The sequence below is a fragment of the Lepus europaeus genome, chromosome 20 (genome assembly GCF_033115175.1).
Source record: "Lepus europaeus isolate LE1 chromosome 20, mLepTim1.pri, whole genome shotgun sequence".
Classification (NCBI taxonomy): domain Eukaryota; kingdom Metazoa; phylum Chordata; class Mammalia; order Lagomorpha; family Leporidae; genus Lepus; species Lepus europaeus.
In genome coordinates, this window is record NC_084846.1 from 27,505,518 (window position 1) to 27,571,597 (window position 66,080).

Sequence of the window (66,080 nt, forward strand, 5' to 3'; positions counted from 1 at the left end):
GCTTCCTCCAGGTCTCCCAAACTGGTGCAGGGGCCACAAGCACTTGGGGCATCTTCTACTGCTTTCCCAGGCCATAGCAGAGAGCTGGATTGGAGGAGGAGCAGCCAGGACTCAAACTGGTGCCCACATGAGGATGCAGGTGCTGCAGCGGAGGGTTAACTTACTGCCCCCCAGCACTGGCCCCTCCTTAGCTATCTTTAGTGGCACATTTATAACTTTTGTTTAGGGGTTCATCTAAACCATCCTTAAACAGTATCTAAATGAGGTCATTGACAATATAAAAAATGCTTCCAAAAAACAACTCTTCTATCACATAAAAGACTTTCAAGCTTTTATGTCAGCCAGGAGTTTCTTGCTCCCTGGTGTTCTAGAATCAGTGGTGAGGAGCCAAGAAGCTCCCTATCTGCCATCTGAACATGTGCAGATGCAGAGCGTGCATGCTAAGGCTGAATACCAGGATTTGGTGAGCAAGTTCCTACTCATCCCACCAGCTCCGTGCAGCGTTTTTCCACTTTTAATAACATAGCCTCTCCTCTCCACTCTCTCATTTGTGCTGTCCGGGCTCCTGGGCCAGTCTCCTAAGGTACCCGTTTTGCGTGCCTTTGATCATTTCTTGCCTATTCCCAGATTTTTGCATTCCCCAGGTTGTTTCTGGAGCAACATTCAACACCCAGGCTTGGATTCAGCATGACTTTGTGAATGGTAAAAGTTCTGTTTCCTGTGTTGTTTTGCTGATTTTTGAGCGCCCCAGAAGTGGTTAGGTTCCAGGCTTCCTGGAGCCACATTTCAGGGTGTTGCTTAAATGCATCTATTTCCAGGGGAGGGCGGATCTGCTCAGAGCAGAGCCCTGCGTCTTTTCCTCTATATCCTTACCTAGGTTGAAGCTTATTTTGCACTGCTTATGTTCTTGGGCAAAAAAAAATAAGTAGATGTATTAAAATAGATAAAGAGGGGCCAGTGCTGTGGCGCAGTAGGTTAATCCTCTGCCTGCAGTGCTGGCATCCCATATGGATGGCTGTTCTAGTCCCGGCTGCTCCACTTCCAATCCAGCTCTCTTCTATGGCTTGGGAAAGCAGTAGCAGACGGCATAAGCACTTGGGCCCCAGAACCCGTGTGGGAGACCCAGAAGAAGCTCCTGGCTCCTGGCTTCAGATTGGCTCAGTTCCAGTCATTTTCAGCCATTTGGGGAGTGAACCAGCGGCTGGAAGGCCTCTCTCTCTGTCTCTCCCTCTCCCTGTCTGTAACTCTACCTGTCAAATAAATAAATAAATAAAATCTTAAAAAATAAAGTAAAATAAAGAACATTAAAGTGATAAGTAGAAATGATCGGATCATCCCACTGTCATATTGCCAGTTAGGATTCTCTTATCCGTATATCATCAGACGTATGGGGCTTATCTCAGGAAAACCGTGTGCAAGGTCAGCTTTGCACACTTCTACCTGGTCTTTCTGGGTGAAGCCATCGGGACAGGCCTGAGTTACAGTCAAAGTTGACTGGGTTTCCTGAAACTGGGAGCAATTACCCAAGGACAGCTTTCTTACAGCTGTAGGTCTCTGCCATTGAGTCTTGAAATATTTTCTGGAGGAACTTAGATCACAGCCAACATAGAAATCCAGGCCATCATTTGGCTGGGAAGAAATGCAGACTATGTTAAAGGATAATTAAAGTTCCACGTGCACAGTTATAATTGCTTAAAAAAAAGCAGGAAGACCTTACATCTAAATAAGGTGAAAGGTGCGTGGTTGCCAGGCTCCAGTCTTTTAAAAGTCTGATGTTACTTTTTTTTTTTCTTTAATTTATTTATTTGAAAGTCAGAGTTACACAGGGAGAGGAGGGGCAGAGAGAGAGAGAGAGAGAGAGAGAGAGAGAGAGGTCTTCCATCCACTAGCTCACTCTCCAATTGGCCTCAATGGCCGGAGTTGCGCCGATCCAAAGCCAGGAGCCAGGAGATTCTTCTGGGTCTCCCACGCAGGTGCAGGGGCCCAAAGACTTGGGCCATCTTCTACTGCTATCCCAGGCCATAGCAGAGAGCTGGATCGGAAGTGGAGCAACTGGGTCTCGAACCGGCGTCCATATGGGATGCTGTCGCTTCAGGCCAGGATGTTAACCCACTGCGCCACAGTGCAGATGCCTGGTGTTACTTTTTAAAAACACTCACCATTTTGACAATACTAAGGTGTACAAGTCAGCGGCAGCCAGTACATTCATAGTGTTGTCTGACCATTGCCACTCCATGGGTTCAGAATACTTTATCAACCTGAGTTTACCGCACGCAGCAACACTTAGCGAATATAACCCATGTGATTTCTAAACTACATATTCGTCTTCCCCTTTGCCTGTAGGAAGTCCGAAAGTGTTACAAGTCGAGAAATCAAGACCAATGAAGCCCCACTGGGGAGAATGCGTAGGAAAACTCTAAAGGCAGAGCTCCATCTACAGACACAAATGCAGCCTGTTGTGTTAGCTTTCTGTACTGCACAACGTTTTCTTGCAAGGTGAGACCATAATTTATTCTCCAAAGGATGGATCTGCTAGAAAAAATTCTGAACTTGCTAGCATTATATCAGGCAGGGTGAAGCTCCATGTGCTAACAAGCCCGAGGAGTGGTTCCCAACACAAGTACTGTAGAAATATGGAGGAGGAGGGTGTCAAAAAGTGCTTGAGAAATGTATCAGGAATTTCATTTTTTTTTTTTTTTGGAAAAGATTTCCATTTTTCTGCACCAAGATAAACTTTTAGTTCCATTTTCCTGCATATTTTTCAAGTACCCTTGTCTGTGTTCTCTGATCTATTGAGCCACTCATCTCCCTTTCATCGTTACTTTTTTTTTTTTTTAATTTTTTTTTTGACAGGCAGAGTGGACAGTGAGAGAGAGAGACAGAGAGAAAGGTCTTCCTTTTTGCTGTTGGTTCACCCTCCAATGGCCGCCACGGCTGGCTCATCGCGCTGATCTGAAGGCAGGAGCCAGGTGCTTCTCCTGGTCTCCCATGCAGGTGCAGGGCCCAAGGACTTGGGCCATCCTCCACTGCCTTCCTGGGCCATAGCAGAGAGCTGGCCTGGAAGAGGGGCAACCGGGATAGAATCCGGTGCCCCGACTGGGACTAGAACCTGGTGTGCCGGCGCCGCTAGGCGGAGGATTAGCCTATTGAGCCGCAGCGCCGGCCTCATCATTACTTTTAAAGGTAAGATTTGGGGCTGGCGCTGCGGCATGATGGGTAAAGCTGCTGCCTGCAGTGGTGGAATCCCATATGGGCATCTGTTCCAGTCCTGGATGCTCCACTTCCGATCCAGCTCCCTGCTAGTGTGCCTGGGAAGGCAGTAGAAGATGGCCTGAGTCCTTGGACTCCTGTGCCCACATGGGAGACTGGAAGCAGCTCCTATCCCCTGGCTTCAGATCAGCTCAGCTCTGGCCACTGTAACCATTTGGGGAGTAAACCAGCAAATAGAAGATACCTCTCTCTCTCTTGGCCTCTGCCTTTCAAGCAAATAAATAAATATTTTTTAAAAAGGAAAGAAGATAATTGATATTAATTATTTTTAAAAAAGGTAAGATTTTTTTTCCCCTCAGTTTTTTTTTTCTTTTTATTTATTTATTTATTTATTTTTTAATTTTTTTGACAGGCAGAGTGGACAGTGAGAGAGAGACAGAGAGAAAGGTCTTCCTTTTGCCGTTGGTTCACCCTCCAATGGCCGCCGCGGTAGTGCGCTGCAGCCGGCGCACCGCACTGTTCCGATGGCAGGAGCCAGGCGCTTATCCTGGTCTCCCCTGGGGTGCAGAGCCCAAACACTTGGGCCATCCTCCACTGCACTCCCTGGCCACAGCAGAGAGCTGGCCTGGAAGAGGGGCAACCGGGACCGGATCGGTGCCCCGACCGGGACTAGAACCCGGTGTGCCGGCGCCGCAAGGCGGAGGATTAGCCTGTTGAGCCACGGCGCCAGCCTCAGTTTTTTATCATCAATCATTATGCTTTAGCCACAGTGGTCTCCCTTTAGCAAATTATGGTTGGGATATTTTAATTTTTATTTAAAAAATTTATGCTTACTAAAAATTTGAAGTAATAGTACAATGAACAGCCTATACCTTTTTGTTTCATTTTTGTATATGCATTCATTTATTTCGTTTGAATTCTCACAAGGAGGTTGTTGTCATGATGACACTTCTCCCCTAAATACTTTAGCTTGCCTGTCTAACAGTGGAGGCCCTCAGGGCTGGCACTGCGGCACAGCAGGCTCCCACATGAGCACTGATTCCATTCGTATCCTGGCTCCACTTCCAATCCAACTCTCTGCTGACATGCCTGGGAGGGCACTGGAAGATGGTCCAAGTGCCTGGGTCCCTGCTACCCATGTGGGAGACGGGATGGAGCTCCTGGCTCCTGCTTTTGGATTGGCCCAGCCCTGGATGCTGCAGCCATTTGAAGAGTGAATCAATGGATGGGAGAGTCTCTCTCTCTGATTTTGCCTTTCAAATATATATATGTATATATATATAATAATAAAGAATAGTAGCTTTCTCCCATATAATCATGTCATTTTCACTTTTTTTTTTTACTTTTTATTTATTCATTTATTTATTTAAAAGTCAGAGTTACATAGAGAGAGGAGAGGCTGTTTCACCCCCCAATTGGCCGCAACAGCTGGAGCTGTGCCGATCCGAAGCCAGGAGCTAGGAGATTCCTCTGGGTCTCCCATGCAGGTGCAGGGGCCCAAGGACCTGGGCCGTCTTTTCCTGCTTTCCCAGGCCATAGCAGAGAACTGGATTGGAAGTGGAGCAGCCAGGACTTGAACCGGCGCTTGTGTGGGATGCTGGCATCGTAGGCAGAGGCTTTACCTGCTATGCCACAGAGCCGGCCCTGTCATTTTTGCTCTTAAGAAAACTAACACTCATTCAATCATATCATCTAAAATATATAGCCCAATCTAAATTCCTCCAATTATCCAATTACGGATGTTTTATTTTATTGGATCCAGGATGCAGCCATGGTTTAAGCATAGCTGATGGAAATCATTATCTTTTTAGGAAGGATCTTATTTTTAATTATTTTAAAAGATGTATTTATTTGAAAGGCAGAGTTAGAGAGATGGATCTTCCATCTGCTGGTTTACTCTATAATGGCTGCAGCAGCCAGGGCTGGGCCAGGCTGATACCAGGAGCCAGAAACTCCATCCAGATCTCCCATGCGGGTGGCAGGGGCCCAAGTGCTTCCTCTGCTTTTCCAGGTGCATTAGCTGGTACCTGGATGGGAAACAGAGCAGCTGGGACTTGGACTGGTGCTGTGTTGCTGGCTATGACTTAACCTGCTGCCCTGACACTGGTCCCTTTTTCCATGACTTTTAACCTAGCTCACTGCACTCCCTCCCCACCCTGTGCTTCCAGACTGTCTCACCTGCTGAATTTATTAGATTATTTTCTCCAAGTCAGACTCAGTTGCTCTTGGTGGCAGTGCTCACGAGCAAAGCTGTAAACCTTGTGTCAGGAGGCACGCGGGGGTTATCCTGCCATGGGTGATGTGGGACTGCCAGCTCTGCACTGTACAGGAATCTCCCTTTACAGTCAGTCAGTCATAGGGGCATGCTGCTTACAATCCATGCAAATAGCACTGCTCCAAAGACCATTCACCGGGTGGTTTTACAATTCATGTGTTATCTTTGAATCTGTTATGTTGATTTCCCAATTCTGTCATTTGTTCATTTGTTTGGTACTCACCAGTAAAGAACTTTTCCTTTCTCTTTTTCATTTCCTCTTCTCTGTGCATTTTTTTTTTTTTAAGATTTATTTATTTGAAAGGCAGAATTACAAAGAGGCAGAGGCAGAGAGAGAGAGAGAGAGAGAGAAAGAGAAAGTCTGCCATCTGCTTGTTGACTCCCCAGATGGCTGCAAAGGCTGGAGCTGCACTGAAGCCAGGAGCCAGGAGCTTCTTCCAGGTCTCCCATGAAGGTGCAGAGGCCCAATGACATGGGCCATCTTCTACTGCTTTCCTAGGTCATAGCAGAGAGCTGGGTCGGAAGATGAGCAGCCAGGACATGAACTGGTGACCACATGGGATGCTGATGCTGCAGGCGGAAGCTTAGCACACTATGCCACAGCGCTGGACCCTAGGCTCTTGGTTTTAGCCTGACTCAGCCCTGGTTGTTGTGAGCATTTGGGGGAGTGAACCAGCATATGGGAAATAAACTTTCAAATAAACTTTAAAAAAGAGGGAACTAGAGAAGTGGTTAATGAATAATAAATGGTATGACTCCCTGTGAAAATAATGAGACTATTTAAAAAAAATTTTTTTTTAAATTTTTATTTATTTATTTATTGACAGGCAGAGTTAGAAACAGAAAGGTCGGCCTGCGCCGTGGCTCAACAGGCTAATCCTCCGCCTTGCGGCACCGGCACACCGGGTTCTAGTCCCGGTTGGGGCGCCGGATTCTATCCCGGTTGCCCCTCTTCCAGGCCAGCTCTCTGCTATGGCCCAGGAAGGCAGTGGAGGATGGCCCAAGTGCTTGGGCCCTGCACCTGCATGGGAGACCAGGAGAAGCACCTGGCTCCTGGCTTTGGATCAGTGAGATGCGCTGTCCGCAGCGGCCATTGGAGGGTGAACCAACGGCAAAAAGGAAGACCTTTCTCTCTGTCTCTCTCTCTCTCACTATCCACTCTGCCTGTCCAAAGAAAAGAAAAAGAAAAAGAAAAAAAAAAAAAAACCAGAAAGGTCTTCCTTCCATTGGTTCACCCCCCAAATGGCCACCACGGCTGACACGCTGCATCGATCCAAAGCCAGGAGCCAGGTGCCTCCTCCTGGTCTCCCATGTGGGTGAAGGGCCCAAGGACCTGGGCCATCCTCCACTACACTCCTGGGCGACAGCAGAGCTGGACTGGAAGAGGAGCAACCGGGACAGGATCCGGCGCCCCGACTGGGACTAGAACCCGGGGTGCCGGCGCCGCAGGCAGAGGGTTAGCCTAGTGAGCCGCGGCACTGGCCCAGCTTTTTCTATTTAGTAACTTAATCCACCTGTAATTTATATTGTTCCGTATTGTATGAGTTCAATTTTATTTTCTTCCAAATAGTTCATTGTACCAACACATTTTTCAAAACTTTTATTTAAGAGGAAGGTGACAGGAGACAGACAGCACTTCCATCTGTTGGTTCACTCTCCCAGTTGGCTGCAACCTCCAGGGCTGGTCCAGGTTGAAGCCAGGAAGCTGGAACCCCATCCAGGTCTCCTACATGGGTAGCAGGGACCCGAGTACTTGGACCATCTTCTGCTGTCTTCCCAGGCGCATTAGTATGGAGCTGGGTCAGAAGTGGAACTGGGACTCAAACCAGTGCTCCACGCTTGGCATTTTGGTGGCATTCACTTGTGCCTCAATGCCAGGCCCCATCACCTTTTATTGGTTTGCCCTTTCACCCTTTCCTGGGTGCTTGGATCTATTCTGGCCTCTTTTTTTTAGTATTTATTTTATTTATTTGAAAGACAGTTACAAAGAGCGGTAGAGCCAGAAAGAGGAGCAGAGAGGTCTTCCACCCACTGGTTCACTCAGCAAATGACTGCAATGGCCAGAGCTGAGTTGATCCAAAGCCAGGAGCCAGGAGCTTCCTCTGGGTCTCCCACGTGGGAACAGTGGGCCATCTTCTGCTTTCCAAGGCCAGAACAGAGTTGAACTGGAAGAGTAGCAGACAGGATTCAAACCAGCGCTCATATGGGATTCCGGTGCTGTAGGCTGGGACTTTAACCCACTGTGCCACAGCACCAGCCCCCACTGGTTATTATTCCTACACACATCCTACAGTTTCATCCTGCTTCTCTCCTCGTCTCCCTGTCTTGTAGAGACTGGGCCAACAGAAATGTCTGATGGGAGACAGCACGAGCTGAAGTTTCTGAGTGCCTGTGGGGCTGGGGCACAGAACTCCCGGCCAGGTGTCTGCCAAATTGCATGGATCTCACACCTTCCTGAGGTTGTACTGCTATTTAGACTGCCACAGGACTCATGTGGAGAGCCTGGCAATAACCTGGCCTATACTTTTCTTTCCTTAAAAAAAAATTCTACTTATTTGAAAGGCAGTGAGAGGGAGAGACAGAAAGGGAGAGATCTTCCATCTGCTGTTCACTTTCCAAATGGCCACAACAGCTATGGCTGGGCCAAGCTGAGTCTCTCACATAGGTGACAGGAACCCAACCACTTGGGCCATCTTCTGCTGCCTTTCCAGGCTCATTAGCATAGCAGAGAGCTAGAACAAAAGTTGAGTAGCCTAGACTTGATCAGTACTCATTCGGGACACTGGAACTGCCCACAGTGGCTCAACTGGCTGCACCACTCTGCTGGACCTGCCTAGATTCTTTAGTAATACAATTTTCTTTTAAAAAAATTTTGTTGCACATAAAGAGAGCGTTCCCATCTATTAGTTTACTTTTCAAATGCCCACTAAGGCCAGTTAAGAACTGGAAACTCAATCCACATCTCCCATTTGGGTGACAAGAACCCAATTTTACTTGAACCACTACTGCTGCCTTACAGGGTCTGCATCAGTAGGAAGCAGGAGATGGGAATCAAACCAGTGTGGGATGTGGGCATCAGAATCATTGGGTGTGGTGTTCAACTTTTTTTTAAAGACTTATTTGTAAGGCAGTTACAGAGGCAGAGGGAGGGGTCTTCCATCCGCTGGTTCACTCCCCAAGCAGCCACAATGCCAGCCCAGCTCACTCCTTTTCTAAGTCTGAATGCTTACTTTTAATTTTTTTAAATTTTTATTTATTTTTTACTTTTTGACAGGCAGAGTGGCTAGTGAGAGAGGAAGAGAGAAAGGTCTTCCTTTTGCCATTGGTTCACCCTCTAATGGCCGCCGCGCTGCGGCCGGCGCACCATGCTGATCCGAAGGTAGGAGCCAGGTGCTTATCCTGGTCTCCCATGGGGTGCAGGGCCCAAGGACTTGGGCCATCCTCCACTGTACTCCCTGGCCACAGCAGAGAGCTGGCCTGGAAGAGTGGCAACCGGGACAGAATCCGGTGCCCCAACTGGGACTAGAACTCGGTGTGCTGGCGCCACTAGGCAGAGAATTAGCCTGTTGAGTCACGGCGCCGGCCTATTTTTTATTTTTGACAGGCAGAATGGACAGTGAGAGAGAGAGAGAGAGAGAGAAAGGTCTTCCTTTGCTGTTGGTTCACCCTCCAATGGCCACCGCGGACGGTGCATCTCGCTGATCTGAAGCCAGGAGCCAGGTGTTTCTCCTGGTCTCCCATGCAGGTGCAGGGCCCAAGCACTTGGGCCATCCTCCACTGCACTCCCGGGGCCATAGCAGAGAGCTGGCCTGGAAGAGGGGCAACCGGGATAGAATCTGGCGCCCCAACCGGGACTAGAATCCAGTGTGCCGGCACCGCAAGGCGGAGGATTAGGCTGTTGAGCCATGGCGCCGGCCTTACTTTAACTTTCGACACTCTCACCTTCACAGTATTCCCACTGGGACTCCATTTCATGTATATATAAATTTGGGGTGACCACTGGTATGTTTAGTACTAGAATTCCCTTTCAGTAATATAAATGGGCTCAAGGTCTGTGTATAAAGGTGACAGGTATGTTCTGAGTTTTCCACTTATTCAATTCGATATCAAAACTGTGGAAACCCTAAATAAGAACTAGAACATACAAAAGTACTTGAAATTTTAATTTAGTTTCAAATGTCTTTTCAAAGATGGGTGGATCTTTACCTGCATTCATTATCAAAGGAAATGCTGGGGCAGGCAAATGGCAGAGGACTGGATTGGAAGTGGAGCAGATGGGACTTGGAGCCCATTTGGGATGGTGGCACTGCAGGTGCCAGTCCCTCTGCCTTTAAAATAAATAATCCTTAAAAAACTAAAAAACAAAACCAACCTAAGTTAATACAAAAATCACCTAGGGACCAACAGAAATTATCAAATTTTTCTTTGGCCATCTTTTAATGGAAAATGCTTTTAGAACAGGCCTTCTGTAAAGAATTTTTTAATGTCTGAGGCATTTCAATGTCACATATTTAGAATAATTTTATTTTTATTTATTTTATTTCTACTGCCTTGAAAAAATAAAGGAGTTAAGCTGGCACCGTGGCTCAATAGGCTAATCCTCCGCATTGTGGCACTGGCACACTGGGTTCTAGTCCCGGTCGGGGCGCTGGATTCTGTCCCAGCTGCCCCTCTTCCAGGCCAGCTCTCTGCTATGGCCCGGGAGGGCAGTGGAGGATGGGCCAAGTGCTTGGGCCCTGCACCTGCATGGGAGACCAGGAGAAGCACCTGGCTCCTGGCTTCGGATCAGCGAGATGCGCCGGCCATGGTGGCCATTGGAGGGTGAACAATGGCAAAGGAAGATCTTTCTCTCTGTCTCTCTCTCTCACTGTCCACTCTGCCTGTTAAAAAAAAAAAAAGGAGCTTGTTCCTAACATCTTTCTAAAATGGTTAACAGAAATAACCTCCCCTTATATTATGTCCTTAAAACTGTTTCCTGCTAGATTGTGGGCCTCTTGACGATGAGCGCTGTCCATTTCTTTCCGTCAGTGTGCTGCTATACTGAATAAATCCCAGCATTTATAACTTGGTCTGCCAAAAAAAGAGGAGGACAACCAAGGGATTTTTAAAGACTAAACAGAAGGATTGAGTTGAAGAAAAAAATATTATGAGAAATGAGAATATTAGATTAATTCAGGGTGGGCAAAACTTTATATAAAGTTTATATAAACATGTGTTAGGGGAATGAATGTACGGAAGTAACTGGCTCCCTTATCAACTCAGTTGTTTTCCCATTGTACCACAATAATGAGACAACCCCATTTTCAAAGATATTAACTTTTATTTGGAAGGAGACTACTTTCCCCCACAGGTATCTTCTAAGAATTTCTATACTACACAATAGCCTGCTTAACCATTATCCAATACCAAAATTTCTAACAGCAAATTATACAATTGCTCTATATAATAAATAAGGGTTGTCCTTCACAGATTAAGGGAATACTTAAGCTTCAATAATTTTAACACAAAAATCACACTTTTAAGTTTCTAAGACTGAACAGATGTATTTGAAATAATTTTGTAGGCATCCACAAGTTTTTCATCTCTAAAAAATGACTTAGTTTATAATAGTTCAAAAGTTCCCTCTTCAAAAGAAATGTCCAAGTATTTTCTTCTATAGCTTCAAACCTTCTACATTCAACCTATTTGTTCCATGCCACCCCAAACCCGACATGACTGAACTATTTTGTGTTACTATGTTCCCAAAAATAAAGTTTAAAAAAAAAAGTTTGATGAAAATGCCAAGTCTCTAACACAATGTCTAATACAATATCTAACACAAAAGGAGGTCTTTAAAAAGATCATTCTTCTCATTTGATTAGCCAGGAGTTAATCCTCTGTAAAAGCAAAGAAAAATCATCTACAAAGCATAACATGGGGGTTTCCTTTTTTTACTCAAGATGTTTAACTACTCAAAATGACAATCACATCTTTAAGAGTATAATAAAAAGGGTGGAAAACAGCAACACAATTGACAAAGTGTAGATGCTAAAAAACCAAAGATTTTTTAAGGACTAGGAAGGATTAGAGACTTGGGGAAATCCAAAATTAAAGAAAAACAAAAACCAAAAAGATAGAAAGAGAAAATAATGAGGGGGGGGGGGGGGGGGAGTCCTTAACTGCAACCATTCCATTATCAATAGCGCCCTGAAAGAGAAAGAACAAAAAAAATTGTTAATTATGATTTGACTTGCTTAATGATTTTCTGTTTTGCCACTATATACACTAACATTCTAAGATAAGTCATTAATTATTAAATACTACAAAAACAGAGTTCACATACTTGGGCTGTAGGAACGAGATCTTGACCGCGATCTGTATCGACTGTAGTAAGGAGAAGGTGATCGTCTTCTGTAAGAAATAAAAAATCACTCAGCACACCACGTAATCACTCCACTGAAGCAGATGAAAATGAAACTTTCTTATTACTCAAAATAATAATGTCCCCAAGATCATACCGGTCTCTGTGTGCTAATTCTACTAGAAAAAATAGGTATATTGTATCACAAAATATTAGCAAATAAAGTTAACTTCTATTTTCAAATCATGACATACAATCTATTTCAAGCGTCAAGTTTTTATTTATACTTATCAAATATAAGTGTCCAGTAACACTGCTACCACCTTATTTGGAACGGAAATCTCAGTGGGAGACATTACCTGTACCGGTAATCGTAGTCTTCGTATCTGTCATAGCCACGATCGTAACCTCTATCATAGTAAGAGTCCCGACGTCTGCCGCCACCTCCACCTCCTCCGCCACCTCCACCGCCACCGCCACCACCACTGCTACAGAAAACGTACAGATCACACGTCAGTGTGAAGGTTTCTCTTTCAGAATCATTTACTACAAGTTAGGAGCTTCATAAAAAATGGAGAGGGTGAGAGGTAAGGTAGAATTGCTTCCATGTCTTTTTGCAAACTTCCATGGTATTGTGCTTTGGCTTTTTTAAATGATAAAGAGCTTTATTTCACTCTACTTCATACTTCTGAGATTATTTCAGTGCTCTAGCTCCTTACCCTTACACTCATAACCAATAATCTTTTCACAAAACACTCCAAGCTAACAGAATATTCTCTTATTAATACTCTGCCAAAATCATCAAGAACTTTTTTCCTTTGAAGACTTATTTATTTGAAAGGTGGAGTTATAGAGAAGTGTCTTCCACCTTCTGGTTCACTCCCCAAGTAGCCTCAACGACCAGGAGCTTCTTCTTGATCTCCCATGTGGGTACAGGGGCCCAAGCACTTGGGCCATCTGCTGCTGCTTTCCCAGGTGCATTAGTAGGCAGCTGGATTTGAAGTGGAGCAGCTGGTACTTGAGCCAGCACCCATATGGGATGCTGGCGTGGAAAGCAGCAGCTTTACCCACACTACACCACAGCTCTGGCATATGAGTATGTAAGGATTCAAAGACTGAATAAAAATTAAGTAACTTCAACTCTAATTAAAGGGGAAAATCACTTTATCTTCTAGTTAGTCAAAAATTTGCACATATTTGTAGTTCTTAAGAATTTAGCTTAGGAAATATGGACTCTTACTGAGTTGGTCTGCCCATGTAGATGCCTGGTGTAGGTGTGTGCGCTCTCTTGGTGATGGAATAGTCCACACGAATTCTTCTCCCATCCAACTCCATTCCATTTGCTCTTTCCATAGCCTGTAACAGAAATCACATACAAGTCATACATAATTCACTAGCCTTGAAGTAGTAATTAATTAACAAGCACAAAGTATTTGTAATCCAAATAAACTCTCCTAATTTTGAAAATGACACAGGAACACTGCTTACATAGGGAATTGCAGACTGTTCTACTTCTGACTCAACTTCCAGCTAATAAGCCTGGAAAAGCAGAAGTTGGCTGAAGTACATGGGCTCCAGCCACCCACATGGGAGACTCAGACAAAGCTCCCGGCTCCTGGTTTCAGCCTGGCCCAGCCCTAGCAGTCATAGCCATTTGGGAGGCGAACCAGTGTAAAGAAATTCTCTAACTTTGCCTTTCAGATAATTAAAACCTTAAAAACAAAAACAAAAAAACTTCTCCCAAAGTAATCATCATAAGTGTGTTCAGAACTATAAGAAATTTTATACTCTTTTCAGTTGACATGCCAAAAAAAAAAAAAATCAAAATTCTTAAGCACTTCTTTCACAAAATGGTGTGAAGTTCACATATCAATTTTCAGTATCTATCTGTCAAAAAGCATAGGGACAGTTTAGTGAAACTCTTACAGAAGGCTTTTGCAAAAAGACAAAGAATCACACAACTCAGTCTGTGTTAACTCCTGAGGCTGTAAGTAACTAGTTTCAGTTTGGGCAACTCAAAATAAAAACTGCAATCAGCTAACAAGACTAAACAAGCTGTTCCTCAGGGAACATGTCGCCACCTAGTGAGCTGCAAATATAAAGGAACTTGTAAACCTGCCAAGTGCTTGCTTCTAATGATAGAAGACCTATCCGAGGGGCCAGTGTTGTGGCCACCACCTGTGACACTGTGCTGGTTCATGTCTTGGTTGCTCCACTTTTGATTCAGCTCCTTGCTGATGGCTTGGGAAAACCAAGGGAAGTTGGTTCAAATATCTGAGGCCCTGCCACCCTTGTGGGAGAGATGGATAAAGTTCCTAACTGCAGGCTTTGGCCTGCCCGTCATTGTAGTCATCTAGGGGAGTGAACTAGCAGATCAAAGACTGTCCTCTTTCTGTCACTCCCCCTTTCTCTCTCTATACTTCTTTCAAATAATTAATAAATCTTTTAAAGATTTGCCAATTTAATTTTGACCAAATGTTGCAATAAGTATCAATTCTTTCATGTATATTTACTTACAGGATGGAATAACTATTAAAAACAATGCTTTATTTCTATACACATTGAATTTCAGACATAACATTAAACCTATCAAATCTAACCAGGTTCTTAACCAATAGGCCAATCATTAGCCCCATAAAACTAATTTTTGAACTCAGGCAGGCATCCCACTTTGGACTGCCTGAGTTGGAGTCCTGGCCATTTCTAATCCAGCTCCCTGCTAATGAACATCCTTGGAGGCTGCAGACGATGGCTAAAATGCTTGGGTCCCTGCCACCCATGTGGGAGACCTGGACTGAATTTGTGGCTCCTGGCTTTGGCTTGGCTCAGTCTCAGTTGTTGTAGGCATTTAGGGAGTTAACAAGCGTATATTAAGATTTCTGTCTCGTCTCTGCTCTTCAAATAAATAAAAACACAAATTAAAAGTCAATTCAGTCACCTATTAGAACACCAATATGGCATATATATTTAAATAAATATATAAACCTACACACTTTAACCCAAATATATAGATAGCTTACTTTACAGTCCAGAATTCAATCAGGATATACCTATACTAGAAAGTAAAAACTAAAAAGCTAAACAGCAGACATTCCAATGTTTTTTCTAATTTTAACATTGAGAGCGGAATTTGATTCATATAACGATTAGAAGCTATGTTTACAAAAATGGGAATCTATTAAGTTTACTTTTAGTAGTAACTCAATACGGATTGATTATATAAAAATTTTTCAAAGTGAAAATTATGAAAACAAATTTACCTCCTTTGAGTCATCTATCCTCTCAAAATAAACAAAAGCAAATCCTCGAGATCTCCCAGTTCGCTGATCATAAACTACATTGACACCGCTCAGTGGTCCGTATCGAGAAAACACTTCACGAAGATCTCTCTCTGTTGTGTACAAACTGAGGCCAAAAACTCCAAGACAAGTGTTGGGATCTGGATTTGCCTGTTGAATAAAGATGTTTTTATTAAAACATTAAGTTTTGATTAAATCTACAAGTAAAGAAATCAAAGTTTAAAGTGTTTTGCTCAGAGTACCTCCTATAATATTTAAAGAACCTATTGTTTCAAGTCCTCTGGAATTAAGATTTTAAGAGAGCTAACATAGATGAGCTCTATCTTACAGTTCACAGCACATTCAGGCATTCTTTGGAACAGACACTCTGGCTATAAGACTGAAAAATAACATTCCTATTCTCCAGCCCAGTAATGTTCAGAATATATCCTAAGAAGCCATCCTTGGGGCCGGCACAGTGGGTAAAGCCTTTGGCAGGCATCCCATGTGGGTACTGGATCGAGACCACTTCAGACCCAGCTCTCTGGTATGGCTTGGGATACCAGGAGAAGATGGCCCAAGTGCTAGGGTCCCTGCACCCACGAGGGAGACCCAGAACAAGTTCCTGATTGGCCCAGCTCCAGCTTTGGGGAGTAAACCTTTCTCTGTAATTCTGACTTTCAGATAATTAAAAAAAAAAAGGCCATCCTTAGTTTAATGCCGTAATTTCTAATTTACTCAAATATTTTACATCCCTTACAAATTTGTACTTAATCTGATATAATAATTACTTATCAAGATACTACCCCCTCCATTTTCATTCTTTAGCAAAGATATTCTTTCAACACTCCCACAATTCAGATTTTAAACATGGAACAGAGGCTGGTGTTGTGGTGTAGGGAGTTAAGCCACCACTTGCAAGGATAGTAGCATCCCATACTGTAGTTCCAGTTTGAGTCTTAGCTGCTTTGCATCCCACCTAACAGTGGATGATGAATCGGTCCCCTGCCACCCACATGAGACACTGGCTTCAGCCTGGCCTAACTAACCCTGACCATTGTAGCCAATAGGAATCAAACCAGTGGACAGATGTCCCTCTGCCTTTCAAATCAGTCTTAAAAAAGGGGTGGTAGGGTGGGTGTGTGGGAATAAAGTAAAAAAAAATCATTTAAAACGAATAAAAATGTACAAATTTCTAAACATCTCCCAATAACACATTCCACTATAATTAAGTGGGTATCATACAGAAGCAGCACCACATTTCATAGCAGCTAAGCTCAGAGCTTCAGAATCAGGCACACTGGTTGAAATCTGGCTCTGCCACTTAGCGAAAAAACAAACGAAAACTCCTGCAGTGTCACGAAAACACGGAGGTTTGAGAGTGAAAATTCCTTTATTAGGCTATTTATGGCATAGAAAGTTATTTTCTTGATTTTGAAAGCTAAAATGGGGGTCTAGTGTTGTGGCAATCCATATGGGTGCCAGTTGGGAGTCCAGGATGCTCCACTTTCCAATCCAGCTTTCTGCTAATGTGACTGGAAAAGCAGTGGAAAATGGTTCCTGTACTCATGTTGCAGCTTCTGGCTTTGATGTGGCCCAGGCCCAGAAACTGTGGCCATTTAGGAGTGAACCAGTGGATAGAAGATCTCTCTTTCTCTCTGCCCTCTGCCTTTCAAATAAATAAATTTTTAATGAAAAAAGGAAAAAGGAAACTAACACAGATGTTTCTTAATTACCATCTGTAAACAGTGGTTCACTTTATAATAAATAAGCAAGCTACACCAGGACTAAACACTCAAAAAAAAAAATTCAGAATCACCACAAGTTTTAATTAACTTCTGTAAATCACATACCCTGCTTCCGGTGTGTCTTCTGCGGTTAGACATTGGAGAATGACTTCGGCTCCTTCGCCGCCGGTACTCTGGTGTGTACGACCTACTTCGAGATCGTCTCCTATGAGAATGAGAGTGGGATCTGGATCGAGTGTAGCGTCTATGAGAATGCCTCCTTGACCTCGACCTTAGAGGGGGAACACATTGAGGTAAATATACTGGGCTATAAAGGCCACCACTGTTCCCTTTTCCAACGACTTATCTACATATCTCTGGCTGTCCTCAGTTCCTTCTTTCTGAAAAAAGAGAATTCTTTCTCCACCTTCTCCTAAATCACTACAACCTTCTGTTCTCTGTCCCTCTGTTCTATGCTCACCATTGTCACCTCACCAACACATGTTAATTATCTACCTTCTTTTAAAAAGAAAAATGCAAAGCCAATTTCAACCACCAGTACTGTAAAACCTTTGATTCCTGCCACCTTTTTCACTTAGATCCACATTCCATTCACTGACAAGTATCAATTCCTTTCTAACCTTCCTTTAGCCTGTTGCAATCCGTTATCCACTAAATTAATTCATCAACAACCTAAAAGCCCACTTCTCAACTGATTTTATAGCTTTCATTTCTTGAGACTTTCATAATATCAACCTGCCCACTGATGCTTCCCTAGTTAATTTCTGATCTGATTCTTGACAGTCTTCTTTCTCTGCTTATAAGATAAATCTAACAAATTCTTATAAAATCTAACAGCCAATGACCTATCCTTAACTAAGCTTACCTAGATAGCAGTGATAAGACTTTTTAAACTGACATTTTAAAAAAAGATTTATTTGAAAGGCAGAGTTACAGAGAAGCAGTGGCAGAGAGAAAGTCTTCCATCCACTGGTTCGCTCACCAGATGGCCGCAACGGCCAGAGCTGTGCCGACCTGAAGCCAGGAGCTTCCTCTGGGTCTCCCATGCGAGTGCAGGGGCCCAAGTGCTTGGGTCATCTTCTGCTTTCCCAGGCCTCAGCAGAGAGCTGGACTGGAAGAGGAGCAATCGGGACTAGAACCGGCGCCCATATGGGATGCTGGCACCGCAGGCGGAGGATTAACCTTCTGCGCCATCGCACCGACCCCAGTAACTTATTTTAACAGGGGTGCAGGAAGTGGATTATGTATAAAGAAAACTTGTGTTTGTACAATACCAAAGAGGATATTCCCCATTATTCTTAGCACCAATTACAGCTCTAATTTTTAAGATAAGTATCTTTTCCTTTAAATCATACATCAAAATACAGAAAATACCGTAACTGTTGACCTCAACAGAAGCACAGCCTTTAAAAAAACTGATTTTGGGGCTGGCACTGTGGCGTAGCATGTAAACCTGTCACCTGCAGTGCTGGCATGGTTTGGGTCTTGGCTGCTCCACTTCCTATCCAGCTCTCTGCTGTGGCCTGGGAAAGCAGTAGAAGATGGCCCAAGTCCTTGGGCCCCTGCACCCACGTGGGAGACTGGGAGGAAGCTCCTAGCTTGATGGGCGCAGCTCTGGCTGTTGCGGCCAACTGAGGATTGAACCAGTGGATAGAAGATACCAACCCTCCCCACCCCCGCCTCTGCCATTCTGTAACTCTGCCTTTCAAATAAAATAAATAAATCTTAAAAACAAAAAAAACCTTATTTTGTCTTATGCCCCTTTGGCAGCAGAAATGTCTATGCAAGAAATGACAATGACTCAAACTAATTGTTTTTAGCCTGTCTATTCCACCCCATTGTACCTGGAGTGAACTTTGCAGGGGTTCACTAGTATTTCTGTTGTCACTGGCTCTGGGGCTCTGATTCATGACCAGAGCGCCGTGCTTGACACAGAGCCAAAATCCTCAAGGAAATGATAAAGAAATTACTCTTATGACCACCTAGTGCCACAAACGTCCATCAGCCTTGTCTGCACTAAAATATATTCAAGTATTCCATGGAAAAAACTGCCTTTTTGTTGTACAGAATATTGTTGGCATAAAACTGAACACTAATTCAAATGCCAAAAATGCATAAACTGATATGAATTTAGTTCGCATTAAAACTAGTATCCAAAACCCAAGCTTTGATCTAGAATACACCAATCACTTCTAAATTCTAGTATGAGAAAAACTGAGTCTTTAGTGAAAATTTAAGGAATTTGGCAAAAACTCCTTTGTCATGAAAACCTCAAGGAGAATGTTAAGTAGTATTTCAAACACACTTACCTGGATTTTGATCTTGATTGAGAATGGGATTCAGAATGTTTGGAAACCCTTGATGGACTACGAGATCCTGACCTGCTCTCCGATTTTACACGAGCAGGAGTTCCCGTTGGAGATTTTGACTGAGAGCGAGACTCCTAACAAAGAAGACAGTATTACAAATGGCACTGGTCACGTAGATGCCTAACACCTAACATTTAAAGTACCGTAATTATTTATATTGATTGCTCCTGAAAAACAAATGGTTAGGCAACACCCTCCAGAAAAAAATTTCAGCTCATTAATAACCCATTGTTAATACTGCTAACTGTCCTCAATAATTCCCTACTTGAACCAGATCACCAAATCTCTATTAACTAAGTAATCATGCAAATTCATCTACAACTTGATCATACAGACACTGGAACATAAACCATACATTTACTTAACCTAGGACCCATTCATTCTTCCAGATTCTTTTAATTCTACTTCACTCTTGCTTTCTACTTCTCTTCATTCTTCATTGAGTTTTTCATTTTTCATACTTCGTGTATTCTTCCCCAAACAATTCAAAATAGCCTTAAAAAAATATTCAAGTGCTTCTATCTGACCAATCTTCTGTTCAATTTTTTCCCCCATTCAATTTTAATTTTCTGATCTTTAATACTTTTCATTAGCCTTCTTTTATCTTGATTTATCTTCCACATTCTTGGAAAAAACTCTTCAATTTCTTCACGAACATTAACCTTAATGGAAAAAGAACATTTAGTATATTTAAGCACGTGGGGATTATAAAACTCTGCTGGAGTTCAGAATGTTATCTACCAAATGGAAAAGCCAGCAGGTAAAGTGCAAATAACTAATTTATTAAAAAAAAACAATTTTATAGTCTTTAAAATTGTTCAAAGTCTAGTTTCTAACAAATGATTTACTGAATTTTTCTAAATGTTTTTTTACCATAATTTTCACCCTCCTCCCCTTTCATGTTTCATTCTAGTTTCTAAAATATGAACAATTTTTAATAGGAATACTTAATTCAAACATAAATCTAACATTAACTGTAATTCCCCCCTCCACACCTAAGTGTTAAGTTTCCACTATTTTATAACCTGGATTTTTAGTGATCTTAAAATAGGCTTTCACTAAGTCAGGCTAAGAATCAAAATATAGTTAAAGCAAAGCATCCTATGCCGAAATATTTGCACACACCTGTCTAAACTCGCACATTACAGCACACATGCAAGGGTCACAGTAAAATTACTAACACCTCCTCCCAATTTTGGTTGGCCACTAACTATTTTCTCATTCTGACCTCCCAGAAATATATGTTCTGAAGACAAATAAGCATCTAAAGAGCTAAGGGGAAAGAGGAAGCAAAGAAATCCTAAAAATCCCCTTTAGCTTATAAATTCCTAAAAGTCAGTGTTTTTGTAATTTTTCCTCTGTAAAATGCTGTATTATGGAAGGAAACACCTGTACAAGTTACAAAACTTGTACCATGGTCTCTATCTTTGATTCTACCTCTTCACAATTTTGACAGACTTTATATGTACTTCAGAGACCATATCCTCCACCAGCAAACCAGTCTCTGAAAAAGCTGGATGTAATAAAAAATTTCCAAATAATGTATAACTGATGGATAGCTTGTCTTGATAGATATAAGGCATTTACGACCAAAATAAGATAGCTTATTTGTCCACTTAAACCTTGCTATTATTAGTGTAAACAATTATCCAATTTCAATAATATCACATCAATTTTTTCTCTATATTACACAATTTTTAAAGATAGCTTTCTTAACACTTTCCTTTTACTTCAAGTTTGATATCAAAAACCTTATTTATCAAGAAATGTACTAATGCCACTAGACCTATCCATTTTTTTCACATGAAAACAAAAATGAAGATATATAGCTTGTTTCCTGTTCCATACTTTTCCAATTTTGGCTGCCTACAGTGAGCTTTTTATCACATCTCAAATACTTTCTAAATTCTTGGAGAGATGCCTGGAGTAGGCAAGCAAGTTAGGTTTTTTGTTCCCTAAAACTATAAAATCAGCATACTCAGAACTTTTAATAGTTCGCAGGCTGGTCTAGTAACTACCTGATATTATCTTCCCCACTCTAAGTTTTCCTCCCATGACAACAGACTGTCACACCATTCATTTATGCTACTGTTGAACAGCAGTAGCTGCAATGACATTTATGAACATCATGGCCCTCGGAATAATACACATATCAGAAGGATTTGGTCTACCAAACCTTGTAAACCTTCAATTCTTTAACTTTACTAGGACAGACATTTAAAATCACATTAAATCCAAAATGTACTCTTACATGCTTATTTGAAGCTTTCTAGTACAAAACTTTATGGACCCAATCCATGTCTTCCCCCATAAACATAATTTCAGCTGCTAGAAATGACCACAACTCAGGTATTAACATAAGCGAGGTAACTGAGTAATAGTTTAAAACTAAAATTTTAGGCCTCATTTCTGGAGTGGCAACAAAGAACTAAGTATGACTTCATTAAATTATGACTTTATTAAGGTATGTCTTTTTAAAAGACCTAAGTGTATTTTAAGAGCGTTACTTTTTATTTTGCAGGATGTCACAAATAACCTCCTTTGTCAGTTGTCCTCTCTATCTGTGGGAACGCTAATTCTCCACACATTTCTTCAAGGGATTCTCCAGTTAAAATATAGTACTCTTCTCTCTAATTACTAGTTACAAAGATGTAACTATAGTTTTTAACTTCCAAAAAAAAATTTAGAAACTTTAAAAAGCTATTTGTCTCAGTAAACTTAGCCTAAACTATCATGTATAAAATTTAATTCTTCAGAAATATTTTACACCACCACCAAAAAATGGCCCATCACTGCATGAACTGGTGGCTAATGGTGTTTACACAGATAGATGCTCATATTAATATTTACCATTTCAAAGTTTATTAATTTACCATTTTGAAAGGCTGTTACCAAATTCTCCATGTGAAATCAGACTATATAGTAAAGTTCTTTATGGAGGACAAATGCTGGCTATGCCTTTCTGATCTTTCATTTGTGTTCATTATGAAATAATTTCAACTTTTTCCCAAAGGAATTCATTAAATTATTTAGGATTTGAAAAATAAATCGAAACTGCAAACAGAAAACAAAAAATAAATTCTGAGATGGAGTGGTATCTTGTAGTACCTAGTGCTTTCACTAGAATTACACTTAACCTGTTCTCAAAGCTGGCCAGACAAGGAATTCTACAAATTTCTCAGTAACTGGCTACTGGATTCAACAAGCATGAAAAGTATGCTCTCTAGTTAAAATGAGCAGATAAACAACTTCATCACAGATTTTAACCAAAATCTAAAATAGGCCTCTAGTTTACCTAGAAGTAGAAAACTCTCAGAACAATCTGCTTAAATGTTTTTGTTTTGGTGTATGTTATATGCACACATTGCTGCAGAATATGATTCCTACAGCAAGCAGTAACTGAAATATCCCAATACAGCCTGTATTACATTATGAGAAAAAAATCCCATTCTAAAGTATATGCTTATTACTTAATACTTGTATTCATGAAAGATAAAATTAATACAAATAGAACATTAAGGCCAAACTGCCAGGTAACAGTGCCAAACTGACACAATTCAAATCTAAGCGTGTAGAACAAGCTTTTCAAAATATACTTTCCTACTACTTTATGAAATTGGAAATTTATTTCCACAGAAGCACACTGGTGCACTTAGGTAATTCATACTTCCCAAAAGGGGAGAGAATGTACTCAAATGCCTCACAATACTTACTGAACTAAGAACTTCATTCTTTAGGGATTGTAAGAAATCTCTTTATTTACTCAATTATTTAATTTCAGTCTACAGAAGTTTTGCCTACTTCCTCTAAGTAGGGGTAGGGAACATCTGGCCCCCCAGCTGCATGAGGCTGGCAAAATCCTTTGGTCTGGCCCTGCCAAGGCAACTACAGGTACAACTTGAAATCCAATACATCTATAGCAGGCTAATTTTTAAGTTGACAATAATTGTGGCCTGTGAATGATGTTATAAATATCCAAATGACCTTTGGCAGAAAAGAAAGCTCCCCATGCTTGTTGTGGTATGATGTGATGCCTCACTTACAGACCCTTAGAGGCTGATTAAAGTGGTCTTTCTGGCACCTTCTCCTTTCTTTAGTTTGAAAGGGAGGTAAGGGGAGCAGGTGAAGGGGAAGGGAGAGGGGGAGAGGGAGAGAACTCACCAATCTGGTTTCACTTCTCACATGGCCCAGGCTGTGTTGGGCTGGGGCTCAAGCTGGGAGCCAGAAACTTAATCCCACTCTCCCATGTGGGTGGTGGGAACTCAACTACCACCTGGGCCATTCCTCCCAGGGTCTGTATTATAAAAGCGGAATGGCTGACCCCATGTGGTCTTTATTACAAAGGTTCATCAAATATTCTAACACTGTGTGTCTAAAGTCTGAAATAATTTGGGGGAACTTTTTATCATAAAGAATTTGTTATCTGGTAACTCTACATACATATTAAAGCTTAAATTCAGTTTATTTGAAGGCAGAGTGACAGAGAGAGGGAGGGAGAGACAAACCAAAGAGCCAGATCTCCCATCTGCTGGTTCACTCCCCAAATGACTGCAACAGCCAGGTCTGAGCCAGGTCTGGGCCAGGTCCAAGCCAGAAGCCAGGAACTCCATTCCTGTTCCCTACATGGGTGGCAGGAGTTCAAGTACTCAGGCCATCTTCTGTTGCCTTGCAAAGTACATTAGCAGGAAGTTGGATCAGAAACATCAAATAGCCAGGACTCAAACTGGCATTCCAATATGGGTATAATCCACTGTGCCAAAAACACTGGCTCTATAGATAATCAAATTTAAACTCATCCTTCAGTTGGAAGATTGCCTGCAAAATTTATATTCTTTTGTTCAAATTTTAAATGACTCCCAAGTCTGCTAGTTTATATTTCATGATCAACTGCAATGCTTGAAAAGCTAGCATATGAGTGGCAATCTCAAAAGCAGAGAAAGAAACTAAGAACTAAAATGATTTAATTATACTAAAGAGCCAATGAATAGCAACAAAAATGAAACTACTAAAAACACGTTACAACATTCTCTCTACTTAATGTTCTCATATGATGATGTCACAGAGTATTCATCAACTTCAAGTAACTAAGATGACAGGGCTTTGGTTTCAAGGAAAACCCCTTACTCCATCTCAGATCAGTCACGTCTATTCTCTCATGTCTTTTATGAAAATCACAAGGCAAGCAGATTATACACAACTTTAGTTATGCAGTAATTTAATGGAAGGAAGGGGAACCACATTTCTTTGCATTATTCTCCTCTCAATTTTTCCAGTGTTTACAAAGTGTCTTCCTCATCTGACTGCTACCACTTTCTCATCTCCACTCTGTCCTCCTGAGCTTGTTAAGATATATGAACAAATAACCAGTATGCATCCTCTCTGCATGTGAATACACACTTTTTTACAAGGGTCTCAGGGGCAGTTAGTTGATGCCTGAGCATACTATCAGACGTTTCTGCACAGCTAAGTTCTTTTACTGAGTTATGGCACAGGTAAAGTTCAGCTCATTTACAGAATTAAGCCCATAGACAAAGTTTACTTTGTTTTTTTAAAAAAGGACTATTGGGGCCGGCGCTGTGGTGCAGCGGGTTAAAGCCCTGGCCTGAAGTACTGGCATCCCACATGGGCATTGGTTCTACTCCTGGCTGCTCCTCTTCCAATCCAGCTCTCTGCTATGGCCTGGGACAGCAGTGGAAGATGACCCAAGTTCTTGGGCCACTGCACCCATGTAGGAGATCCGGAAGAAGCTCCTGGCGCCGGCGCAGCTCCAGCCGTTGCAGCCATCTGGGGGAGTGAACTAGTGGATGGAAGACCTCTCTCTCTGTCTCTACCTCTCTCTGTAATTCTTTCGAATAAATAAGTCTTTAAAACAAAAAAAAAAAGGACTATCACCCCTAAATATTTAACTTCCTTGATATCCCTTTGGATCTCAAGGCTCTTTATTCTCATTTTAGGAATGGTACAAAGTATAACCATTTTATGGCAGATCTGTAAAATTAGTTATGCAATACTGGTATCATTACTTGTACCACTCCTTCCCAAAATCCTTTTATTTACATTAAACAAATCAGGACCCTTCAGTGAGACAATCTGCAATATAAAAATCAAGCCTTAACAGGTTTCACTAAGCTTACACATTCTCTGCTTCAAGGAGAGTGGGAGGGGAGGGAATATGTAATAGTACTTATTTTCAGGAAAATAAATCAAACCCTAAACAAGACTCTTTCAGGCTTACTTAACACCATCCCTAGAGGGAAAGAAGTTTTAGCTCTTTTTAACAGGTTAACCTGATGAGATGTATGAAATTAAATCAATGAAGAAGCTGAATTACATCTTTTAAAGCCAAAGTGGCATGATATCTTTCATGTTGATTATTTAAAAATTTCATTCAAAAATCTAAACCCTAGTTTAGGGTTTTTCTGAAAAAACAAACAAAAAAAACCACACCTGTTATCACACTGGGTTTTAGCTGAGGTAGGCCATCATCCCTCTATTATGAACAAATCAGGTTTCAGAAGGGGGAAACTGTCCCCTCTTATTTCCTCCATTCTTCAACAAAGTAACTCAACACACACAACTTTCACTTTCAAATTAGTGCATAGTAATTTGTGCTCTGCTCATCACTTTATCATCCAACCACCTCATATTAAGAAAGGAAACTCCAGGAGTCTCAAAAAGTCAGAACAAGCCCTGAAGAGGTAAAAATAAGCATTATCTTTCTTCTTCAATAGTATTACAATATATCACAATAACTGCGGAATTATATGGTGGATCCCTAAAAAACACAATTGCACTGTACATTTTTCTAAGTTTAGGTTTTTAAAAATTTAGGGGTAGAGGAGAAGATAAATGAAAAGACGAACTTAATTTCCACCCCTACAATCCTATAAAAGGTATTGTTTTCAGATCAAAAATCCTAATTTTAGTTGAAGATGTATGTATGAAACATAGCTCATTTTTTATGAAGATGACATCAAAGCCACAGCTGAAGTGCTAATCTCACTCCAGCTCCAAAGGACATCGCCACTTAAAATGTGTTAACTTGATACACATGTCCCAAACTGTCTTGTCTTAATAAACTTACTTATTTTAAAGGCTCTATTATTCTCCTAAATCCTTTTTTAAACTGCCTCACTCATTCTTACATCCCACTAGTGTCCTATTTAGACCAATTTTTAAAAATAATTTCCTTCCTTAAATATTTCAAATGCTTTCTGTGCCAGTCTTTTTAATCTTTGCTACAGTTCTTCATTATTCCCCTCCCAGAATTAAGAGCTCATAAATGGCTCCTTCCTGCATACTGGATGAAGCCCAAATTCCTAAATCTAGAATTCAAAACCCTGCATTATCTGACTGCATATTTAATGAATCTATCTTCCAATATTACAGCACAACCTCCACAGTCACACCCATACAATCAACATTCTTTTCCCTATCATAAAATCTAGTCAAAGTTTTACATAACAAAGCTTTCCCTTTCCTGCAGTTTACAAAACTGCTCAGCTCCATTTTCTGACTCCTTTATTAATCCTATCGCTTAACCACACACTTACTTTTGCCCAGATTTGAATGGTCCATCAGCCATCTCAAATTAGGCCACAAGTTCTTAATTTTAAAAGTGCATCAAAGATTTTGGGGGCAGCACATTCTAAAACGCCACAAAAGTAGGCAATACTGGTATTAGTCCTATTTCTTTAACGTTTGGTAGCCTCTAAAAAGTTATCTTCTGATTTGAAATACTCTTTTAGTGGAATGGGGTTAACATATGCTGTTTATTCTGTAGATAAAGTGAATGAAATTGCACTTTAAAGTATTAGAAGCATTTTTCTGAGAATTCTATGGGAAATTCATTTACTCTTAAAAGCTAGCTTGATAATCTCCAGAAATGTGTCTGATAAACCTAATGTTTGAAGATTATCCTGTCAATGTTTTCTCTAACTTGTTTTAGTAAAAAAAAAAAGTTTGAAGCATAACTTCTTTAACAACTCAACACATACCATTTGAAAAATCTTCTGAGCTATGGTTGTTACTTTTAGATAGCCTAGAAGCAAAGATAAGTACACAGTAGTTGCTTATTAAAAAAATTTAAACTGCTGGTTTATGGTCAGCAGATAAAGTCACTTCAATTTAAAAACCAAAAGCACTAGGCAGTGTTAAATTGCGTTACCAAACAATTTTAAAAAGGAAACCTCCAGAGACGTCTGGAAGTGTTATTTGATCTGTTATTTTATTTTACAATAAAATAAATGTATCACCCGTGGAAAAAAAGTTTCTTGATTACAAACAGCCATGGAAGGGGAGTGAAAAATTTTTTCTACTAAATAAATTGTAATGTCTACACACACTTTAGATAAAAGTGGGTGAGAATCTTACATGTTCCCTTCTTAGGTGGATAAGGGGACAATGATCTAGATTTACTCTGATCCTCGACAGGACAAGTTAAAAAAATAAGAACTAAAGGAAATAGGATTCCACTACCAGTCCTCTTCACTTCTCCACAAACCAAACCAAAACAAACATTAAACAAAACGAACAACCCCACCCCGCACAGTAATGAAAGTTAATGGAAAGAAAGGGAAGATGAGTGGACAGCAAAAATTATTCCCATACAGCCCCACCATTTTTCAAAACAAGCAGCAGCTTACAACTACCACCAAATATTTGTATTGCACGATTTTAAAGTTTTGTTGGGTCAGTATATTATCCTAAAAAATTAGCAGATTCAACTATGCAATTATCCATGCTCAAAATCTCATTGAGAAACTCAATCTTAAAGGAACTAGATTGAGTTTTGTTTCTAACCTATCGATTTCGATCTCTTCTCTTACTAATCTCTGGTTCCAGGTACTTAAGAGTAAACCTCCAAAAGCGACACTCCCTGCAGCACACACAGGGCGTTTTTTAAGTCTCCCCTAGTGACTGGAACAAATACCAACACAGCAGCCACCGCGCGCTGCCCCGGGGTTTTGTTTTCTTTTCCCGATTTTCACAATAAATCACTTCCACCAGTTCTCCCTACTGGGATAACTGTGGAAATCGAAGTCGAACCGTGGTAAAGGTTCTAGTGCATCAAAGCCGGGATAACGCCTTCTTAGTGAGGTTTACATTCCTCCGGCCCCCTTTCTCTCCTAACACCTTTCTCGAGTGCTCTCTGGCTGGGTCAAGGGGCGAGGAAAACGGAGAGGACCCACAATTTTTCAGGGATCCTTGAGTTAAATAAGTTATAAAGGACTGGTTCTTATAGAAAACACCGAGCCATGAAATTTGTTCAGTTACGTAAGATTAAAATAAGACCGAAGATGGATTTTTTTTTTTACCGTAAAAACCTGCAAAGGAGTGGTCAGTTTTTAGAAGAAAAGTCACAAAGAAAAGCATTAGGAGTTGAAATATCAAGGAGAGAGGGGGAAAAAAAAAAAAAAACCCGACATTAAGAAAACGGGAAAACAAGGCGTTATATAGCATTTCCACGTTCACGGTGAAGTGAGAGGGGACATGGAGGGGGAAGGGGCTCCTTGCGCAGTTTTCCCCGCACAGCTCCCGTCTTAAGAACGCTTAAGGGTCGGTGCGGTCGTTGACTAACCACTTCCTTAGGCTCGTCCCACCTTCAACCTCAAGGCTTGTCGCCTTTATAGGCGCAACGCCGCCGGTTCCACCAGAGACGCGGCCGCTCACTGCAATAGAGAGCCAAGGAGACACAGGCCCCCGCTAGTCCCACGCCAGCTTCTCCCCGCCCGGACAGCCAGCCCCGCGCACGTCCGACCCCGAGACGCCCGCCGCGGGGCTCGGGGTCGCCACCAACGCCACCGCCGCCAAGCAGCCACCTACCACTGTCCGGCCGCCGCCGCCCGCCCCACCGCGACGGGGAACCCGCTCCTCGCCACAGAGATGAGGCCTCCGGGGAGCCGAGCGCAGAGGGAGCAGCGCGGGGCGGCAGAGGGACCCGGACCCGGGCGTCCGGGTCGCAGTCAGTCAGTCAGTCCCCACAGCGGGGTAGCGGCCCGTGGTGGCTGGGAGAGGACTGGAACCCAGAAGCCATCTTGGGATGGGAGGAAGCAATCGCGATGGCTCCGGAGGCTGCTCCCCGCGGGCCCCCGCACGACTCCCCGCAACCCCGCCCGGCCGCGCTCGTCCCCGTGAAACCCCGAGCGTCGGGCCGCCGCCGAAGACGGCTCCCGCGGCTTTGTACTCACTCTGCCCTCGAAGTTGTTCTCCTCTACATCACTCATGTCGGCCAGGCGCTCCCCCAGAACTAATTAAGAGACAAGTTTCGGCTCGAGGGCCGACGGCCTAATCAACCCGCTGACTGGACCGCGGGGAAGGGGAAAGAGTCGGCAACAACGGCCGCTCCACTCCACTCCCGCTCGGTCGCAGGCTCCGGCAAAATGGCGCCCGCGCCGCCAGAAACCTCCTGGCTTCCCCAGGGCGCGACGTCAGGGGGCGGAGTCTCCGTGACGTCGCCAAGCCCCGCCCACGAGGGCTTTGTGCGCGCCCGGCATTTTCGCGCGGGCGTGGAGCGCGTCCCCAGCCCTGGCGCCTCCGAGGTCCGGACGCGGGCCTGGCCTCCCAGCTCCTGGGGACCCGGGTCTGGCGCGTCAGCTGCTTTGAAGGTTGCTGGTACCCTGAGGAGCTTTCTTTGACCTCAGCCTGTTTAAAGTGTTGTCCAACTGGGTTCTGACGTGAGGGCACGGAACAAAGCTGGCAGCATCTGTGTAATTAATAGGTTTTTATGTTGGTATGTTCAGCATTTGCCCTTGGTGATGTTGTTGAAGTAATGAATACACGCACAGATGGGATTAAAAGGAAAACTGATTCTTGCCTCGCCCTTTCTTGCCTCGGGCCCTAGAGATGTAGTGCCCATTTTTTTCATGCTTGGCTCCCTACTAGTCTTTTTCCTTTTTTTTTTTTTTTTTTTTAGGATTTATTTTAAAGAGTTATAGAGAGAGGGGGAGAGACAGAGATCTTCCATCTGTTGGTTCACTCCTCAAATGGCGGCACCGCCTGGGGCTGGACGGGGACCCACGTGGTTTGGGCCCAAGCGCTCCACACTGCACGGCTCTCCCTGGGAGCTGGTTGGGAAGTGCAGCAGCCGGGACTCCAATAGCTTCCTCTGCTGGTTTTATGACCTAGACTGGATCTGAAATTTATCCACTTGGTTCTCAATCAATGAGGATAGTTTCAGAGATGACTTTTGAGTTGTACTTGAGTAAGGCCGTTTTTAAAAAGTTTTAAAATTTTTTTTTTTTTTGGTCTACAGTGCTCTGTGATACAAAGACTGACATGGACTTCAACTATCAAGTCTGGGTAAGGCAAGTTCAGTGTTATGGCAAAGACTGCCCCCCGTGGGTGAATGTTATCGACAGTGAGTGTTTCTCATTCACACATTTGACACGTGCCTTTTGAAGCAGATGCTGAACTTTTTGATGAGCCAGTCAAGCTGATACCACTTGGGCCTCTGATCAAATCCCAGGAATACCTACCAGGTATTCCTGATCCCACCAGTTGCTCTGAAATCTAATTAAGGCTTTAGATCTAACCAACCATTTACAGGGAATAAAAAAAAATAAGAAAAAACATTAAGTTTCCATAGCACAATTAACATAATCTCCACCAAAAGATTGAATTTAAGATCAAAGCTCCACATCAAGATTGGAGGGTTATGGACTAAGAGTCTTAAGACACATAATTGAGGGGCCGGCGCTGTGGTGTAGCAGGTAAAGCCACCACCTACCGTGCCAGCATCCCATATAGATGCCAGTTTGAGTCCCAGATGCTCCACTTCTGATCCAGCTCTCTGCTATGGCCTGGGAAAGCAGCAGAACATGGCCCAAGTCCTTGGGCCACCTGCGTGGAGACCCAGAGGTAGCTCCTGGATCCTGGCTTTGGATTGGCCCAGCTCTGGTTGTTGCAGCCATCTGAGGAGTGAACCAGTGATGGAAGACCTCTCTCTCTCTTTCTCTCTTTCTGCCTCTGCCTCTCTGTAACTCTGCCTTTCAAATAAAATAAATACATCTTTAAAAAAAAAAAAAGACACATAACCAAATATATACCTCATGGGGGCTGACATTGTGCCTATGACTCCAGCATCCCATATGGGTACCTGTTCAAGTTCTGGTTCAGGAAATTGCGGCTTCTCTACTTCTGATCAGGTTCCCTGATGAAATGCCTGGGAAGGCAGTGGAAGATGGCCCAAGTGCTTGGGCCCCTGCACCCATGTGGGAGACCTGAATAAAGCTTCTGGCTGCTGGCGTTGGCTGGCCCATCCCTGGCTATTGAGGCAGGCCACTTGGGGAGTGAGCCAGTGGATAGAAGACCGTTCTCTGCTTCTCCTTCTTTCTCTCTTTGTCTTTCAAATAAATGAATAAGTCTTAAAAACAAAATAGTGCCTCATGGTGTTGATTCAAAAAACAAACTTTTGAGACAATGAACAAAATATGAACAAGGACTAGGAATTCAGTACTATTCAGGAATTGTTCCTTTTTTTTTTTTTAAAGATTTTATTTATTTGACAGGTAGAGTTAAAGAAAGTGGGAGGGAGAGACAGAGAGAAAGGTCTTCCTTCAGCTGGTTCACTCCCCAAATGGCCACCACAGTCAGAGCTGTGCCTATCCGAAGCCAGGAGCCAGGTGCTTCTTCCTGGTCTCCCACGTGGCTGCAGGGGCCCATCTTCTACTGCTCTCCAGGGCCACAGCAGAGAGCTGGATTGGAAGAGGAGCAGCTGGGACTAGAATTGTTACTTTTATTACATGTGATAATAGTATGATGGGTGTGCTGAAAGAAAAAGTGTTTACCATGAAGTGACAAATCTGAGATTTGCTTCAACTTATACTGAGGAGAAGGAACAGATACTGTAAATATGGGGAAATGCTAGCTGTTAAAATTGGGTAATGGGCACAGGAATTTGTTTTATTCTATTTTCTGTTTGAAAATTTTCTTAATGAAATGTTCACTTTTTTATTTTTTGGAAAAGATTTATTTATTATTTGAAAGGCAGAGCAACAGAAAGAGGAAGAGAGAGAGAGACATCTTCCATCTACTGGTTTACTCCTCAAATGGATGCTACAGCCAGGTCTGGGCCCTGCTGAAGCCGGAAGCCGGGAGCTCCACCTGGGTCTCTCTCAGGAAGGCAAGGCCAAGTACTGCTTTCCCAGGTGTATTAGCAGAGAGCTGGATTAGAAATGGAGCAGGTAGGATTCAAGCCAGTGCTCTGACATGGGCTGCCGATGTCTAAAGTGCAGATTTTACCTGCTGTGCCACAGCGCCAGCCCCTAGAGTATTTTGTTTAAAAAAAAAAAAAAGTGTGTGCTCGCTTCGGCAGCACATATACTTGAAAAAAATGTGTCTAGAAACTGCTTTTAAGTGTTGTATTAAACCAACAATGAAAGTACTTTTAAAAGAAAAGGTAAAAATGACCAGTAACCTCAGCAATGCCAGCATCCCATTTGGATGCTAGTTTGAGTCCCAGCTGCTCCACTTCCAATCCAGGTCCCTGCTCATGCACCTGGGAAAGCAGTGGAAGACGGCCCAAGTGCTTGGGCAACTGCACCCGTGTGGGAGACCTGAAAGAATCTCCTGGCTTTGCCTGGCCCAGCCCCTGCTGTTGCTGCAGTTTGGGGAGTGAACCAGGGAATGGAAAATCTGTCTCTCCCTCTCTGTGTAACTCTGCCTTTCACATAAATAAATCTATCTTAAAAATAGTATTTAAATAGAGAAGTTCTATTTTTTTCTTCATTTAAAAATAGTTTCAGGCTTATTTCTGACAGTTGTAAAAATAATCTATACACAGAAAATTCCCTTCTTACAGCTACGCCACGTGTTAGTATCCTCATTAAAACCAGTAACCTGATGGACAGTAGTTCCCCCACCCTCAGCTGAGGTTTTGATGTCTTTGGTCTCAGTTACCTTGCTCTGAAAATATTAAATGGAAAATTTTAGTAGTAAACATTTCATAATCTTCAATGCCTTTTGATCCTGACCGGAATGGTGAAATCCTCCCAAGTCATGACTCATCCCTTTGCCTAAAGTTTCCACACTGAATAAGCTCCCTGCCTGCTGGTCAGGGAGAATCCCTCCCGGTATCAGATCTGTGAGAGAGCTGCAGTGGTGTTCCAGTAACCTTGATTTTAGTTTATAATTGCCACAAACTACAAGATAAGTGCTGCCAGCAATTCGCGTCTGCCACGGAGAGGCTGTGAGTTGCCTCCTTTAAGTGAGAAGGTGAAAGTTCTCAATAAAAGGAAGTGAAAAAAGTCACGTGCTGAGGTTTGCTAAGATTTACTATAAATTGTTGTCAGTCTCTTACTGGGCCTAATGTATGAATTAAACTGCATCAGAGATAGGTGTATGTATAGGGCTCAGTATTAACTACAGTTTCAGGTATCCACTATGGATCTTGGAAAGTAACCCCAAGGATAAAGGAGAAGTGTGGACAGTTCTGAGGAACTGTATCTCAACATTGCAAGAGAAAAATCAGCAGCAAAGAAAAGATAGACAAATTAGATCCCACCAAAATTTAAAAGTTTTGTGCATAAAAGGAAACTAACAACGAAGTGAAAAATGTCACTCACAGAATGTAAGAAAATATTTGCAAATCATATCTAATAAGGGTCTAGAATCTGGAACGGATAGATAACTCTTACAATTCCAAACAAACAAAAACAACTCGAAAATCAGTAAAACATTCCCCCAAAGATCATTAAATGACCAATGAGTGCATGAAAAGCTGTCAGCATCAGGAGTCACAGGGCAATGCAAGTCGATGCCACAATGAGATACCACTTCACACCTGCTGGGACGGCTTAGATGGAGAAACAATGCTAAAAAGAGTTCACTAGAAGTGTTGGCAAGGACGAGAAGAACCTGGGAACCTCGTGGACTGGGAATATAAACTGGCGCAGCTGCTGTGGAACAGTCTGACAGCTCCTCAGAGTTAAATACAAAATTACCATTTGACCCAGCAATTCCACTGGTAGGCACATACCAGAGGCTGAAAACATGTGCTGTCCGTCTGTGTCGCCTTCTGAGTGCCTTTCAAATAAATAAATCTTTAAAAACAAAAATGTTGACACAAAACCTTATAAACAAACATTCATAGCAGTATTCTTCATAATAGCCAAAAGAGGAAAAAGGAAACAAGCAATGATGAGTTAATTCTTAAAATATGTTCATGGGGCTGGTATTGTGGCGTACTGGATAAAGCTGCCCACTGTGACGCAGGCATCCCATATGGGTACCCGTTTGCATCCCAGCTGCTCTGTTAGTAAAATGGTGCGGTCTTCCTAAGCCCAGCCTGGCTTACTAGAAGTCAGGTGACCAAACAGTCCAATCACAAGTGTCAGCTCCACCCCCACCCTAACGGGATTTGCTGCTCCCACTTCCTTACCTCTGCCAAAGCTATAGAAGACCTGTTCGAGTGCAAGGCTGTTGTTCTCTCTGTGCACAGCGAGGCAGCTATTGAGTTTCCCCTATCCGACAATAAACCTTTTCCCTTACTCTGGTGTTTGGTGTGTTTCGTGGTAGCCTTTCCTTTCGTGCTCTACTTCCAATTCAGATCTCTGCTAATGGCCTGGGAAAAGCAGCGAACTATGGTCTCAGTGTGTCTCCCATATGGGAGACCTGGATGTTGTTCCTGGCTCCTGGCTTTGGTCTGGTCCAGCCCTAGCTGTTGCAGCCAACTCTCTCTCCCTCTCTGCAGTTCTGCTTTTCAAATAAATAAGTAAATCTTTGAAATAAGTGTTCAATCCATACAATGGATCATTAACCATAAAAAGGCATTAAGTAATGGTACGTGGTGCAACATTGAGGAACCTTGAAAACACTGTGCTAGCTGAAAGAAGCCAGATCATGAGGGCAGAGCATGTGATTCTGTTATGTAAAATGTCAGAAATGGACAAATGAAAGAAAGTAGACCAGGTCCTCCGCCTTGCGGCGCTGGCACACCGGGTTCTAGTCCTGCTTGGGGTACCGGATTCTATCCCGGTTGCCCCTCTTCCAGGCCAGCTCTCTGCTATGGCCCGGGAAGGCAGTGGAGGATGGCCCAAGTGCTTGGGCCCTGCACTGCATGGGAGACCAGGAGAAGCACCTGGCTGCTGGCTTGGGATCAGCATGATGCGCCGGCCATAGTGGCCATTGGAGGGTGAACCAACGGCAAAAAGGAAGACCTTTCTCTCTGTCTCTCTCTCTCTCTCACTATCCACTCTGCCTGTCAAAAAAAAAAAAAAAAAAGTAGACCAGGGGCTGGTGTTGTGTACGGTGGGTTACACTGCTGCCTGCAATGCCAGCATCCCATGTGAGTACCAGTTCCAGTCCTGGCTACTCAACTTCCCATCCAACCCTGTTAATGCTCCTGGGAAGGCTGAGTGCTTGGGCCCCTGCCATCCACGTGGAGACCCAGATGGAGATTCAGGCTCCTACCTTTGGCCTGGCCAACCCCTGGCTGTTGCAGCCATTTAGGGAAGGGTTTATAGTAAAGACTCCTTTTGCCTAATCCTTTCAATTTCCCTCCCCAAGCAAAAAATGCCATCAACTTTCCTATATCCTGTCAGAGATACTTTGTGTTTACAAACTAATATGGATACAGGTTTTCTTTAAATGTGGTATTCTTAGACATGACCACACCACTACCATACTCAATTATAAGCAATGTTGCTATATACTTCACAGTTTAAAACTTCTTTTATATATCTGATTGATCAGTTGTTTTTTTTTGTTTGTTTGTTTTTGTTTTTGTTTTTGACAGGCAGAGTGAACAGTGAGAGAGAGAGAGAGAGAGAGACAGAGAGAAAGGTCTTCCTTTTACTGTTGGTTCACCCTCCAATGGCCGCTGCGTCCTGCATGCTGCGGCCAGCGCACTGCGCTGATCCGAAGCCAGGAGCCAGGTGCTTCTCCTGGTCTCCCATGTGTGTGCAGGGCCCAAGCACTTGGGCCATCCTCCACTGCCTTCCCCGGGCCACAGCAGAGAGCTGGCCTGGAAGAGGAGCAACCGGGACAGACTCTGGCGCCCTGACCAGGACTAGAACCTGGTGTGCCAGCGCCACAGGCGGAGGATTAGCCCAGTAAGCCAGGCGCCGGCCAGATTGATCAGTTTTTATAACCAATTATGTATCATTTCATATAGTATCAGATAGCATACTAATTTAGGGTTCTTCTATTACTTGTTCATAACATTTATTTTTGCTTCTGCAAAAAACTGGAAAAGAAAAAATTACCAGCTTCATCACACATTCATAATTGCTTCATGATATCATTTTGAAACTAAAGAGATTGTGGGCATAATGGTTTCATATTTTAGGTAGATTATGTATGTGGTCTCTCTTTTTTGATCTTGCTGTATATTGTTTTAAAATATTTTATATAGAGTCTGGTGCTATGGCTTAGCAGGTGAAGCCGCCGCCTGCAGTGGCTAGCATCCCATATGGGCACCAGTTTGCGTCTCAGGTGCTTCACTTCTGATCCAGCTCCCTGCTAAGGCGCCTGGGAAAGCAGTAGAGGATAGTCCAAGTCCTTGAGCTCCTGCACCCATGTGGGAGACCTGGGAGAAACTCCTGAGTCCTGGTTTTGGATCTGCTCAGCTCCTGGTGTTGTAGCCATTTGAGAAAGTGAACCAGCGGCTGGAAGACCTCTCTCTTTACCTCTGCCTCTCTGTGACTCTGCCTTTCAAATAAATAAATAAATCTTAAGAAAAATAAAGTGTTGGGGCTGGCGCTGTGGTGTAGCAGGTTAATGCCCTGGCCTGCGGTACCGGCATCCCATATGGGTGCCAGTTCAAGACCCGGCTGCTCAACTTCCGATTCAGCTCTCTGCTATGGCCTGGGAAAGCAGTAGAAGATGGCCCAAGTGCTTGGGCCCCTGCACCCATATGGGAGACCCGGAAGAAGCTCCTGGCTCCTGGCTTTGGATCAGCACAGCTCCAGCCGTTGTGCCCAATTGGGGAGTGAACCATTGGATGGAAGACCTCTCTCTCTCTCTCTCGCTCTCTGCCTCTCCTCTCTCTGTGTAACTCTAGCTTTCAAATAAATAAATAAATCTTTTTTTTTAAAAGAAAGTGTTTTATTTATATGTAATTTATTTATATGAAAGGCAGAGAGACAGAGATCTTCCATCTGCTGGTTTACTCTCCAAATGCCTGCAACAGCTGGGACTGGGCCAGGCTGGAACTAGGAGCCAGGGACTCAGTTTGAGTGACAAGGACTCCAGGACTTGAGCCTGGTCAAGTCACTGGCTGCTTCCTGGGGTGCACATTATCAGGAAACTGGAATTAGAAGCGGAGCCAGGATTCAAACCTATGCACTCTGATATGCAATGTGCGTGTCCCAAGTGGTATCTTATTTGTACCAAACATCCACTCTCCAATGTATGGTATTTTAAGTTTGAGATATATTCCACATAACATTGAATTTGCTATTTTTTAAAGATTTATTTTATTTATTTGAAAGAGTTAGAGAGAAGTCGAGACAGAGAAAGAAGTCTTACATCTGCTGGTTCACTTCCCAGATGGCCGCAATGGCCAGAGCTGAGCCGATCTGAAGTCAGAAGCCAGGAGCTTCTTCCGGGTCTCCCACGTGGGTACAGGGGCCCAAGCACTTGGAGCCATTTTCTACTGCTTTCCCAGGCCATAGCAGAGAGCTGGATTGGAAGAAGAGCAGCTGGGACTCAAACTGGCGCCCATATGGGATGCCGGCGCTTCAGGTCAGGGCTTTAACCTGCTGCGCCACAGTGCTGGCCCCAGAATTTCCTATTTTAAAATATACAGTTCAGTGACTTTTAGTATATTTGCTATGAGAGGCAACCTTTACCACTATCTAATTCTTGAACATTTTCCAATAACCTGAGGAAAAAAAAAACCCTGTACCTATTAGGCATTAGTTCCAATCCATCTCCTATCCCTTTGTAAATAACTTTATTTTTGTTTTTTGGGTGATTTATTGATTATTTATTTGTAAGAGAGAGAGAGGGAGAGAGAGAGAGAGAGAGCGCAAGCAGATGCCTGCAACAGCCAGGGCTGAGCCATGCTAAAGCTAAGAACCAGGAAGTCCACCAGGGTCTCCCGTAGGTGGCAGGGACTGAAGCACTTAATGCCTTTCAGGACGCACGTTAGCAGGAAGCTGGATTGGAAGCAGAGGGGCCAGAACACAAAGTAGTCACTGCAGGCACTTAAGCGACTGTGCCAAACGTCCACCCTCTACTGTGGAGTTTTCTCACTGCCACCTGGACCTGTACTGATGTGGAGCTTAAATCTTGAAGCTGCAAGAACAGCCAGGTCTGCTCATTTATTGTCCCCACCACTGGGGAGCCTCAGTTCCGCCTTCCTTGTGTGATGGGAATACCAGGGTAACTCAACAGCAGAAAAGTCAGGCAGCTTGAAAAGGGGTAATGGACCTGAGTAGATGTTACTCCGGGGAAGGCATACAACAGGCATATGAAAAGGTCCTTCATGCCACTCATATTCAGCGAAATAGGAGCCCAAACCACTATGAAATAGCGCCTGAGACTATCGGCTAATTATTCCCAATGCCCCCTGCTCTTTGAATGTTTCCTTTACCTTCTTGCTCTTGCCCAGAGGTCCCTAAGTGCAGACAATTTTGTCCCCTCTTCAGAGGACATTTGGCAATGTCTAGAGATATTTTTAGTTGTCAGAACCAAAGAGGGTGTTGCTGGTGTCTAGAGGGTAGAGGCCTGGATACTGATAAACACCCTACCTTGCCTGGGGTGCCTCCCCCACCCCAAAATGATCAGCTTCTGTGTGTCAGTAGTGGCTGACTCTGCCCCAGGCACTGCTTCCCCTGGGGCTATCTGGGGGTGTGGCCTGCCTTCTAATTAATGCTTGCAAATATTTCATCCTTCCTAAAAACATACCTCTTCTTACTGCCAGCATCTATAAGCTTTTAGCTCCTCTGTCACTGTCAGTCTCTCCAGCAGTACAGCCGTCTTCAGTATTGGTGATTTTGTTACCCACACAGATGAGCCTTGACAACATCTTGGCCTCTCCTGAAAGGAGTAGGAGCATCCCTCCTATCTCAGTCACTCCCGTTTACCGTTACCACCAACTGTAACCCCACCACACCATTCCTGCAGGTCAAGCATTCTGCCTTCTCACTACTGCCTATGGTTTTAGGCCATCCCACCTAGTAGTCTGACTTCATCCAACATTTGATCTGATTAGGACCATCCATGATCCTCACAACTTTCCCCCTGCCCCTGGTAAAGTCCAAGTATTTATCTCTGCAATTGGATGTGGCTGAAGAAAACCATTCGATGATGATGATGCTAAGTGTGCTCTAACTTCCAGTGGGCCCTTAATACTGCCTAGTAACATATTGCCCTAATTTATTTACTTGTTCTCCCAGACAACTGTTTTATTTTTCTTCTTCTCTCAATTCCAAAACTTGCCTTACACTCATTCCCAGCTGCTGACCTTGCTTCCTATTTTACTGGGAAACGAAAAGAAGGAGCCGGTATTGCAGCACAGAGGCTTAGCTTCTGACTGACTCCGCATCCCATATGGGCGTCGGTTCCTGGGCCAACCCTGACCATTGAGGCCATCTGGGGGTTGAACCAGTGAATGGAAGATCTCTCTCTCTCTCTGTCTCCCTCCCTCTCTTTCTCTCTGTTAACTCTGCCTTTCAAATCAATAAACAAACAAGAAAATAGAAGAGCATTTCCATGAGCTCCTTCCACATCTGCTCACACCAGCAGCTCTAGCCACCTTACAGATTTTTCCTCCTGAATTGTGAATTAGCTGTCCTCGCCCCAGACGGGTCTCCCCTATGGGCTCACAGGAGCTAACTGTTCAGATTTCGGGAATTTTGTGATCTGGTTGTTAAAATATTGACAGCTTGGAATCAGCCATCATAGGAATAGTCATATGAAAATCAGCACTTCTTCTTCTTCTTCTTTTTTTTTTTTTTTTGACAGGCAGAGTGGATAGTGAGAGAGAGAGAGAGAGAGACAGACAGACAGACAGAAAGGTCTTCCTTTGCCATTGGTTCACCCTCCAATGGCCGCCACGGCTGGCACATCGCGCTGATCTGAAACCAGGAGCCAGGTGCTTCTCCTGGTTTCCCATGCGGGTGCAGCGCCCAAGGATCTGGGCCATCCTCCACTGCCTTCCCTGGGCCATAGCAGAGAGCTGGCCTGGAAGAGGGGCAACTGGGACAGAATCCGGCACCCCAGCCGGGACTAGAACCCGGTGTGCCAGCACTGCAAGGCAGAGGATTAGCCTGTTGAGCCACGGCGCCGGCCAAAAATCAGCACTTCTTGCACATCAGTGCCCTTCCTCTCTCCCCGAGGCCGATTGCTAAGTGTTCACTTCTTGCCTGTTCATGTGGCATACCTTTAGCAATGCATACATGTTGTTTTGCATATTTAAACGTTTTATAAATTGGCTTAATATAGTCGGGTTTTTTTTTTAGATTTATTTATTTGAAAGTCAGAGTTACACACAGAGAGAAGGAGAGGCAGAGAGAAAGAGAGAGAGAGAGAGAGGTAGAGACAGAGAGAGAGGTCTTCCATCCGCTGGTTCACTCCCCAGTTGGCTGCAATGGCCAAAGCTGTGCCGGTCTGAAGCCAGGAGCCAGGAGCCTCTTCCAGGTCTCCCACAGGGGTTCAGGGGCCCTTAGACTTGGGCCATCTTCTACTGCTTTCCAGGCCACAGAAGAGAGCTGGATCAGAAGTGGAGCAGCTGGGACCAAACCTGCACCCATATGAGATGCTGGCACTACAGGCGGTGGCCCCACCCACTACGCCACAGTGCTGGCCTCTATAGTTGGTTTTCTGATACACTTTCCTTCCTTCCTTCCTTCCTTCCTTCCTTCCTTCCTTCCTTCCTTCCTTCCTTCCTTCCAGATTTATTTATTTTACTTGAAGATCAAAGTTACACAGAGAGAGAAGGAGAGGCAGAGTGAGAGCGAGAGCAAGAGAGAGAGAGAGAGGTCTTCCATCCTCTGATTCACTCCCCAAATGGCTGCAATGGTCGGAGCTGTGCTGATCTGAAGCCAGGAGCCAGGAGCTTGTTCCAGGTCTCCCACTCGGGTGCAGGAGCCCAAGCACTTGGGCCATCTTTTACTGCTTTCCCAGGCCATAAGAGAACTGGATCGGAAGTGGAGCAGCCAGGTCTCGCACTGGTGCCCATATGGGATGCAGGCACCACAGGTGGCAGCTTTACCTACTATGCCACAGTGTCAGCCCCCACTTTCCTTTCATAACATAGTTATGGAGATGCTTTCAAGATGAAATGGGTAATTTTCATTCATTATTTTTTTAAAAACAACATATTTTTTAAAAATTTATTGATTTAAAGTCAGAGAATGAGAGCAGGAGAAAGATCAATCTTCCATCCTCTGGTTCATTCCCCAAATGCCCTCAACAGCCAGGGCTTGGCCAGGGCGCCATTCAGGTGATCCACATGGTGGCAGAACACTAGTACTTGAGTACATTATCTGCCACAACAACTGCGCCGTTCAGTAAGAACAGAGTTTGGGGGCCGGTGCTGTGGTGTAGAAGCTTAAACCTCTGTCGACAGTGTCCACATCCCATATGGGCACAAGTTCAAGTCCTGGCTGCTATACTTGCAATCCAGCTCCCTGATGATGTTCCTGGGAAAGCAGCAGAGGATGGCCCAAATCCTGGGGCCCCTGCACCTGCGTGGGAGACCTGGAAGAAGCTCCTGGCTCCTGGCTTTGGTCTGGTCCAGCCCTGGCTGTTGTGGCCATTTGGGGGAGTGAACTGGTGGATGGAAGATTCTCTCTCTCTCTCTTTCTCTCTTTCTCTCTTTCTCTCTGCCTTTCAAATAAATAACCTTTCTAAAAAATTAGAAAAAGAACATATTTTTGCTGGTTTTATTCTCTTCTTCATTCCTATGGCTTGGAACGGGTCCCGGCACAGTGCAAGCTGAGTATCTATTTATTTGATGGACTGAATGAGGTGTGCCTGAAATTCTACATTTGTCACTCCTCTAAGATCCTTCTTAGTTATCCTAGAGCTCAGCAGACCTTAAAGCACTGAATCACTTAGGGTTTCAAACCTTCTCAAGGAACTCATTTTGCACATCTTTTCCAACCATAAAAGGGCAGGCTTGGAGGGAAAAGGAAACAGATCAGATGAGAGAATTGTCCTGAATGAGGGACTCTGTTTGGAGACCCAACGCCACCAGGTGGCAGTGTGCGCACGCTGGAAACCCAAGGGCCCAGTCCAGGCAGTGGGCAGGGCCCAAGAGTCTCTGTACTGAGGTCTGTGTCCCAAACACATGCTTTTTTTTTTTTTTTTTTTAAAGCAAATTTATCTTGTATTAACATTATTCTCCTACATATTTATTTATTTTTAAAGTGTATATTTATTTTATTTGAGAGAGAGAGAGAGAGAGAGAGAGGTGTCTTCCCTATACTGGTTCACTCCCAAAATGCCCACAACAGTAAGGATTGGGCTAGGCTGTAGCATGGAACCCTAACTGGGTCTCCCATGTGGGTGGCAGGGACCCAAACACTTTAGCCATCATCTGCTGCTTTTCAACTAGAGGAAAACATTAAAATTTTTTGATTAACATTTCATCTTTGTACACTTATGGGTACCATGCGATATCTCAGCACCTGCATGCAGTGTAAACTGGTCATGCGCCACGTCCTTTCCTTTATACTGGGGGCCTAGCACCCCCTCTCTTCCAGTTCTTAATACAATGCATAATACATTATTGTGCACTAACGTCGTCCCACTGTGCTGTGGAGCATCAGAACCTATTGCTTCACTCGTTTTTTTTTTTTTTTTAAGATATATGTATTTATTTGAAAGTCAGAGTTACACAGAGAGAGGAGAGGCAGAGAGAGAGAGAGGTCTTCCATCCACTGGTTCACTCCCCAACTGGCTGCGCTGATCCAAAGCTAGGAGCCAGGAGCTTCTTCCGGGTCTCCCACGTGGGTGCAGGTGCCCAAGGGCTTGGGTCATCTTCTACTGCTTTCCCAGGCCATAACAGAGAGCTGGATCAGAAGTGGAGCAGCTGGGACTTGAACTGGCAGGCGCCCATATGGGATGCTGGCACTGCAGGAGGTGGCTTTACCTGCTACGCCACAGCGCCAGCCCCTCCCCCATGTTTCAGTACCCATTGTCCAACCTCCCCTTCCTTTCCCATCCTCTAGGAATGACTATTCTAAGTTCAAGTTGACTTTTTAAACTTTCACATATGAGAAAAAACACATAGTGTTTGTTCTCTGTATCTGGCTTATTTAATTTAACATAATGACCTCCAGCTCCATCCAATTTGCTGCAAATACCATGATTTCATTGTTTTTATGGTTGAATAATATTCTACTGTGTATACAGGCCGTGTTTGCCTTTTCCACTCATCCATCCATGGACACTTAGGCTATTCACTTATCTTGGCTATTGTGAATAGTGCTGCGATAAACATGGGAGTGCAGGTGTCTCTGTGACAGAGTGATGTCATTTTCCTTTGGATATGAACAGAGTCTTTTTTTTTTTTAAGATTTATTTATTTATTTATTTTGAAAGAGTTTCAGAAAGAGGTAGAGACACACAGAGAGAGGTCTTCCATCTGCTGATTCATTCCCCTGATGACCGCAACGGCCGGAGCTGTGTTAACTGAAGCCAGGAGCCAGGAGCCAGGAGCCTCCTCCAGGTCCTCCACACGGGGGCGCAGGGGCCCAAGGACTTGGGCCATCCTCCACTGCTTTCCCAGGCCACAGCAGAGAGCCGGACTGGAAGAGGAGCAGCCGGGTCTAGAACCGGCGCCCATATGGGATGCCGGCACCTCAGGCCAGGGCCTTAACCCACTGTGCCACAGCGCCGGCCCCGACAGCAGATTTTTAATGGCAAGATCTACCTATGGTATCAAAATAAGGCTTTATTTTGTAGGAGTTCCATGTAAAGTATCAAAGTAATGTTCAGGGAAGAAACAATATACAACTAGAACAATTTGTAACCCTAGCATGCTTAAAATTTCATAACAGTTTTTTGCTTTTAGAGAATTCCTATAAATTTATTTATTTTCATTTTATATGAAAAGCAGGGAGACAGAGACAGAAAGATAAATATCTTCTTTTCTCTGGTTCAATCCTCAAATGCCCGTAACAGCCAAGACTGGGCCAGGCTGAACCCAGGCGTTCAGAACTCTATCTATAGTCTTCCACATGGTTGTCAGGGGCCCGAGCTCTTGAGCCATTACCTGCTACTTCCAAGTGCATTAGCAGGAAGCTGGATCCAAAGCGGAGGAGCCAGGACTTGAACCAGCACTCTGATACAGCATACGGACACCCCAAGCAGTGGTTTAGCTTGCTGTGCCACAATGCCAGCCTCAATTTCTTGAGCCATCGTTGCTGCCTTCAGGGTCCATGTTAGCAGGGAGCTGGAGTCAGAAGACGGAGCTGGGTATTGAACCCATGCACCCCAGTGTGGAATGCAGATATCTTGATTGGCGTAACTGCTATACCAAATACCTACCCTTGGCAGAAACTTTTTGAAATCCATCCATAGTTTTTTCGTAATACACATTAGGCAAGAGCTTTATAAAGACTGCTCATGTGTAGATGTAGGGGGGTGGTTAGGCCTAAAAGGTTTTTCTGAGGGACCCCCATCGCTCCAAATTAACATCTTCTCTGGTTATAAACACCAAAGTGCTTTAAAATTAATTCACTGAAGTAACAGAAACAGGAACATAAGGAGAAAATGACCCTAAATTCCTCAATGTTATAACGATAGGAATAGCCAGCTTTGTCTTGAAGATCATATACACACACAAAACTGGATTTTAAAAAGATTCAAAGAAAGACAGGTTGTAATTAATTGGAATGAGACTTTTAAAAAAAGATTTATTTATTTTATTTGAAAGTCAGAATTACACAGAGACAGGGAGAGACAGAGAGGGAGGGATCTTCCAGAGTACTGGCCCCTGGAATGAGATTTACTTTTTGGTTCATTTCTTATTCTTTATTTTTTAATTTTAATTTTTAAAGATTCATTTATTGGGGCCAGCGCTGTGGCATAGTGGGTTAAGCTGCCACCTGCAGTGCCAGCATCCCATATGGGCGCCGGTTCGAGTCCTGGCTGCTCCACTTCCGATCCAGCTCTCTGCTATGGCCTGGAAAGCAGTAGAGGATGGCCCAAATCCTTGGGCCCCTGCACCCATGTGGGAGACCCAGAAGAAGCTCCTGGCTCCTGGCTTCGGATCAGCACAGCTCCAGCCATTGCAACCAACTGGGGAGTGAACCAGCAGATGGAAGACCTCTCTTTCTCTCTGCCTTTCCTTCTCTGTGTAACTCTGACTTTCAAATAAACAAATAAATCTTTAAAAAATTCATTTATTTGTTTGAAAGACAAAGTTAGATATATAGAGAGGGAGGGACACACAGAAAGAGGTCTTCCATCTGCTGGTTCACTCCCCAAATGGCTTCAACAGCCGGGGCTGGGCCACGCTGAAGCTAGCAGCCAGGAATTATATCTAGATCTCCCATGTTGGGGGCAGGAGACCAGGGAATTGGGTCATCTTCCGCTGCTTTCTCAGGGTCATTAGCGGGGAGATGGATCCTAAGTGGAGCAGCCAGGACTTGAATTGGTGCTCAGATGGGATGCCAGTGCTCACATGGGATGCTGTCATTGTAAGTGGCGGCTTAACCCACTGCACTACAGCGCTAGCCCCTGTTACTCTTCAAATATTGATAAAGTGCCTATTATTCTGTGTTGTATAACTCATACCATGACCAAGAAGATTGAGTTGCTCTTGGATATTCAATTCTGATTACCTTAATTTTTTTAAAGATTTATTTATTTAGGCCGGTGCTATGGCTTAACAGGCTAATCCTCCGCCTTGCAGCGCCGGCACACTGAGTTCTAGTCCCGGTTGGGGCGCCGGGTTCTATCCCGGTTGCCCCTCTTCCAGGCCAGCTCTCTGCTATGGCCCAGGAGTGCAGTGGAGGATGGCCCAAGTGCTTGGGCCCTGCACCCCATGGGAGAACAGGAGAAGCACCTGGCTCCTGGCTTCGGATCAGCATGATGCGCCGGCCGCAGCGGCCATTGGAGGGTGAACCAAAGGCAAAAAGGAAGACCTTTCTCTTTGTCTCTCTCTCTCACTATCCACTCTGCCTGTCCCCCCCCCAAAAATAAATAAAAATAAAAATAAAAGATTTATTTATTTAAAGGTAGAGAGAGAGAGAGAGAGAGAGAGAGAGAGAGGTCTTCCATATGCTGGTTCACTCCCCAGATGCCCACAACTGCTCGACCTGGGCTGATCAGGAGTCGGAGGCTGCTTCCAGGTCTCCCACATGGGTGCAGGGGCCCAAGGACTTGGGCTGTCCTCTGGTTAACTAAGTTAAACAGAGTGGAGTGAAGAAGGAGAAAAAAGGAAGTGTCTGAGGAGGCCATTGTAGTAGTGTGGGGATTGTCTGATTGGTGAAGATTTTACTAGAAAATGTATGCAAGGAGGAAATGAGGAAATGTGACGGAGGATGAGCAGTGGGAGTGCCACCAGTCTGTTACAGTGCCCTCAGGGATAGGAGAGCCCTAATGAGCGGAGACTTTACAGCTGCTAAGGACAAGAACGAGAGTTATAAGTAAGTAACTCGGAGTAAGGAGGGTGGGCACTGTGGTGCAGCGGGCTGCTTGGTATGCCCACAGCCCTTACTGGAAGCTCTTTCTCTCTCTGTTTCTCTGTCTGTCTCTATGTTACTCTGCCTTTCAAACAAACAATTAAGTAAATCTTTTTTTTTTAAATATTTTTGTTTTGTTTTGTTTTTTTGACAGGCAGAGTGGATAGTGAGAGAGAGAGACAGAGAGAAAGGTCTTCCTTTTTGCCGTTGGTTCAACCTCCAATGGCCGCTGCAGCCGGCGCACCATGCTGATCCGAAGCCAGAAGCCAGGTGCTTCTCCTGGTCTCCCATGGGGTGCAGGGGCCCAAGCACTTGGGCCATCCTCCACTGCCTTCCCGGGCCACAGCAGAGAGCTGGCCTGGAAGAGGGGCAACCGGGATAGAACCCGGCGCCCCAACGGGGACTAGAACCCACTGTGCCGGTGCTGCAAGGTGGAGGATTAGCCTGTTAAGCCACGGCGCCGGCCCAATTAAGTAAATCTTAAAACAAAACGAAACAAAACAACCCAAGAGGTAGGTCTTGCCTGGGGCCAACTGTGTAAGAAGGACAAGGGACAGCGCAAGCGGAACTCTTGTCTTCTGTGTCAAGAACAATCCACCTGTTGACCTGTTGTGGCACAGCAGGTTAAGTTGCCCCCTGTGACACTAACATTTTTTTTTAAAGGTTTATTTATTTGAAAGTCAGAGTTACACAGAGAGAGGAGAGGGATAGAGAGAGAGAGAGAGAGAGAGAGAGAGAGAGAGAGAGAGGTCTTCCATTTGTTGGTTTACTCCCCAGTTGGCCGCAATGGCCGGAGATGTGCCAAACCAAAACCAGGAGCCAGGAGCTTCTTCTGGGTCTCCCACGGGGGTGCAGGGGTCCAGGGACTTGTGCCATCTTCTACTGCTTTCCCAGGCTGTAGCAGAGAGCTGGATTGGAAGTGGAGTAGCTGGGTCTCGAACCGGTGCTGATATGGGATGCTGGTGCTTCAGGCCAGGGCGTTAACCCGCTACGCCACAGCGCTGGCTCTGTCACTAACATCTTTTATATGACACTGGTTGGAGTCACGGCTGCTTCACTTCCTATCCAACTTCCTGCTGATGTGCCTGGGAAAGCAGTGGAAGATGGTCCCAGTGCTTCAGGCCCTACCACCCATGTGGGAGACCCAGAGGAAGTTCCAGGCTCCCAGCTTCAGCCTGGCCCTCTTCTGGCTGCTGTGGCCATCTGGGGGGTGAACCAGTGGATGGAAGATCACACTCTCTTTGTCTGCAACTCTGCCTTAAAAATAAATAGTCTTAAAAAAAAGTTGGGTCCCTGTCATCCGTGTGGGAGACCCTAGTGCAGTTCCTGGCTCCTGGTTTCAGTCTGGCCCAGTCCTGACTGTTAGGGGAATTTGGAGGAGTGAACTTTATCCTCTGTCTCTTGATCTCTATCTCTCAAATAAGCAAACATTTAAAATAATTTTAAAGGGACGGCCGGCGCTGCGGCTCAGTAGGCTAATCCTCCGCCTTGCAGCGCCGGCACACTGAGTTCTAGTCCCGGTCGGGGCACCGATTCTGTCCCGGTTGCCCCTCTTCCAGGCCAGCTCTCTGCTGTGGCCAGGGAGTGCAGTGGAGGATGGCCCAAGTGCTTGGGCCCTGCACCCCATGGGAGACCAGGAGAAGCACCTGGCTCCTGCCATCGGATCAGCGCGGTGCACTGGCCGCAGCGCGCCTACCGCAGCGGCCATTGGAGGGTGAACCAACGGCAAAGGAAGACCTTTCTCTCTGTCTCTCTCTCTCACTGTCCACTCTGCCTGTCAAAAATTTAATAAAAAAAAAAAATTTAAAGGGAGTATTGAATTAGAATGTTGTGAGGTTTTGGGTGAACTACTGCCCACCTTGGGGGTGGTCACTGCTTTGGAGCAGAGGAAGCACTTGAATAAGCAAAAATGCTAAGATAAGGAGAAAAATGAACCACCTGCACAAACCCTTCCTTTCTGATGTTATGAATGCAACAGATTCTTGCATACTGAAGAGTCAAACCATCCCAGTAGTGCTTTGCCTCTCTGGGATTCCAGTTAATAAAGCTCACAAGGCCAGCGCCATGGCTCAATAGGCTAATCCTCCGCCTGTGGCGCCGGCACACCGGGTTCTAGTCCCGGTCGGGGCGCCGGATTCTGTCCCAGTTGCTCCTCTTCCTGTCCAGCTCTCTGCTGTGGCCCGGGAAGGCAGTGGAGGATGGGCCAAGTGCTTGGGCCCTGCACCTGCATGGGAGACCAGGAGAAGCACCTGGCTCCTGGCTTCGGATCAGCGAAGCACACCGGCCATAGCAACCATTTGGGGGGGTGAACCAACAGAAGGAAGACCTTCCTCTCTGTCTCTCTCTCTCACTGTCCACTCTGCCTGTCAAATAAATAAAGCTCACGAGTGATGTTTTTATAACAACTAAACCCAGTAGCTGAGCAGCATATCCAATTATGAGCAATTCATGTTACTAAATGTGTGTATGTGTGGGTTAGATGTAAGAGGCTTGAAACAGAAAATGGATTTTTTTTAAAAAAGATTTATTTGTTTATTTGAAAGGCAGAGTTACAGAGAGGCAGAAGCAGAGAGAGAGAGAGAGAGAGAGAGAGAGAGAGAGAGAGAGAGAGAGGTCTTCCATCTGCTGGTTCAATCCCCAGATGGCCAAAATGGTCAGAGCTGTGCTGACCTGAAGCCAGGAGCCAGGAGCCTCTCCTGGGTCTCCCACATGGGTGCAGGGGCTCAAGGACTTGGGTCATCTTTTACTGCTTTCCCAGGCCATAGCAGAGAGCTGGATCGGAAGTGGAGCAGCAGGCACTCATATGGGATGTCGGCACTGCAGGTGGCAGCTTTACTCTCTATGCCACAGCACTGGCCCCTCAATTTCAGTCTTCAAGTATTCAAGTAATGCAAACCCAAGTATTTCCTTTTGTGGCAACAACACACTTACGGATTGACTTCAAAAACAGGGAAAAAAGTTCATTAAATATAACTGATACACTCTTCTGCCCAGACATAAGAACTAAGACAACACTGTCTTCACATATTGGTGTGTAATAAGAGAAGGGAAAAAAAGATGATCTAATATAATCAATGTCTTCTTTTTTAAAAAGATTCAAAATCAGATTGCCTTAATATGTGGCTAGGTTCCCAGTAACAGGATTCTGAAATCTAAGGAACTACGGAAGAAAAACCAGAGTAAGTTCAATTTCCCTGCCATTTTTCCAAAAATGTTCCTATTGTTTACTTTGGATTTCCTTTCTACTTTTACTGGGAGATGTTGTGCCTTCTTTCATAGTGATGACCATGTTTCTGTGTGTAGCACATCCTTGAGCATCTTTAGTAAGACTGGACGACTGGCGACAAATTCTCTCAGTTTCTGTTTGTTAGGGAAGGTCTTTATTTCACCTTTATTCATAAATGAGAGCTTGCAGGGTACAGTATTCTGGATTCACTTTTTTTTTTTTCTTAAGACTTGGAATATATCTCACATTTTCTCCTAGCCTGTAGAGTTTCTGATGAGAAGTCTGCTGTGAGTTTAATAGGAAATTCTCTAAAAATAATTTGGCATTTCTCTCATTTTCCCCCAGTTCCAGTATTAGCATATATGTTTGTGTGTGCCAGACACATTCCTGTACTTTTAATCAGGAACCTAAATATTCCCAGTCATGAATACCTTCACTGGCCAAAGCTGACCTTGAAAACTGGTTGTGGAAGGTAACAATATCACAAAATAATAGCCTTTAAACTTCAAATGTAAAATCTAAATTCTATAATTTTATTCCATTTGAAAGAATTTTGGTGTAAAATGAAATACCAAATTTTCTAAGTGAAAATGGAAATGAAAAATTATAACTATTCATTTAAAACAAATTGTATTTTACTTTTTAAATAAGTCCTCACAGAATCCGAAAAATGTGATAGTCATCCTCTAAGATCGTTGTTCAACAAACATGGAAAAGCCTGAGGGGATGAGTGCCAGCGTGTGACACAGCGGGGTAAGCCACAGTCATTGCAACGACAGCTTCCCGTATTCAAGTGCTGGTCAAGTCTTGGCAACTCTGCTTCTGAGCCTACTCCCCACTGATGTGGATGCGTCTGGGTAATAGCAGATGATGCCTCAAGTACTTGAGTCCTTACTACCCACGTGGGGGACAGGAATGAAGGTCCTAGCTTCTGACCTTGGCCTCACCCAGCCCAGGCTGTTGGGGAGTGAACAGTGAATAGAGGACTCTTTCTCTCTCTGTCACTCTGCTTTTCAAATGGACTTTTTTTTTTTTTTTAAGATTTATTTATTTGAGAGAGTGACAGAGAGAGAGAGAGAGAGAGAGAGAGAGAGAGAGGGAGGTCTTCCATTGCTGGTTCACTCCCCAAATGGCTGCAACGGCTGGAGCTGGGCCAATCTGAAGCCAGGAGCCAGGAGCTTCAACTGGGTCTCCTATGTGGGTGCAGGGACCCGAGCTAAGTGGATCATTTTCTACTGCTTTCCCAGGCCATTAGCAGGCAGCTGGATCAAAAGTGGAGTGGCTGACCTTGAACCAGTGCCCAAATGAGTCTGACTGGGAGAATTGACAGGAGGCTGGGTGCTCCTGACTATGGGAGCCTTTTGTGCTGGGAGTGTGAAAACACTGTGGTTGTGTGTGAGGGCACAGGGTGGCTAGGTCTCTGGGTAGTCACTGTGGGCGTTCCCTGAGTCCCTGGGGAGAGTCATTGCTGCAGGATCTGTGCTCACACCGAGGGCTGCACGGATCCTTTGTGCAGCTCTTGAGGCAGTGCAAACAAATATTATACCTACGGGGGCTAGCGACCAGGCATTGGTCTCCTTGGAGGAGAGGAGGTAAGTGTGAGACTACGCCAATAAAATAGGTTAATCCTCCCCTCTGATTACAGAGAGAGAGAGAGAGATTTCCCATGCCCCATTTGGGTGTCACCTTAGACACTCCCTCACCCTGAGCACTGAGCAGAGCTCCCTGGCCACATGCAGCACATGCCTCAGGGTATTCACTGGAAGAGTAGACACTCCACTAATCCACAGAGGCATGGTCCAAGGTTAAAAGCCATCACAGGGGACAAAAAAGTATCTCCACAAATGCCCAAAAATACATGCAGCAACTCAAGAAACAAGAATAAGGAAGACAGGCCGGCGCTGTGGCTCACCAGGCTAATCCTCCGCCTGCGGCACTGGCACACCGGGTTCTAGTCCTGGTCAGGGCACCGGATTCTGTCCCGGTTGCCCCTCTTCCAGGCCAGCTCTCTGCTATGGCCTGGGAAGGCAGTGGAGGATGGCCCAAGTGCTTGGGCCCTGCACCCCATGGGAGACCAGGAGAAGCACCTGGTTCCTGGCTTCAGATCACTGCGGTGCTGGTTGCAGTGCACCAGCCACAGCGGCCATTGGAGGGTGAACCAACGGAAAAGGAAGACCTTTCTCTCTGTCTCTCTCTCTCACTGTCCACTCTGCCTGTCAAAAAAAAAAAAAAAAAAAAAGAATAAGGAAGACAATATGACGCCTCCAAATGAACACAACAACGCTTCAATACTAGAATGTGAAAATGAAGATTGAAGAAATGCCAGAAACAATTCAAATATTGATTGTAGGATTACTTAGAAGTAATCAGAAGCAAATCTACGAACTAAAGAAATCCATACATGACATGAATGAACATTTTTCCCATGAAATTGAGATTTTTTCTTAACTTTTATTTAATGAATATAAATTTCCAGTGTACAGCTTATGGATTACAATGGCTTCCCCCTCCCATAACTTCCTTCCCACCCGCAACCCTCCCCTCTCCCGCTCCCTCTCACCTTCCATTCACATCAAGATTCATTTTCAATTCTCTTTATATACAGAAGATCAATTTAGTATAAAGATTTCAACAGTTTGCACCCACATAGCAACACAAAGTGAAACATACTGTTTGAGTACTAGTTATAGCATTAAATCAAAATGTACAGCACATTAAGGACAGAGATCCCACATGAGGAGCAAGTGCACAGTGGCTCCTGTTGTTGACCCAATAAATTGACACTCTAGTTTATGGCGCCAGTAACCACCCTAGGCTGTCGTCATGAGTTGCCAAGGCTATGGAAGCCTTCCAAGTTTGCCGACTCTGATCATATTTAGACAAGGTCATAAAAGACAGAGTGAGGATAGTAACCAATGATCCTAAGAGTGGCATTTACCAGGTTTGAACAATTATACAGCATTAATGGGGGAAGAGGACCATCAGTACACACAGGTTGGGAGTAGAGCCATTGGTGGTAGAGGTTATGATTACAAAGGAATGAGGCCCAAGTACGCTAGACAGGGTCTAGGACAAAGGACAGAGTCATTATTAGAGGAGCTAAGAAAGGTGCTGTCTAAGCTACAATTAAGTTTTCTGATTGAGAGGCAAATAGAACCTGACAGCAGGGGCTTGATAATAATCTGTTGGGCTTTAGGCCTTGTAAGTTAAGAGGCCCGGACCTATCTGTCTCTTCACATGGGGTATATCCTAAGGGAGGTGTGAACCTCCTAGGGGAAGGCACTCTGTTGACTTTCATTACTTAGCTGGCCTGGGAGGAGAGCTGGCCAGGTAAAGGCAGGTGGCATCTCTAACAAGAAATTTACAGTTCTGCCTGCAATGTTGCTGACCCTACTTGACCATACCCTCAGCTGCAGAGGTCACTTTGGAGGTTGGGCTGAGTGAAGGGCTTTTCAGCTTAGAGCCAATAAGATCTGTGGCTCTGACCTGGGCATCCTTCGACTCCAGGGCAGGTCTATTTCCAGTGATCCAACTCTTGGCAGAGCTGCCAGGGCTCTTCACAAGCTGACTTCTGCTGAAGCCCAGGCTTACCACATTGAAAGCCACTGCAGTGGACTGGCCTGTTGGGTCTCCTTGAGGGCAGATCACTGTACAGATCAGCCATTAGTAGGCCTGCCACCCATTGCTTCTGATGCCTAGCTTTCTTTTCCTCCTGGTTTGTGTTAAAGCAGACCAGAGGATGCAAGTCAAGGGAGTGCCCGTGTCCCATCTCTAATCTTCGGTGGCCTGAACTACAAGTCTATAGTCACAGGCATGTTCTGTAGTAGTTTTTCTAAGGTAGACAATGCCCATGAGGAAAATTATATTCTCACCTTAAAACTTTCTTTCCTGGCTGGCGCCGCGGCTCACTAGGCTAATCCTCTGCCTTGCGGCACCGGCACACTGGGTTCTAGTCCCGGTTGGGGCACCGATCCTGTCCTGGTTGCCCCTCTTCCAGGCCAGCTCTCTGCTGTGGCCAGGGAGTGCAGTGGAGGATGGCCCAAGTGCTTGGGCCCTGCACCCCATGGGAGACCAGGAGAAGCACCTGGCTCCTGCCATTGGATCAGCGCGGTGCGCCAGCCACAGTGCGCCAACCGCGGCGGCCATTGGAGGGTGAACCAATGGCAAAAGGAAGACCTTTCTCTCTGTCTCTCTCTCTCACTGTCTACTCTGCCTGTCAAAACAAACAAACAAAAACACTTTCTTTCCTTTTGGTCTGAAAGGGAGGTTTTTTCTACTTACTGTATACTTCGCTGATGGCGAATTAAATCTAGCTATGAGGTTATTATTTAAGTTCTTATTTTGACTATGCTATTACAGAAAAATGTTAGCCATCTCTTTTATAAGGTCTAAAGATTAAATTGTGCGTCCTACAGATTCCTTCATAATAGAATTAGTTTCCTACCTTGAGGAGAATAGAGAAATGAAAGAACAAGTTGGGCTTAGAATAGAGAAATGAGGGAGCAAGTCCTAGATCGCTTGCTGACAATAGCAATATTACATGAATACTTAGCAAACAGTTTCAACCATTAGATAACAACTTAAGAAAACATTTACCAGAAGGTCCAATGCCTTCTATAAATTTTAAGAATCATGTATTTGGAAACACCTCTTAAATATCTAACATAGTATAGTTTGTTTAACCAGTAAACTTAAGCACAACCATATAAAATGTTTTTTTTGTTTTTGTTTTTGTTTTTTTTTGACAGGCAGAGTGGATAGTGAGAGAGAGAGAGAGAAAGGTCTTCCTTTTTGCCGTTGGTTCACCCTCCAATGGCCGCCGTTGCGGCCGGCTCATCGCGCTGATCCGCGAAGCCAGGAGCCAGGTGCTTCTCCTGGTCTCCCATGCGGGTGCAGGGCCCAAGCACTTGGGCCATCCTCCACTGCCTTCCCGGGCCATAGCAGAGAGCTGGACTGGAAGAGGGGCAACCGGGATAGAATCCGGCGCCCCAACCGGGACTAGAACCTGGTGTGCCAGCGCCGCAAGGCGGAGGATTAGCCTGTTAAGCCACGGCGTCGGCCCATATAAAATTTTTTTTAGTTTCTTTCTACCAACAAGTTTAAAACATATGATACACAGATTCAGGTCACACAAATTAAAATGTATCTTTGATTGATTTTAGCAGCTTAAATTTATGGACAATCTTATCTATAAGCCAATTAAAATAAAACTCTTAATAAAATTTTCCCATGTGGACATACAATATGTACACACATATAACATAGCATAATAGACCAATATAGCAATTTTAATAATAGCTTTTAAAATCTTTAACTCTTTTTGTAGATTGCCAATTGATTTGAATTGCTTTTTGTTTTTAGTAACCTCAGTTAACCATACTATGAAATTGAGATTTTAAGGAGAAATCAAAATGAAATATTGGAAATGAAGAATTCAATAGATCAAATAAAAAATGCAGTGGAAAACCTTAACAACAGACTTCGTGAGGCAGGAGAAAGAATATCCAAATTAGATGAAGACAATGCTCTGGAAATTTTACAGTCAGACCAAAAAAAAAAAAAAAAAAAAAAAAGGAGAAATTAGAAAACTAAAAACCATGTTGGAGATCTATGGGAAACTATCAAACAACCCAACATACAGGTCTTAGAAGTTCCTGAAGGCATGGAAAGAGAGATGGATTAGAAGTCCTTTTTAGTAAAATAATAACAGAAAACTTTCCTAATTTGTAGAAAGAAAGGGATATCCAAGTACAGGAAGCACACAGAACTCCTAAAAGACATGACCAGAGGGGCCGCACCGTGGTGCAGTAGGTTAATCCTCCGCCTGCGGCGCCGGCATCCCACATGGGCGCCAGTCCTAGTCCCAGTTGCTCCTCTTCCAATCCAGCTCTCTGCCTGGGAAATCAATAGAAGATGGTCCAGGTGCTTGGGCCCCTGTACCCACGTGGGAGACTGGGAAGAAGCACTTGGCTCCTGGCTTCGGATCAGCCATTTGAGGAATGAACTAGCGGAAGGAAGACTTTTCTCTCTGTTTCTCCCTCTCACTGTCTGTAACTCTACCTCTCAAATAAATAAATAAATAAATAAAATCTTTAAAACCAAAAAACAAATAAAAAAAAGACATGACCAGAAAAGATCCTCACCATAACACATTGTAGTCAAATTCTCCAAAGTAAAACATAAAGAAAAAATTCTTTCTTAAAAAAAAAAAAAAAGTAAAATCTTTAAAAAATGTATTTATTTATTTGAAAGTCAGAGTTACACAGAGAGAAGGAGAGGCAGAGAGAGAGAGAGAGAGAGAGAGGTCTTCTATCTGCTGGTTCACTCCCCAATTGGCCGCTGGAACGGCCGGAGCTGCGCTGATGGAAAGCCAGGTGCCAGGTGCTTCTTCCTGGTCCCCCATGCGAGTTCAGGGGCCCAAGCACTTAGGCCACCTTCCGCTGCTTTCCCAGGCCATAGCAGAGAGTTGGACTGGAAGAGGGAGCAGCTGGGACTAGAACCAGCGTCCATATGGGATGCTGGTGCCGCAGGCAGAGGATTAAACTACTGTGCTATGGCGCTGGCCCCAAGAAAAAATTCTAAAATGTGCATGAGAGAAATGCCAAATTACTTTTAGAGAATTTCCAATTAAACTCACAGCAGACCTCTCATCAGAAACCCTACAGGCTAGGAGAAAATGGTGAGATATATTACAAGTCTTAAGAGGAAAAAACTGTCAATCCAGAATACTGTACCCTGCAAAGCTCTCAGTTATGAATGAAGGTGGAATGAAGACCTCCCATAACAAACAGAAATTGAGAGAAATCTTCAATATCTCACTGTAGGAAAGATAGGTAAGTGAGGTGATGAATCTAACTAGCTTCATCCATATTTACCACACTGTACCCCATAAATAATTTGTCACTTAAAATAATATTATTAAAAATTCTTAATAAATAGCAGACAATGAGAGCATCCAATAAACACAAGTAACAATGAGGTAGGAAATTATTGTCATACTCTTTGATAATGTTTTAACATCATATTATAGAACACAGTGAGATATTTCTAGGTTTAGAATAATTGATTTTGGGAATTGAAGCTAGAATAGATAAATTTGGAAAATTCAAATTAATTCAAAATAATAATGGTTAATAAGATGACTCGAGAGGTCACTTATAAAATAAAAACTTAAATATTTACATTATTCTTCTCTATTGTACAAAGTCATACTGTATACAGAAGAAAACAAAAAAGTACGAAATTAAGCCATGCGTCACTGGTTTTACATCTGTTCTTAAAATACCAGTTTTGGCTTAAGAACTGGGGAAACATTTTTGTTTTATAAGATTTATTTATTTATTTGAAAGGCACAGTTACAGAGAGGCAGAGGCAGGGGGAGAGAGAGAGAGAGAGAGGTCGGTCTTCCATTCCCTGGTTCACTTTCCAGATGGCTGCAGATTGGTGCAGCTCTGCCTGTTGTGGCCACCCTTCATGTAGTAACTCAAACACAAAGTGAAAATGTTCAATTGACAAAAAAAAACTGGATCATGCAGGATTTATAGACTGACTCTCTGAAATACATATTTTATTACATTAGTTTACCTGAGAATTAAGATAACACCATAAGAGTAAATTAAGTTTTAAGTTCTCAACTTCTAAGGTTCTCAGTTTTCCTGTTGAGCATCCCATCTGCACAACTGTAGATATGACTACTCCAGGAATTACTCTTCCTCTTTTTTTTTTTTAAAGATTATTTATTCATGTGAAAGTCAGAGTTACACACAGAGAGAAAGAGACACAGAGAGAGATGTCTTCCATCCACTGGTTCACTCCCCAATTGGGTACAACAGCCGGAGCTGCGCCGATCCGAAGCCAGGAACCAGGAGCTTCTTCCGGGTCTCCTACGGGGTGCAGAGTCAAGGCCTTGGGCCATCTTCCACTGCTTTCCCAGGCCATAGCAGAAAGCTGGAACAGAAGTGGAGCAGTCGGGACTCGAACCAGTGCTTATATGGGATGCTGGCACTGTAGGCAGAAGCTTTACTTGCTATGTCACAGAGCTGGCCCTTGAAACATTTTTCACTTTTAACCCCTGACTCAAAAGTCGGGTTGGGCTTAGTGAAGTCTGCTAAGCAGGAAACATCAATGGTTGCACAGGCAATTGCTCTTGCTCCTTCGTAGAGCAGCAGTGGGCTGGCTCATAGGGACTGCCCCTTCGTAGAGGGATAGGTAGGCTGTGGGTTGATGCCAGTGTTCCTGGAGGGAGGAGATTCTTCAAGGCCAATGGTATAAGACATGGACCCCAAGTATGCCCACTCCTTAGTTCTCTTTCTGGACCTGAGATCCCGTGGTCTAGTTCTTTTTTATGGTGTACGTTTTGTGGTCCTTGCCATATTTCTTGTTTCTTGGAGAAACTATATATTTCCCACATCCTTTTAGTTTAACTGATAAATATAACACAGTGTGTGGGGGGGTGGGCAGAGGCCCTGCTCTTTGCGTGCTGCTCTGGCTTGCCTACTTCTCTGCCAAAGGCTTGCCCTGGGGAATTTGGCCAAGGTGCATCCAGAGCATCTACACCAGGCCTCTGCGATCGGACAGTGAGCATTCAGGGGCCTGCCTATGCTTCACCAGGAGAAATCCTCAGCTATGTGTGTTCCGTGTGCTGCTAGTGATGTGTGTCTGTCTTAGACTTTGGTACATCACAGCTGCCCCACCATGTATGATAAATAAAATAAGCACGCCAGAATTGTAGCCAAAAAAAGAGAAACAGTCTCAAAACTACTTATGCCACTTTGAAGCTGTTGCTCTTAATTGTGCCAATAGCAGTGATTTGCTTTGGTTCATTCCCCAAATGGCCTCAAGAGCCAGGGCTTGGCCAGACTGGAACTAGGAGTGAGGAGCTTCATCCAGTGCCCACTGGGTGGAAAGGCCCCAGCACTTGGGCCATCTTCCACTGCTTTCCCAGGTGCATTAGCAGTGAGCTGGATTAGAAGTGGAGCTGCTGGAGGTATGTACTGGCATCCATATGGGATGCATCCCAGGCGGCAGCTTAACCCGCTACGCCACAATGCAAGTCCTAATAGGACCCTTCTTGATTCTGTTTTTATCTTTATCTTTTTTTGTTTTTGACAGGCAGAGTGGATAGTGAGAGAGAGAGAGAGAGAGAGAGAGACAGAGAGAAAGGTCTTCCTTTTTGCCATTGGTTCACCCTCCAATGGCCGCTGCAGCCGGCGCATCATGCTGATCCAAAGCCAGCAGCCAGGCGCTTCTCCTGGTCTCCCATGCGGGTGCAGGGCCCAAGCACTTGGGCCATCCTCCACTGCACTCCTGGGCCATAGCAGAGAGCTGGCCTGGAAGAGGGGCAACCGGGATAGAATCCAGCGCCCCAACCGGGACTAGAACCCGGTGTGCCGGCGCTGCAAGGCGGAGGATTAGCCTGTTAAGCCACGGCGCCGGCCTTGATTCTGTTTTTAATGAGCCCTGCAAAATGATGATCAATTCCAGAATTCCAAGGTCACATCACCAAGTGTGGAGTTGAAGAGCAGCCTGAGACTTGATTTCCCCATCCTTTGTTCATCACGCCTCTCCCAGAGTGAGGCTGGGCATTGGCAGAGGTGTGAGAGCAGCATTGTCCACATCCTTTGAGACTCTGACCCCAGGTAGGGTCCCTCTCCTGCATTACATTGACTTCTTGTGTTCTGTGTCCTTTATTCTGGATATTCCTTGTCCTTGCTTTATTCTTCATGACCTTTTATTGGTTCGTGACCTTATGAAGAATAGAGGCCATTTAGTTTGGAGCATGGCTCAATTTGAGTCGACTGGGTATTTTCTCATTATGAGATTCCAGTTTTGTATTTCTAGTTTTGTATTTTTTTTAAAAAAGAGTTATTTTATTTATTTGAAAGGTGGAGTGAGAGGGAGGGATGGAGAGAGAGAGAGAGAATCTTGTACCTGCTGGTTCACTCTCCAATTGGCTGCAATAGCTAGAGCTGGACCAGGCTGAAGCTATTAGCCTGCAACTCCATCTGGGTCTCCTACATGGGTGACAGGGGTTCAAGTACTTAGGCCATCTTCTGCTGGTTTTCCAGGTGCATTAGCGGTGAGCTGGTTGGAAGTGGAGAAGCTGGGACTCGAAGTAGTATTTTTTTTTGATATGCTGGTGTTGCAGGCAGTGTATTAACCTGCTGCGCCACAACTTCTGCACCTAGTTCTTTTTTTAAGATTCATTTATTTTTCTGTACATAAGTTGGCCCGGATGTTCTGAAAACACTTTCTTTCAGTATTCACTATAGTAACAATTTTAACAGTTTTCTGCAAGTTTACAGAAACAGACATGATTCACCACAAACAGCTGCCAAAGCTGTTGCTTTTTTGTCCTTTCAGTTTACAAAATTGCAGAGTGTGAGCTCCTGATCAAACTCCTGTCTTCCGACACCATGAGACTTTTCTAAATTCTGAGACTAACTCTCTTCACATGTTAACGTCTCTGAAATGAGAAGGTGCCCATATCGTGGTCACCAAGTGCAGCGACGACAGAGATGCAGCTGGCGGCAAACAGGGTCAGAGCTGTTCAAGGTGTCGTCACCGGCAGTGAGTGACAGCAGGACTGACCGCGTGTGATGAACGCAAGTGCTGTTGAGAAGGACTTACAGAATGCGTGCCAGCACCTTGGTAGACGATCCCACAGAATTAGGGGTCTTCTTCTTCTTCTTCTTCTTTTTTTTTTTTTAGGATTTATTTGAAAGAGTGAAGGAGGGAGAGAGAGAGGGAGAGAGGGAGAGAGAAGTATTGATTCATTTGCTAGTTCACTCCCCAAATGGTTGCAACAGCCAGGGCTGAGCCAGACCCAAAGCAGGAGCTTCACCTGGGTCTCATGTGAGTAGCAGGGGGATGGACTGGAAGTGGAGCGGCTGTGTATGAACCTGCACCCATATGGGATGCCAGCATCACAGGTGGTGGCTTTTCCTGTTACACTACAACACCAGCCCCAGGAGCCTTCTTTTACAAAACCTTTCATCACCAATACTCTTATAAGCATGGGGGATGAGATTCTGTAGGAAAGTGCTAAGTTGTAGGAAAGCATTGTATCACAGTCTAATTACAAATTATTTTCTTTCACTATAATTCATAAAATGACATATTTCGCAAATGACAGCATTGACTGATACAGATGAAATCGAGCAGCTGATTTAGCTAGCTTGGATTAGTGCTTGAGTGTGTTGGCCAGACATGGGAGGAAAGGCTTTACATGGGTTATCTGAGTGGAATCTTCACTGGGTCTCTACCCAGTAGATACTTTTGTTATTCACATGTTTATAAATGAGAAAATTGAGGCTCAAAGAAATGAATGGCCCTAAGGGTTTTGTGTCCAGTAAGAGATGGACATTGTTTCAAACTCAAGCAGTCTGTCTCTAGGGCAAGGATTCTTTTAAAAATATTTACTTATTTATTTTCATTTTATTTGAAAGGCAGAGACATACACATACATACATTACACACACACACACATATCTTCTGCTGACTCGTTCCCCAAATGCTAGCGACGGCCAGGCCGGGCCAGGCCAAAGCCAGGAGCCAGCAGCCCAGTGCAACCCTCCCGTTTAAGTGACAGAGACCCAAGTACTTGAGCCATCATCACCTGTTGTCTCCCAGGGTGAGCAGCAGGAAGCTGGCTGGAAGCGGAGGAGCTGGGACTCGAATCAGGCACTGAGTTGAGCGGTGTCTTAGCTGCCGCCTCAGCGTCTGTCTCAAGAGTTGGTTTCCGATGCCGTGGTCAAGGTGGCTTTAGGAAGGCAGATTTTTTTTTCTGGTCCAAAAAAAATTTTTTTCCCCAAATAAACTTTTTAGTTAAGAAATACAAATTTCATGCATTTCATAAGTAGTACAATTTTAGGAATACAGTGATTCTTCCCACCATACCTGCCCTCCCACCACACTCCCACCCCTCCCCCATCCCTGCACTAAGATCCATTTTCGATTAACTTTACACACAGACGCCCAACTCTATACCAAGTAAAGACTTCAACAGTTTGCACCAAACAAAAACAAAAACTTCCTCAACAGTCAAGACAAGGGCTGCTCAAGGTCATTGCATCTCGAAGTTAATTTCACTTCTTCTTTTTTTAGAAACTTAATTAGCTCTAAAGGAGCACCCAAGAATGACATAACTATAACTTATGGGACATAAGAATATCCTCTACTAAATAGACTAAAACGAAATAAGTCTTTGAGAGCAAGTTTTACTGTTAACTCTCTTAATACAACTCTTTGAGGAAAGAGGTCCTGCATGGGGTGCTGGTGCACAGTGCGTCCTGTTGTTAATGAAGGCAGGTTTATGACGGGACCCAGAGGTGCCGTGGCATTCACCGCAGTGGGTCTTCCCTGACCGCCCTGTGTGTAACAGTCCCCACCTCCCACTTTTCCTCTAGCTGCAGTGTCCACTGGTTTGTTTTCTGTCTCCCCTCACTGGCCGTCACCACAGCAGCAGGGACCCCAGCGGCTTGCTGCCTTTTCTGTAGCACCTGCCCATTGCTGAGTGAATCCCTGAATGAATGAGGTCAGAGAACGGAAGCTCATGAGGCACTGGGGTTGAAACCTGGGAAGTCCTCAGGATCAGGTTCTCTTCCCAGGGTCCCCTTCTGGGGCCACCTGTTTGTTCTCTCTTTTTGTCTGCTTTTGTGCCTTTCTCCACGGTCCAGGATGGAGGAGAAAGAATAAAGAGGAATAAGAGGCTTTATACTGCAGCCTTCCGGGGCCTGCATTGTGGTGCAGAGGGTTAAGCTACTGATTCCTGCATCCCGTATGGGCGCAGCAGCTCCACTTCCCATCCAGCTCCCTGCTAATGTACCTCGGAAAGCAGCAGAAGACGGCCCAAGTGCTGGGGTCCCTGCACCCACATGGGAGACCCGGGTAAAGCTCCTGGCTCCTGGCTCCAGTCTGGCCCAGCCCTGGCTGTTGAGGCCATTTGGGGAGTGAACCAGTGAGCGGATGATAGCACTCTCTGTCTCCTCTCCCTCTGCCTTTCAATAAATAAATAAGTCTTTTGTTTTTTTTTGACAGGCAGAGTGGACAGTGAGAGAGAGAGACAGAGAGAAAGGTCTTCCTTTGCCATTGGTTCACCCTCCAATGGCCGCCACAGCTGGCGCACCGCGCTGATCCGAAGCCAGGAGCCAGGTGCTTCTCCATGGGGTGCAGGGCCCAAGCACTTGGGCCATCCTCCACTGCACTCCTAGGCCACAGCAGAGAGCTGGCGTGGAAGAGGGGCAACCGGGACAGAATCCGGTGCCCTGACCGGGACTGGAACCCGGTGTGCTGGTGCCGCAAGGCGGATTAGCCTATTGAGCCACTGCGCCGGCTGTAAATAAATCTTAAAACAATAACAACAAAACACCAAAACCCACAGGCTTCCATATTGGTGACTCACTGAACTCACTGAAGGATCATTTTAGAAATACTGATCCCTGGGCCTCACTGAGGAGCCCCTGAATTAAAATTTCCAGACATCTCTCTGAAATCTGTGGTTTAAAAATCCGTATTTGGGGTCGGCACTGTGACAGAAGATTAAGCCTCTGCCTGCAGCGCTGGAATCCCAAATGGGTGCCAGTTCAAGTCCCAGTTGCTCCACTTCAATCCAGCCCCTGCTAATGAGCCTGGGAAAGCAGTAGAAGATGGCCCAAGTTCTTGGGCTCCTGAACCCACGAGGGAGACCTGGAAGAAGCTCCTGGCTTCCACTGGCGCAGCTCCGGTTGCTGCGCACATTTAGGGAGTGAACCAGCGGATTGAAGACCTCTCTCTTTCTCTGCCTCTCTGTAACTCTGCCTTTCAAATATATATATATATTTTAATGACAGCAGAGAATAATGGAAAAGGTAGGGGCTTTAGATATGGCCCACACCTATGTCTGAATGTTTTATCTACAACCAAAAAGCCTGAGTGAAAGATATATCAGCTGTGATGTATACACACAGTGTGATAACCACGAGTTACTTAATGACTTGCAAAAAAATTTTATTATACCAAAAAAGAATATATGGTTTAATCTTTGAAAAAATAAACATATGTATAAATGTACAGAGTAAAAAGTATAAAATGATTTAGAAACTCAATGTTTCATTTTTTATGATTCTTTGGTTAGCTTTTATTTTTTTTTTAACTTTTATTTAACAAATACAAATTTCCAAAGTACAGTTTATGGATTACAATGGCTCCCCCCTCCCCATAACTTCCCTCCCACCTGCGACCCTCCCATCTCCTGCTCCCTCTCCCATTCCATTCACATCAAGATTCATTTTCAATTATCTTTATGTACAGAAGATCAATTTAGTATATATTGAGTAAAGATTTCAACAGTTTGCCTCCACATAGTAACACAAAGTGTAAAGTACTGTTTGAGTATTAGTTATAGCATTAATTCACATTGTACAACACATTAAGGACAGTGATCCTAAATGAAGAGTAAGTGCACAGTGACTCCTGTTGTTGACTTAACAAATTGACACTCTTGTTTATGGCGTCAGTAATCACCCTAGGCTCTTGTCATGAGTTGCCAAGGCTATGGAAGCCTTTTGAGTTCGCCAACTCCAGTCTTATTTAGACAAGGTCAGAGTCAAAGTGGAAGTTCTCTCCCCCTTCAGAGAAAGGTACCTCCTTCTTTGATGGCCCATTCTTTCCACTGGGATCTCACTATGTTTTATTTTGTTTTAAAGATTTATTTATGTGGCCGGCCCCATGGCTCACTAGGCTAAACCTCCGCCAGCTGCGCTGGCACCCCAGGCTCTAATCCTGGTCGGGGCACCAGATTTTGTCCAGGTTGTTCCTCTTCCAGTCCAGCTCTCTGCTGTGGCCTGGAAGGGCAGTGGAGGATGGCCCAAGTGCTTGGGCCCTGCACCCGCATGGGAGACCAGGAGAAGCACCTGGCTCCTGGCTTCAGATCGGCACTGTGCGCCGGCTGCAGCAGCCATATTGGGGGTGAACCAACGGAAGGAAGACCTTTCTCTCTGTCTCTCTCTCTGTCTAACTCTGCCTGTAAAAAAAAAAAAAAAAAAGATTTATTATGTGAAAGGCAGAGTGGCAAAGGAGACACAGTGAGAGAAAGAGATTTTCCATCTGCTGGTCCACTCCCCAAATGGCCACAACAGCTGCATCTGGGCCAGGCCAAAGCCAGGAGCCTGGAACTCCCCCGCATCTCCCACATGGGCGGCAGGGGCCCACGTACGTGGGCATCTCCCACTGACTTTCCAGATGCATTCGCAGGTGCTGCTCTGGAAGATACAGATGGCAGCAGGGCAAGCCTCACCTTCACTCGCTGGGCCACCATGCCGGCCCCTGACTCAGGCCAGACAAGCTGTGGGTGCCCAGGTTTCATCAGGGAGCCAAAGTCCCTGCCTCCACAGAGCCTGGAACCCATGAAAGTCACTAATGTAATATCAAATGCATCAGACCCACGAGGAAAAAGAAAGGGTGAGACACGAGTACTCGCGCAGGCTGTTCTGGGAAGGTGGTCAGAGACGACTTACCTTACGCAGTGACATGTGAGCCGCCACACCTGAATGACACCAGGGAGGGGACCACGAAGACGTCCAGGAGTGAGAGCTGCTGGGGCAATGCATGTTTGGTCTGTAGCTAGGGAGGTAAAATCAGTTATGTCCCAACAAGAGTTAGCTAGGAGATGAGGTAAGAAATGAAGTTGGGGAGCCGGCTCCATGGCGCAGTAGGTTAATCCTCTGCCTGTGGCGCCGGCATCCCATATGGGTGTTGGTTCTGGTCCTGGCTGCTTCTCTTCTGATCCAGGTCTCTTCTGTGGCCTGGGAAAGCAGTAAAAGATGGCTCAAGTCCTTGGGCCCCTGCACCCACATGGGAGACCAGGAAGAAGCTCCTGGCTCATGGCTTCGGATCGGCACAGCCATCTGGGGAGTCAACCAATGAAAGGAAGACTTTCTCTCTGTCTCTCTCTCTCTCACTGTCTATAACTCTACCTCTCAAATAAATAAATAAAATCTTTTAAAAAAATGAGGTTGGGAGGCAGCCGGGGGCAAATCTAGTCTTTACGAGTGGCAGTAAGAACTCAGATTT

At 44.5% G+C, this 66,080-nt stretch overlaps 1 protein-coding gene across 1 annotated transcript; it reads right to left on the minus strand.

The window, feature by feature from the left end:
- Positions 1–10,787: 10,787 nt before the first annotated feature.
- Positions 10,788–29,620, minus strand: TRA2A (transformer 2 alpha homolog). Its single transcript, XM_062179205.1, has 8 exons — positions 29,411–29,620; positions 19,161–19,294; positions 16,957–17,122; positions 15,086–15,274; positions 13,066–13,181; positions 12,185–12,313; positions 11,808–11,875; positions 10,788–11,671 (listed from the first exon to the last, which is right to left on the minus strand). The coding sequence occupies exons 1-8, from the start codon at positions 29,444–29,446 to the stop codon at positions 11,661–11,663; spliced, it is 849 nt and encodes a 282-aa protein (XP_062035189.1). The 5' UTR covers positions 29,447–29,620; the 3' UTR covers positions 10,788–11,660.
- Positions 29,621–66,080: the final 36,460 nt, after the last annotated feature.

Bases quoted from the DNA above. Each gene is read 5' to 3' on its own strand.
- TRA2A (XM_062179205.1), bottom strand. From the start codon at position 29,446: ATGAGTGATGTAGAGGAGAACAACTTCGAGGGCAGA. The intron at 15,275-16,956 runs GTATGTGATTTA...TTTATTCAACAG, and splicing joins GAAGACACACCGGAAGCAGG to GCAAATCCAGATCCCAACAC. The intron at 11,876-12,184 runs GTAATGTCTCCC...TATTTCTTACAG, and splicing joins GACTACGATTACCGGTACAG to AAGACGATCACCTTCTCCTT.